This window comes from Vicia villosa, unplaced genomic scaffold (genome assembly GCF_029867415.1).
Source record: "Vicia villosa cultivar HV-30 ecotype Madison, WI unplaced genomic scaffold, Vvil1.0 ctg.001540F_1_1, whole genome shotgun sequence".
Lineage (NCBI taxonomy): Eukaryota > Viridiplantae > Streptophyta > Magnoliopsida > Fabales > Fabaceae > Vicia > Vicia villosa.
Genome location: NW_026705658.1, coordinates 38,503 through 110,591, shown reverse-complemented (window position 1 = coordinate 110,591; position 72,089 = coordinate 38,503). Strand labels below are relative to the sequence as shown.

The 72,089-nt window shown below is 35.5% G+C and overlaps 5 protein-coding genes across 6 annotated transcripts; all 5 read right to left on the bottom strand.

Moving 5' to 3' along the window:
• Positions 1-19,210: 19,210 nt before the first annotated feature.
• Positions 19,211-21,468, bottom strand: LOC131635744 (pectinesterase inhibitor 6-like). The gene has a single exon (XM_058906387.1). The coding sequence runs from the start codon at positions 20,992-20,994 to the stop codon at positions 20,395-20,397; it is 600 nt and encodes a 199-aa protein (XP_058762370.1). The 5' UTR covers positions 20,995-21,468; the 3' UTR covers positions 19,211-20,394.
• Positions 21,469-23,587: 2,119 nt separating this feature from the next.
• Positions 23,588-25,610, bottom strand: LOC131635745 (mitochondrial zinc maintenance protein 1, mitochondrial-like). The gene is made up of 2 exons (XM_058906388.1): positions 25,277-25,610; positions 23,588-23,888 (listed from the first exon to the last, which is right to left on the bottom strand). The coding sequence occupies exons 1-2, from the start codon at positions 25,518-25,520 to the stop codon at positions 23,812-23,814; spliced, it is 321 nt and encodes a 106-aa protein (XP_058762371.1). The 5' UTR covers positions 25,521-25,610; the 3' UTR covers positions 23,588-23,811.
• An 8,260-nt stretch (positions 25,611-33,870) lies between these two features.
• Positions 33,871-37,495, bottom strand: LOC131635746 (uncharacterized). Of its 2 annotated transcripts, none has more exons than XM_058906390.1 (2): positions 36,717-37,495; positions 33,871-34,255 (listed from the first exon to the last, which is right to left on the bottom strand). In XM_058906390.1, exons 1-2 carry the CDS (start codon positions 37,345-37,347, stop codon positions 34,143-34,145), a joined length of 744 nt encoding a protein of 247 aa, XP_058762373.1. In that variant the 5' UTR covers positions 37,348-37,495; the 3' UTR covers positions 33,871-34,142. The 2 variants fall into 2 exon arrangements, with proteins under 2 accessions (XP_058762373.1, XP_058762372.1); XM_058906389.1 differs by lacking the exon at positions 33,871-34,255 and adding an exon at positions 34,262-36,612.
• Positions 37,496-42,914: 5,419 nt separating this feature from the next.
• On the bottom strand, positions 42,915-52,050 carry LOC131635733 (DExH-box ATP-dependent RNA helicase DExH8-like). The gene is made up of 14 exons (XM_058906375.1): positions 51,659-52,050; positions 49,948-50,125; positions 48,474-48,647; positions 48,030-48,177; positions 47,396-47,710; positions 46,662-46,808; positions 46,409-46,589; positions 45,638-45,918; positions 45,421-45,534; positions 44,898-45,042; positions 44,482-44,750; positions 44,191-44,385; positions 43,529-44,056; positions 42,915-43,362 (listed from the first exon to the last, which is right to left on the bottom strand). The coding sequence occupies exons 1-14, from the start codon at positions 51,825-51,827 to the stop codon at positions 43,141-43,143; spliced, it is 3,066 nt and encodes a 1,021-aa protein (XP_058762358.1). The 5' UTR covers positions 51,828-52,050; the 3' UTR covers positions 42,915-43,140.
• A 7,271-nt stretch (positions 52,051-59,321) lies between these two features.
• On the bottom strand, positions 59,322-60,452 carry LOC131635732 (protein MAIN-LIKE 1-like). The gene is made up of 3 exons (XM_058906373.1): positions 60,300-60,452; positions 59,536-60,214; positions 59,322-59,419 (listed from the first exon to the last, which is right to left on the bottom strand). Exons 1-3 carry the CDS (start codon positions 60,450-60,452, stop codon positions 59,322-59,324), a joined length of 930 nt encoding a protein of 309 aa, XP_058762356.1.
• Positions 60,453-72,089: the final 11,637 nt, after the last annotated feature.

Here is a 72,089-nt window from a genome sequence, read left to right as displayed (position 1 = left end):
CTAGTGGAGGTAATGATGTCGTATCGAAGAATTAGAACTCTTTTGAATAATTTTTGAGATGACGAACATGTTATTGTGGTTGTACGTAGTTAACGAGTATGTATTTGGCAAGTTAAGATGACGAGTTGATACTATATGATGTTATAATAATTTTGTTTCGTTGTTAAGGTGATATTGTGGATTCCAGATATAATGAAGAATTATACTCTATGAAGGACGAAGTTGATTTAATTCTTAAAGAAGAGTGAGATTCAGTTTGAGCTATTATGTAAGCAATGGTATATCCAGGCTGATGAGTGTGATTATAACTACTTGTGTACACTCATTCCGATGGTTGGAATGTTTAATAGGCGAAGTAAATCAGGAATTTGTTTTTGAGTGCGAGTAAGTATTGATGAGTGGTGGACTAGTACCATGGATGGTAAAGAATGATTCTTGAACAAATGAGTAAAGAGGACCAGAGTTGGGTATAACTCAAAAATCTAATTGGTATAGATGACTGTAATGAATAATCAGAGTAGTGTAGTGAAAGCAGGATGTAAAGTTTTGGATAATTGATGGTGTGACTTAAGAGGAGTCAGATAATTGGAATTCAATGGTAAAGGAATATGAGTATTGAGTTTCTTGAAGGAAGCAGTTGGTAAAAAGTGTAAGTATTATTTTATCGCTCAGATGGAAGAGTGTGTCCAAGGTTGGTATGTTTGGTAGATGGAATGCATTACTGCAGTGTTGATCAATGTGATCATACCATGGTTGCGTAATTATATTATTCAGTTATTGGGCGTATTGAATGGGTTGTACCTCAATGTTCTATTGTTATTAACCTTTTAGAGGTATAACGAGTAGTACACCTTTGGGTAGTCAAATGCGACGTAAGAGCTGAGATTGAATGTGTGAGATGTGTTTCCTGTTGGTTATGTCATATGGATTTTGAGGATTGACTGATGGAAATGTTACTTGGAAACTAGAGAGCCAGATGAAAGACTCCTATCCGGAACTCTTTGATTGAAGGATGTTTTCGAGGACGAAAACTCTTTTAGTGGGGGAGAGTTGTAAAATCCCAAAATTTATTATTTAATTAATTTAATTAAGTTTTAAATTAATTAATTTGAATTAGCATTTTATTGGAATTATGTGGGAAGAAATAATAAAATGTAGTGTTGGGCCATTGGTGGAGTTAGTAATGTGGGGGTGTTAGTGTGAAGAAGCCCATTACTAAATTATGTTATGTTTTGATAAAACAAGAAAATAAGAGAAAATTGAAAAAGAGAGGAGAAAGACCTAAGAGGGAGAGAAGAAGAACTCATATACAAAAGCCATTTTCGTATTCATGGTGCAGCCTTCACAAAATGGGTCATAACTCTCGGCTCGTAACTCCAAATCAGGTAATTCTCGAAGATTCAGATTCTACACGAAATTTCCTTCGATTTGATATATTAATTCGTGTCAGGGAGGTTCTCTATGAGGGATATAAGCGAGTTTGAAGATGGGAGATTCTTGCTGAATTTGAGGGAAAAGGGCTTACGGGTTTGATGAAGAAGAAGGGGAAAAGTCCAGATTCTTGGCTAAGGTAAGGGGGGACTCTTCCGATTAACATCTATTATCGGGTTATGGATAATAGGACTGATATAGATATATTATTTCATGTAAATTGAGTCGTATGATAGAGTTGGGATTTTGGGGATGTTTGTTGATAATTATCTATTTTGATGAATTCCATGAATTTGGTGTTGTATGATTGTTTGATGATGCATAATATATGTTATATGTGTGTATGATATATGTTGTGTGGCTGTTTTGTGGTGTTTGATCAACTTGAATCGATTTGGTCGAGGTTGAGGAATTTGGGATTCAGGTTCGTATACTGTCAATTGCGATTGAGATCTCTGATTTTTGCCAGTTCGCGCCGCGAAGGTAGGTTGGCGCCGCGAAGGCGTAGTTCTTTTCTCGTTTCGCGCCGCGTGCATATGTTTGCGCCGCGAAGGCGTCGTTTCCTGGCAGCGCGTCGCGAACATTGTGTGGCGCCGCGTGCTGCTAGTAATTTTTTAAAAGTTTAAAGATGCATAACTTTCGAACCGTTGGCCTGTTTTAAGTGCCGTTTCGAGTAGGATGAAGCTTATGAAATATTCTTTGTGTTATAATAATAAAATGAGAAGCATCTTGAATTTATTTTATCAACATTTTCTTGTTTTGATGTATGATGTGTTGTGGATATATATGATAAGATGTAGCGATACAAGCTATGTTTAAAACATGATTCATGTGGTGATTTGTTTGTTGGTATGATGAATCTTATGAGATAGTTTTGTGATGATGTGAGTATGATGTGAATATCTTGTTTGTCGGATGGATGAAGTATTGTTGACATATATGATGAAATGTGACAGTATAAGATGTTGTTTTGAAAAACATTATGATGTGATGATTTATTGAGAATTATATGATGATGATTTCTTTGTTTAGAATGATGTGGATACATGTATATTATTTCTTATTGATGATGATGATTGATGTGAATACATGTATGTTCTTTGATGATGATGATGATGAGGATGATTGAACTATAATTGAATGATGCTAATATATATGAACATACTTGATGATGATGATGATGATGATATTGATGATGATGATGATGATGATGATGATGATGATGATGATGGTATAAGTATGTTATATATGTTGCATTCATTCATATTCATTGTTGATGCTGTATCCATGATGATGTGTTGGATCAGTAAAGGGCATGATTCCCATTGTGTGGAATCTGTGTTGGCAGGGCCGTATCTTGATGATGTTGGATCGGTCATGGGTTATTCCCATTTGATGATGTTGGTACCACATGCATAGTGTCAGTTGCATTCATATGCATGACTTTTATAACATGATTGGAGGTATTCCAGTGTTATAAATATTGATGATGTGTTGGTGGATTGTTTTGTGATGATGAAACTTGTCTGAATGTCTGTGTACGAAACAATTGGGTGAATGATGTAACTATGATGTGTTATTATTTATGATTCAATAACATTTGTTAATTTGAATGAGACTCACCCTTACTGTTGACATTTTCAGATTGGCGAGTAGCGGCTTTGGCTTTGGTGAGGATAGCTCATAGGCCAATTTGTTTAAGTATAGCGTTAGTATCATGCTCTGATATTGTAACACTGGGGGAACGCTAGTTTAGAGTTTATGATGATACTCTATTTTTGTTGTTATCGGATTAATTTTGTGAGATATTGCATAGATGATGTTATGCTTATCTGTTGATTAATGTTCCGTTGTGTAGAAACATGATTTTGTTAAATTGATGATTTTGTCCCTAAGTGAAGCATGACAATCGATTTATGATAATTGTTTTAAATTGAATTGTGGCACCCTTGTTTTCATGTTTTACTCTGAATTATTTTATTAATTTCCGCGGGGTTTAGAAGGGTGTTACACCGACTCGATAAAAGATCAAATATGGAAGAGAATTGTATGCGGTTGATTTATGACTTATGGAAATTTATCGTGTAGTCGCTATGATTTTATCAAGCTTCTGATAAGTTTCCATTGACCTTAAATCCGAGTACATCATTCACTCACCATCGATCTTCATTACTAACTTTGATAACATACTTGACAAGTTTCAAGATGGTTATCTTTAACATCTAACAACTAACTTTAATTTCCGCAATTTATTATACCGCTCTTTATATTTCTCGCTTTATCGCTTTATTTTATCATTTCATCATATTTACATTCCGCCATTTTCTCTTTGTCCATTTGGACGTTTATAATTCCGCTATTTTCTCTTTGTCCACTTGGACATATGTTTATGCTTCCGCTATTTTTCTTTTGTCCACTTGGACCATACTTTACTTTTATGCTAAAACACTAATAAACAACCAAAATCTAAAAAACACACAAGGCTCTCTTTGGACTATTGGTTACTATCCCTAGCATTTTGGAGATTCGGACTTATGGACCTAGTGCCTCTGGACTCTTATTCTGTTATTACTCTGCTGTTATTCTGTCTGTCTGGCATTGGATCGTTGTCTGTTTGTATGTGCAGGTATTTCCTTGAAAGCCCTTGATGGTTAATTCCAAGGCATTGAGATAAGGATTTTACCCGAAAACAGCCGTTACTCTGCCCGATTTTCGTCAGAATCTTAATGTGCTTAATGAAAAGTGGTGCTAAGACAATAAGTTCATCTGGATCCCCCAAGTGTTAATGTGTTGGTATTGATAATTCCAAAGGATGGGAAATCTACCTTGACTCTTAATGTCAAGTGTTGGCTTCTTATTTCGGTTAGACCGTTCTTTTCCTTAGCTTTTATTTTACGCAATAGGATAGCCTCTTCATCTCCTCCCCTTCTTTAATTTTCAAAATCTTCTCCCTTTTTCAAAATATTCTTATGTTTGCAACCTTTTCAAAACCTTTTCTCAAAAAATATCTTTCGCCCTTAGTGGCTTTTCATCAAAAGTTTAGACACCGTTAATTGTCGAAACGAGTGGTTATACCCCACGATTTTGAAATTGATTGATATAATGAGATCTTTTCCGCGTGAGAGAGCTAGTGGCATACTCGTCGATTTTATCCGAGTCGGAGCCCTTCTTTCATTTGCGATGCAAAGAACTCGTTTGTTCCCATGCTCAAGATCAATGGCTGAGTATTTCTCTCTAACGACAATAAAGTGTTTATTCGTTTTTAAACATTTTTTCCCTTTAAGCGGAACTACATTAGCTCTGACTTCTCCATTGCACCGAGGAGGTATGTAGGCCCAAAGCTTAACGCTTTGCCGAGCTTATTTTAAAAATAAAACAAACCCTTTTTTAGCGCACACACACACAAATTTTCAAAAAGGTTCCTGTGGAGTACCACAGATATGAGGGGTGCTTAAAACCTTCCCCTTGTATAAACAACACCCGTACCTAAGATCTCTTCTTTTTGTTTTTAAAAACAAACTTTGGGTTTTTTCGTTCTTTTCCCTTTTCCTTTGGAAACAATAAAGCGCGGTGGCGACTTTCACTGAAATATTGATTCGAGTCATCCTATGGCTTTGATATCAGATTTTCCCCGCTACAGAAGGGTCAAGCATTCATCTGGGATTCGAAATGTGAAGAAGGATTCCAAGAGTTGAAAAAGAGGATGACTAGTGCGCCGATCTTGATTTTGCCGAATCCGGCGGAATCTTTTGTTGTATATTGTGATGCTTCGTTGTTGGGATTAGGAGGTGTACTAATGCAGAATCAACAGGTAGTCGCTTATGCGTCGAGACAACTCAAAGTGCATGAGAGAAACTATCCGACTCATGACTTAGAGTTGGCAGCAGTGGTATTTGTGTTGAAATTGTGGAGACATTATCTGTATGGTTCGAGGTTTGAAGTGTTTAGTGATCACAAGAGCCTGAAGTATCTCTTTGATCAAAAAGAGCTGAATATGAGGCAAAGAAGGTGGTTAGAGTTCCTCAAGGATTATGATTTTGGACTGAATTACCATCCGGGTAAAGCAAACGTGGTTGCCGATGCTTTGAGTAGGAAGTCCTTGCATATGTCTATGCTGATGGTAAGAGAATTGGATTTAATTGAACAATTCAGAGATTTGAGTTTAGTATGCGAAGACACTCCTGTCAGTGTTAAGTTGGGAATGCTGAAGCTGACTAGTGGTATTCTGGAAGAGATTCGAGAGGGTTAGAAAGCTGATGTAGAGTTGGTGGATAAGTTGACTTTGATTAACCAAGGCAAGGGAGGTGAATTCAGAATCGACGAGAATGGTATTATAAGGTTTGGTAATCGTGTTTGTGTTCCTAATGTTTCCGAATTGAGGAAGAGTATTCTCGAAGAAGGACATCGTAGTGGATTGAGTATTCATCCTGGTGCTACCAAGATGTATCATGATTTAAAGAAGCTGTTTTGGTGGCCTGGAATGAGAAAGGAAATAGCTGAATTTGTCTATGCCTGTTTGACTTGTCAGAAGTCGAAGATTGAGCATCAGAAACCATATGAAGCTATGCAACCATTATTTATTCCAGAATGGAAGTGGGATAGTATATCTATGGATTTTGTTTCTGGTTTGCCGAAGACGGTGAAGAACCATGAAGCCATTTGGGTTATTGTAGATAGGTTGACAAAGTCTGCTCATTTTATGCTAATGAGGATGGATTACCCGATGGAGAAGCTTTCTCAATTGTACATTGAGAAGATAGTGAGTTTACATGGTATTCCTTCGAGTATCGTGTCAGATAGAGATCCAAGGTTTACATCCAAATTTTGGGAAGGTTTGCAGAAGGCTCTGGGTACTAAGCTGAGATTGAGTTCTGCTTATCATCCGCAGACGGATGGACAGACAGAAAGAACTATTCAATCGCTAGAAGATTTGTTGCGTGCTTGTGTGTTAGAAAAAGGTGGTACTTGGGATAGTTATCTACCCTTGATCGAATTTACCTACAATAATAGTTTTCACTCGAGTATTGGTATGGCTCCGTTTGAAGCTTTGTATGGTCGGAGGTGTAGGACGCCTTTATGTTGGTACGAATCATGCGAAAGTACGGTGATTGGACAAGAGATTGTTCAAGAAACGACGGAAAAGATTAAGATGATTCAGGAGAAGATGAAGGCCTCTCAAAGTCGTCAGAAGAGTTATCATGACAAGAGACGGAGAACACTTGAGTTTCAAGAAGGGGATCACGTGTTTATGAGAGTTACTCCTATGACTGGTATCGGACGATCCCTAAAGTCAAGAAAGTTGACTCCGCGTTTTATTGGTCCGTTTCAGATTTCAGAAAGAGTAGGAGATGTGGCGTATCGCATTGCGTTGCCACCGACGCTTGCAAATCTGCATGATGTATTCCATGTGTCGCAGTTGAGGAAATACATTGTTGATCCGTCGCATGTGATCCAAGTGGATGATGTACAGGTAAAGGATAATCTGACAGTTGAAGTTTTGCCTATGAGGATTGAAGATCGGAAGGTGAAACAATTGCGTGGCAAGGAGATAGCGTTGGTCAGAGTAGCTTGGGGAGGACCAGCCGGTGGAAATGTTACATGGGAATTGGAGAGCCAGATGAAGGATTCCTACCCGGAACTCTTTGCCTGAGGTATGTTTTCGAGGACGAAAACTTTTCTAGTGGGGGAGGGTTGTAACACCCCATAAATTTCTTTATTTAAGTTAATTAATTTTTTTTATTAAATAATAGAATTAATTGAATTATTTGAGAAATATGGATTGATGAGGCTAATGGGCCAGTGTCGCAAGTAGCAATTGGGGGGGTGTCAGTTGCAAAGCCTTTTTACTAAAACAAGGTTATATTTTTCATAAAATAGAAAAGAGGAAATATTGTGAAAAGAGAACCAAAAGGAGAAGAGAAGATTGAACGTGAAATTGGGAGAAGAGCAAGTGTGAAGAGCAAGGGCATCCAAGAATTCGACATCGAGGTAGGGGGGATTCTTCTCATTAACCTCTATTATGGGTTGTATGAATGATTCAATAGAGTTTGTATGTTAGGATTCCGAATTGGATTATATGTCGGGTTTGGGGTTTTTGGGGTTTATAGAACCTTGGTTCAATTTAGGTTGTGAATGATGATTGGTGTTGAATAATGATGTTAAGCATGATTAGAAGTATGTGTAAATGTGCAAATTATGTTGTATGTGTGGTTTATTTTCTGAAATTCGTGCTGGTATGAGTTTGAGGGCATTTGGGATGTATAGAATGTTGTTTTCTGCAGGTTGGGGTTTCTGAAATCGCCGGTTCGCGCTGCGTGCACAGGGTTGGCACCGCGAACAGGTGGACAGAATGTCAGGATATTGTGATACGCACAGGTCGCGCCGCGTACCTGTGTTGGCGCCGCGAAGGCGTAACTTTTTCCTCGCTTCGCGCCGCGTGTAGATGTTTGCGCCGCGAATAGCTTGGCAGAGAGCCAAGGATTTTTGGAACGCTCAGTTCGCGCCGCGAACCAAATTGGCGCCGCGTGCTGTTGCTGTTTGGGACTTTTTAAAAGTTTAACGATGTATAACTTTCTAACTGTTAGTCCGTTTGATGTGCCGTTTCGAGCACGGTGAAGCTAATTAAGCGATTTACGCAATAAAATAGTGTTTTGAGTTGTGACTCGAATTTAATTTAAAACACTTGATTTAATTGGTTGTGGTGGTTTATATTGTTATTGCACCGGTTGATGATTATGATTGTTCAGTTGTTTGGTATTGATGATTAGCATGCGGTATGTGATGCATGCATTTCATAATCATATTGTGGGCTGTATCCCTTATGGTGGTGGGACAGCGGTAGCTAATTCCCATTGTGTGGAATTGGTGAGAGAAGTAGCCGAATCTTTATGGTGGTGGATCGGTGAGATGGGTTATCCCATGTTTGGTACCACATGCATTTAGTTGCATTGCATTAGGTTGTTGTGTATAATTGTAACATGAATGGAAGTTGTCCAATGTTATAATTTGTGTGTATTTTGGTATGAATGACTGTAATTGACGAATGTTGCTATATTATCTGAATATAATTGATTTGGGTGAATAATGTATGAATGAAGTTGTATTGTTTATATTCCTATAACATTTGTTAATGCAAATGAAACTCACCCTTACTGTTGTTATTTTTCAGATTGAGGAGTGGCTTGTGTACTTGGTGAGGATTAGCTCGTCAAGTAGTTCGTTAGAGTCAGTTGGGTCTGTGTCATGCTCTGGTCGTGTAACACCGGGAACGTTATTTTAGAATTGGCTAATAAACTTCTGTTTTGTTTATGGTTTATGGTTGAATTATGAGTCTTCGACTCCAGATGTTTGATTATTCAGTTGTTAAGAATATTCCGCTGTGTTAACATGCTACCTGAATAATTTTCTGTTTATCGTTCCTTTATGGCATGACATGAATATTTGTTATTTTGTTGGAGTTGTAATACCCTTCTTCATGTTTTACTCTGATTTTAATGTTAATTTTTCCGCGGGGTTTAGAAGGGTGTTACAAGATCGGTTATCATTCTCTTTGAGATTAGGGTCCATGCCCAAGGATTTCTTATAAATACCTTAACCCTGAGGTTCAAGATGATGGAATTGATGATAAAAAATACCATATACAAAGTTACTCACCTCCCTGCGTGAGCTAGCTCTAACCTCACAACAATCATAAAAACCTCTGACAATCCTACCACACAAGGAGTTGTCAAGTATTATACTTTTAGCAAGTGCAAAACCTATAAGATACAAAAAACCATAAAAAGAGTAAAAGTGGCTTACATTGTATGGGATGAAAACCACATGGACTCATCTGATAAATTCGAAAAAGAGGATGAATAGAACATATGTCTCATGAAAAACCACATAAAAAATAAGGTAAATATTTATAAAAATAAATTTAGCTAAGATAAGGTCCTTTTTATTTGTACACCATTGAAATTTGAAAAATTGTTGGATTGGGTGGGATCTTACACGTTTTCAAACAGACAATCCTAGAAAATGATAGGTGTCATGAGTAAACTAGGGGAATTCTCTATTCTACCCCATGAATTACTCATCCACCATGGTGAAAATTTGAAAATATCCATTTCATATTATTCGAAGTTTGAAATTCAAACACCAGAATACTACAAACCCAGTCTCATAACCACATCTACTGCAAATAAAAATGTGTTCGAATTACAAAATCTAGAAGCACCATATGGATATTGAAATTCGGACACTACCATTAACTGGTCTGGGCAATATTTCCTTCTTCCTTCCCTTACATTTCAAATTAAAAAAACAACTTTCTCAAGAACACCAGAGCTCTCATAAATCTGAGTCTAAAAATTTTCACCTTTTCCCCTCAATATATACTTATGTTCATTCAAACCAAACAACTTCATTAACGTCTACTTTTCTCCATTGAATATAAATAGCTTCATCTATCACATTTAACAAGTTTCTCATTCATTCTCTTTTCTTTTCTTTTTTGCTTTTGATGCATGTAGTATAATTCCTTATATGATTCTAGTTAAACTCAATAAAGTTACATCCAATATAAACTACTTAAGTTACATTAAGTTACATCATTCTTTAGAATTATTCGGCATCTAGGTTGTAAGGTTCCAGTTGGGGTTTCTCGTTGATACGAAAAAAATCTGGAATTTAAAATTCATATTCACCCTTTTGAAAATACGATTTCAAAATCTGATCCCTTATACGAAGAACAAAACCAAGATCTTATGTTTGTTATTATTTTTGACATTCTATTTGCGTTTAATAATGATATGCATTGTCTTGTATGATTATAGAAAAATGGATGACAAACAACCAAGGTACAAACATGATTGGTTATCTCAACATACTTCAATATGTAGAGAGAGCCAAATTGTTGGACTTGAGACTTCAACGCAAGAGGGGGTGAATTGTCTGGTTTAGAATAAGGTGATTTTTAAAATCTTTTAGAAATAAAATCATAGATTAAAAACATTATTGAAAAATTAGTAGCGGAAAATAAAAAGCAGAAAAGAAATTGCATAAATTAAAAGGGTTAAGGAAAAAGAGGAACACCAAGAATTATAAAGGTTCGGTCAAAACAAAAGGACCTATTCCTCACCCAAGAATTGATCTTGGGACTTTCCAATAATCGTTGAGAGTTTTTAGTAGAAAAGATTCATAAACCTCATTATCAAAGAAAGTGATGGTTGACCTCCAACCAAATAATACAAGACTTCAGAATATGGCACTTGGAGTCTTCTTTTCCAGATAGTGAATCAAGGCAGTTAGCCCTTTCTCCACAAACAAGAATCTTGGAGCGGTTAGTCTTCAAGTTCCTAAATCTTTCAAGCTTTTACACTAACTGAGCTCACGAACCTTAAACCTTGATTTTACACAGGATAACCAATAACCCGTGATATTTTAATATCGGGCTAATCTCGAACCTACCATGATTTTAATACTGGGATGAGCTTAAACCAAATCTTGGTTTTAATACCGAGATGACCAAGAACCTATGAGATTTTATAACGGGCTAATCTTGAGTCTAAACGGATTTGAATCACACAATCACAAACTAAATATTTTAAAGGGCTTAGCTTCTAACCCAAATAAATACCTAAATGGATAATATTCAACCAAGGTATATACTAAATATTTTCCTGGTGAATTTACAATTCTACCATTTCAAAAATTACAAATTTTCCTCACTCACAAAAGGATTTTTCTCACAAAAACACTTGGGCTAAAATATTAGTGAGAGAAAATTATATAAAAGTTTAAAGAGAGAGAGAGAGAGGGGAGAGCGCGAGAATTGAAAGTGTCAAAATATGATTCTGAATGAAATAAAATGAGAAAAGGGACTTCTATTTATAGGCTAGAGGTTGGCTCAAAAAAGAATTTCAAATAAATGCTTGTTATGACCATCTAATCAATTGACACATGTTCACAACCAATTAGAAGTTTGAAATATAATCGATTATAAGTTTAAAAAAGGAAGGAAAAGATACCTAGTTGTTTCACATCATTAAAGCTTTGTCGTAATCGCATGGGACTCAATTTTGAGTTGAGTTAATCGATTAGACGAAAGTGCTAACTGATTAGATAAGTCAAAATTTTGCCTCTAGCAATTTTGACAATTCCTAATTCATCTGGTACAACTTCAAGACATTTTTGAAGATATTTTCTTTAATAAAAAATAGTTGAAAAAATATTTTAATGCGTGTCTGCTTTAGCCATGCACTTTTACAATAAAGCCCTTATGTTTTACAATTTATTCATTCACTACTAATTTAGGAGGTACCGCAGTACTTCAAGACCTTGCTAGATGTTTTCTCTTTTGTGGAAATTTTCTTGAGTAGCTTGAGATGAGGCTTTAGGTTACATTCCATTTGATTTCCATCATCAGATAGTCAAATTTATCAAACCCCAACTATTAGGTTTACATCTGTAACCGCTTAGCTATTCATGCTTGACTTATTATAAGATGTTAGTTGTTATCATTGAAAGTTGATGTGATTATTAAAAGCATATCACCTGCAAAATAAGGTTCCACATAAATTATTGCAAGTTGCTGGAGAATCATCTTGGACTGTTAAAAGATCTTTTTTCTATGGTCATGTATCTTTGGATCATGACAAAGCACCCGCTACTCCCTTTCATGCTTATGATTAGGGATGTTCATGGTCGTATTATTTACATAACTAATCCATATATAATTTATAATTATTTACTATAATCGGATATTATAACAAATCCATATAAATGGTTATATTTTTATATAGCCGGTTATATCCATAACCAAGTTTTATAACCCCAGTTTTTAATTTAGAACTGGTTTTAAATATTAAAATTAAATTTTTAAAATTAAATAATTTTTTTACCATTGGTTTTAAGTTGAAAATCGATATGAAAATTCAATTAATAATGCTTTGGATGTAGGCTTATTTTTACGAACGTCAACCCAGGGACTAGATGCACATGTACAAACACATAATCCTAGATCACCTATGGTTATTCTGGGTATTAATGTCATACCAAAATTTCTAGAACAAAAGTACAATTTCAAGAACAAAATTATACTAGGAATACGGGAGTTTACTCACCACACTTTCAAAACTGTGACGGTGCAATTTTACACTTTACGTGAATGAAAAACAACATACCACCTTGAACTGATTCTTTTGCTTATCTTTTGGGTCTAATAGTTGTTGTTATATTGGTGTCCAATATCTATATTTTCATACTGTTTAAGTTTACAATTAAGGTTGTCAAGTTTGAGAGTTTAGGTAACTAATGAAGCCATTGTAAACTAAGTTTAAGAAATATTTACATTTTGGATATCGAGGAAGAGTGTTTTATTTATCACCGTGAAATGCAACGTTTCGGATGTCATATAAAATATTAAAGTGTTGGCATGAAAGTGGTCTTTTATAGGTGATATTACTTACACCAAATGTAATTTTTATGAGTTTTGCAAATCCCTTTTGTATTATATGCTTAAGTTTCATTTGGGCAGTAATATCTCCTTTTTCCGAGTCCTCCCTCGACTTTTGTAATCAGGGTTGACTACCCCTAGTACTTAGTTAAATCTAATCCTTGCTTACAAACAAATAATTAAAAATATTATGGAAGATAGAAAAGGAGACTAAGAAAAAAGAATCAAGTCATTGAGACTTAATTTGGTTTATGAATGGAAGCTAAGCGATTTATCTATTACGACGTGTGATGGAGTAGTATCGGATGAACCAATAAAACTTGCATTTAATTTTTATTAATTCAGAGAGAGGGAGAGAGAGAGAGAGAGTTAAAAATATTTTAGGCAAAATAGCCCTTTTTTTCAGTCCCGTATCTTTAGGGCCGGATTAATTTTGGCCCCTCAATTTTAAAAACGACCATTTTGGTTCATTATGTCTTCAAACAGCGCCACGGTAGTCCTTTTTCTTTAGGTCTGTTAGTCAAAGTTAAAATAAAGGGCCATTTGACATACACCTGACGCTGATGTGGTGATGTATTCATCCAAAACCCAGATTTCTTGCAACATTCATACAATTGCCCATAAATTCATCTCAATCTTGCAACATCCATAACATTTTCCAAAAATCCATCCCATTTCCAAAACTCGTTTTTTCAACTCAACCATTAGCATCAACAAACCGGTTTTGCCTTAACTTTAGAAGCAAACCAACACATTTCCTTCACAACAACAAACAAACAACAATTTCTATTTTAAGGAGCATGAATTTGAATATCCAAAACAAATCAACACAGATCTATTTTCTAAATTACAACAAACTTTGAAGTGTTAACACGGTGGAATCAACACATCTTCCTATAGCAAACACACATCTTCCTCAAACTCGTAAACTTTCACAAGGGTCATAATAATCTTCTCTCCTGAACACATATCTTGCTGATTATTAAGCCCTAAGTTCTAAATCCTAGATCCTGAAAACATGTTCTGTAAATTTTCATTGAGGTTGTTGTATGAGAGATAAAGCTTTTACAATGGGCTAAATGAGGAAGACAATGTCAAAGCTTCTACAATGGGTTGAGTGAGGAAGATCGAATGTGATATCTACCAGAGGCAACTATAGAACTCATCCGTCGTTCACGGCCAAGAAGTTCACGGCTTAACATGGAAGCTTTAAATACATACATGAGAGCTGGTTGAGAACTCATGCAAGAAAGCAATTAATGTAAGATGGGTTTGCAAGTTGAAGAATGAATTTGAAGAAGTGGTTGATAGCACATTGTATAAGCAGATCAATGGATCTTTGAGGTATCTCTACAACCTAAGACCTAACATTTGACATATTGTTGAATTGGTGAGTAGATTCATGGAAGAACCAAAGCTATGTTATCTACTTGCAGTAAAAAGAATTTTAAGATACATAAAGACACATCAGAGCATCGTGTGCTAATGCCTCATCAGACAACCATAATTGGAGCAAGGATATGTAGTTATTCAAGCTCAAATTAGAGTGGTCATCAATCAAAGATGATAGGAAAAGCACACCTGGCTACCAAAATAATGAACTAAAAGACATTGAAATAGCCGGCGATTTCTTGCATGCATAACGGCATAACGTATGCTAATTGTTTAATACACTTTATTTTCGTGTTTTCTATTATGACTTATGTGTGTTACTTCATCTTTTATAAATAGGGTTAAATATGTTAGAGGTCCCTATAAATATGACAACCTTTAATTTTAGTCCCTACAAAAATTTCCTTCAAACAATGGTCCTCACAATATTTTCCGTCCCTATTTTTAGTCCCTGCCGTTAGATTCCACTAACGGAGGCTTACGTGGCACACCACGTGTCATGCCACGTAAGTTAATGTTAACAATAAATAAAAAGAGACAGATTGCGGGGGTTTTAAACCCCCCTTAAATAACTTTAAAAACAATAAATTTTCACAACCCTCATTCTTCACGTCAAACCTATGAATCTGGATTACACTCTCTCAATCCTCTTTGCATCTTCTATATATCTTTTCCTTCCCCATCTTTGCATGATTAATCAAGCTATGTCTCTAGAAAATGCAACCATCACAAATGAACACCCTCACCCCTTAGATTCCCCAATAACCAAATAACACGCTTGCATAAAAGTTAAGAGACTTTACTAACCTTCTTATTCTGAAGATTTACAGGAGAAAGGTACATACAAAACATATCTCTCTGAACATCATCATCCACATATGCAGATTCCAAAATAATCACGTTTAATTGTATCCTTTCTTTTTTTAGCCATTGTCTTCCCAGCAAGGTTGACGAAATCTGGAAAGGTAAATGGCACATTCACGGAGAACACATCATTGCAGCATGTTATCTTCTGGGACCAACTAATTTTAATTGATAAATTTGAACCACCATCTATCTATTATAAACACCAATTTACTGTTTCATTTCATTTGATAAAAATAAACCAGAACATATTCGTGTACCCCACCTAAACAAAACTATAACCCTGCATGTTTTTTATATAATACTTTTTTAATAAAAGATAACCTCCCTTTAAATAACTTAAAAAACAATAATTTTTTATAATATCTATCAAAATTAAAATAAATTAGTATTCATAATTATTTTTTATAATTATTATAAACATGGCCAATAAATCAATAAAAAATATCATTGAAAGATATAAATTATGAGTGGGACAATTATTTATCTTTTATCAATTAATCAAATTATTAAAGTCTTAGTCACCTTTCTTATTTTTTTTTGTTTATTTTATTTACTTAGTATTGCTCTAGCTATATATATTTTTATTCATTAATGAATTTAACTTAATATTTTTTTTGTATAATTTATATAAAATTAATATAAATTAGTACTCCTAATAATTTTTTTATTTAATAAAATAAATGATATTAAATAAAATAAATTATTATAAAAAAACTAAATTTAGAAGAAATGCATGTCATATATAAATTATTTTTTTTTATAAAAGTTATATTCATGATAAATATTTGTAGTAAAAGAATAAAATAAGTGGTTTTTTTAATAGCCAACATCAATATTAAAATAATAATAATACATTAACTATATTTTTTTTGCATATTAAATTTTTAATCCTTATATAAAAATAATTGTTTGCCACAATTCAATTAGTAAGTTTTAATTTTTATATTTTAATTAAAAATCAGAATTATTATATTATTATAAAAATATATAGGGACAAATGAGAATAAAAAATTAATTAAAATAATTTCTTTTTAATATTGTCGAAGTAAAAATAAAAAACAGCTATAAATATTGTCTATATTAAATGGAAATTCATTGTATTGTATCTATATCAAGCAAAAAAAGGTATTTAAAGGGGGTTTAAAACCCCCGCAATCCGCCTCTTTTTCTTTAATTCTGCCTTTGTCTGACGTGGCGAGACGTGTGGCATGCCACGTAAGTCTCCGTTAGAGCAATCTAACGGGAGGGGCCAAAATTTATGACGGAAAATTTTATAAGGACCAAAATTCGACGAAATTTTTTGTAAGGACTAAAAGTGAAAAGTGTCATATTTATAGGGATTAAAAACTTATTTAACCCTTATAAATAATGAACTAAAAGGCACCGAAATAGCCGGTGTAAAGAAATGGTGAATTGAGTAACGTTAAAGAAAGCAAAACATACATAAATTTGATTCTTATTATTCAAAGCATTACATATAATTATACAACAAAAGTAATTCTGCCCTTGCAACAAAATGGTAAAAAAACAAATAAGAAAACAATGCAATACACAAGCACACTTACACTCATACAATATCAAAACAAGCACACTCACACACATACAATATTAAAACAAGCACACAATTCACATGTCTTATTTAGAACATTCAACATAGGTTAATCAGAGATCTTGTAGATATTTCTCTATAGAAAATGTGTCGGGACCATCGATTGAGTCCAAAAAATTCCAAAAGAAAATACCCGGAAGTAATTTGTGTTTGACGAGGTATTTGATGCCCTCGTCAAGTATAGGGTCGACAGGAATGCCAATTTCTGCTAGGACTTTAGCAGGATTGTAATCAATTACCAGTTTTTTATAGAGATCTACAACTTCTTCCTTAGTAGAGAATTTCTGATTGTAGAACTGGTAATCAACCAAGTCAATATTGTGTTTGTTGTCCAAATACAATTTCAAATAGTCAAAATTATTTCTACCATGGTCATAAACCTGTGAAAGGAAGAATAATGATAGTGAACATAACATGTGAAAAGTATGGTCAACTATAGAACTGAAATATGTAATGGTCACGAGAAAGAGAAAGCGAGAATAGTGGCGAAGCTTCAAAAATTTGTATTGGAGGGCAAAAGAAAATTAAAAATATATGAATATTAAAAACTATTTAACTACAATATTTATTCAAGAAGTCATGAACTTTTACCAGAAAGTGTGATGATTGAATAATGGAGAGATTGAACAAATGAGATCTCTCAAAGGCTTTATTTATGGAGAAGAAATGTAAGTTTGTTATAGTTTAGAAAATATATATGTGTTGATTTTCTATGGGTTTTTTGGATTTGGGAAAATTTGTAAGTTTGATGAAAGATGACTAAGAACAACACTAAAAAACCCATAAATAATTTTTAGCGACAGGTTTTTTCAACGCTAACTCCATTGCAAAAGTTGGTCAAATCCACATGACATTTCACATCACTGCCACGTAATTTATTAATAGAATTTGACTAACAGAGTAGACGAAAAGGACCAATGTGTTTCAATTTGTATAGTTAAGGGACTCAAATGGTCCTTTTTTTAGTTAAGGGACAAAATTGAACCCTGGCTACAAGATACAAGACTAAAAAGAGTATTTTGCCAAAATTTAAGATATTTTTTGTGACTTTAATAAAATAGACTGATTTAGTTTTTATTTTGGATATGGATATCCAAAATGTGGATTTGGTTAAAACCGTATTAATAATATGTTCAAAATATGGACTTGGTTAAAACCACATTAATAATTAACCAGTTTTTAATAACCGAATTTGGATATGGATATGAATAATTTATATAACTGGTTAATTTGAGCATCCCTACTTATGATGTTGTTGTATATGTGCATGATCCACATCCTACAACTTGACTTGTTGCTACCGCACCTGGTGGTTTTCTTAGAGGTCCAGATGATATGACACTGCTTCTAATTTATGCACATCATACTGCTAGGCATGTATGAGAAGGAGAGGTAGTATAAATATTTAATTACTCTTTAATATTCTTGTTTTATACAAATTGTATTGTTTGATATTGATGTATTTTTTTCAGTATCGTGACACCCTAAAGTGTATAAACCATGCTAGGAAAATAGAAATGTTGCCCTAGCCGAATGAACCTTGGTTTCAAAATGTATTTAAGTTATCTAGTATGAAAGGCTTATGTAGTACAAGTTAAGTTTATATTAACCATGATCTTTTGTCTGTATTTGTTGAGAGATGGCATGCAAAGATGTCGTCATTTCATCTTCTTATTGATCAGATGAGTTTCACCCTTGATGATGTATTATGTCTCCTCCATCTTCCGTACAAAAGAAGATTTTTGGATCACTTTAAATCCGAAGATTTGACACTCGGCCAAATGGTGACATAATTAGAAGTTGATATGAGTGAGATGCCCAAAAGGAGATAGAAGACACCATAGAGTGTCATGCTAGATTTTCATTCCTAACAAAAAAAAATATATTGACCATTTGAATGCAATTGTAAATGTTGTGGATGATGATACACAAGTTGGCTACCATAAACAATGTGCATTTAAGACATACTTTCTTGTTTTGTTCGGCACAGACATTTTCGTAGACAAAAGTGTGACCTATGTCGATGTTGTCTATCTTAAATACTCATGAACTTGGAGAGGATTCACGAGTACAAAAAGGAGGAGATTATTTGGTGTACTTGTAATCCAAATTAGTCGGACAATAAATGGAAGACGATACAAATGACTAAATGCAACTATTTATTTCAGGTAATTGATTTACTCGTCGTTTATTAATTTCAAACTACTTGTTCTACACCCTTATTGATATTTCATCTGAATCATTTTTAGGCATGGATCCTCCAACATTTTATTGGTATTATCAGTTGAGAATATCTACATGACTACACTAGAGAGTTGTCATGTGTGTTCGATTAACCCACTCAAGGGAAATCCGACGATTGAGTCGTACAGACTTTCCCTTAACCGCATTCTAGTGAAAGATATTTGTTTCTCACTGTTTGTAAAGCATCGCCATACACGATATATGGAGGAGATATCATGGTTACTCTAGATAGTTGACTTATGGGTCTCGACTTATCTATTCACATCCCCTAGAGAGAATACTGATGTTATACGGGTATCTGCAAGGTATACCTACGGACCCCGCGATAGCTGCTCTTGTCATTGTCCTTCACAAAGATGTTGATGAGATATTTGTCAACTACCATGAGCATTTGGTGTCAGAGGATGTACGTAATGTGTCAGTTCCTCGTGCATGGAGTACGGTTTAGAGATGCATTTAATAGTTCGTATAAATTAACCGGTTCTTGTTTGTAAACTAATTTTGAACCTTAACCAAACTGAAGTTAAACCATTTAAAAAATTAACTAGTTTTTATTAAAATGGTTTTTATTAACTGTTGTATCTTACAACTTCTATGGCAAGTTAATATGCCATTCATCGTATAGATATCCAACATCCCATATTATCCATCATTTGGGAGAAAGCACCGACTCTATCAATAGAGTAAATGCCTCCCCTTTGGTCACTAGAAGAAAACAGAAAAACTTCCTTAAAGTGGCACAAAATACACCAAGCTCCATCAATTTGATAACTCCAATTTAGAAGGTAATTCCAAGAAAAAGGTGGTGTTAGTAGGAATAGGGCTCGAATAAAGAGCAGTAAAATCGTGCATGCATTTTTTTTTAAATGCCAAATAACTTTATTACTTAACCAGGCATAAGTAATGCCCAAATAAACATATCAGTGCCAGGAACAAATAAAAAACCATAGCAGAGCACACCAAGCCACCCAAACAGCATAGCAGTACCAGAAACAAATAAAAAACCATAACAGACAGTACCATAACATATACCCCAAAACTAAATCTACATACACCAGACCCAGACCCGTATCTTGCTCTAATGCCCGCCAAAATTAAATCGTGCATGAATTAATTTACGATGTATACAAATAGTTATTGGAATAGTTTAAATACCCATTCCTCTTTATGTGGTTTATGGATGAAAAACAGTATCTATCGATGGCCATATTAAGATAACATTTATTTTCCTTTAGATAGAAATCAAAGACTCGGAAATAGGAATAAAATAAGATGAGAAGACAGCTTATCATGAACAACGAGCATGACACTAATTGATCAAATTAGAAGCATGCATGCTGAGAGGATAACTTAATTAGTTAATCATGTAAACAGCTTATTCTAGCTCCTTGTTGAAACATTTCATTTATAATTTCTATGGATCAGAAATGCTTCCTAGACCTGTAGTGGCAAGCTTGTTGACAAGAGCTAGAGTATTACTGGTTACATAATAAACTTTGCAAACCTTATTTTGCAGCGATCTAATTTTCTTATCACTTTTGCCTTGAAACCCATCAAGGCAAGTATCTTCATTTGTGAGGGCTGAACTTAACCATGTATTAAGGTCCCCCATTTGGGTGCCAAATGTGCTTCTGCTAAGCCTTCTGAGCACATTCAGTGACCTATGAAGATCGTCAATGGCATCTGCAAAAGTTTCAATACAATCTAAAAGTGCAACTTTATTTCTTCCTCTTAAATGCTCGCGCCTCTTGAAGCTTGACAGATAAGCTTGAACATTCTTAGCCTCTCCGATTGTAACCGACACTCCTGCCCTCGCCCACTTACTAGGGCTTCGTCCAGCACTGTTAGAGAACGGTGCTAGGGAGCGCATACAAAGGTTTTGATACCTAGTTACTTTGCAAGCTTCTCTGACATTGTCTGTTCCTTTTGCAAATGCCAACTGGCTAGTATTTGCAAAGAATGAAGGAAATAAAAATGCAAGCAGTAAGGTAAGGTATGATATTTTTCTGACCATTTTGGGGAAAGACCAAAGAAGTTGAACTTGAAGCAAAAGATGAAACAAAGTAGTAGTTTGGCACTTATCAGTACAAAAATAGAATGGAAAAGATAGGAGTGACCTTTAGAGTTCTTATAGTTGAATTAGTGAAATGTATGACTAGTATTGAGAATGGTAGATTCTTTCAAACTTTCAAAGCTAACTGTTACTGCCATGTCTTACTTTACTGCACCTTTTTAGGTAGGTTGTTACATAGGCAAGAGACAAGTGAGTTCAACTAAAAAAGGTATATGGACAGTGATATGAAATAGAAGGGAAAAGTAAGTAACATGTGATTGGAAGGTGAGGTTCTCTTTATAATCATGGATAAAAACAAGATGCTTCATTTTTATAATATTGTGAGTGCTTCTGCACAGCTCATTTGCATGAGATAATTTAATATTGCAATAATAAATCTCACCAGCCTGCTAAGGAAAAATCATAAAAACCACAAACTGTGTTGATACACATTAAAAGGCATCACAGGTAAACAGCGTAATATAAGGGTTGATAACAAAAAAAAAAAATTCTATTTGTTAGTTTGATAACAAATGCACAACATAAATATTTTATTTTATAGAATGTTGAGTTATAAATAATTGTGTAACCAGTTAGACAAATGCTAATGAAAATATAGTCGTAATAAGAGCATATAAAAAGAAGATGACGCTTAAGCTACCGAATCAGGTATTCGATCTTACTAGCAGATAAAGTTCATGTTGGTTTAAAATACACGAGGTCTTTTTAATGCTTGTATCTTTTCTACAAAATTAAAAATGGGGATAGTTTGTTTATTAGTATTTGCCTGACTTAAGCCAAAAATTAGACTCTACCATAGGTTAGATATATATAAGGTGGTAATGATGTTCAATTAATGTCATTAAAATAGAGGGAATATTTGGTTCATCAATTGTTCGCCATATGATTTCCTTCCAACTGTCCTACTCTGCATATCAACTCTGTTCAGTGTGATTTTTTTCTGACAGAAATTTCAATCTGGCAAAGCCAATTTACCCTTTGCTTCACACTTCACACTATTTTGAACAAGTTATAAACTATGAAATGCTACAGCTTATGTGGCCACTTCACCCTATGTTTTATTCTTCACGGTATTAAAGAGCCTTACATCCAAAACTTATAGCAAAAACCATGGATTACAACCCTTCACTAACTGCAATAGCAACATTTTCTATCTTCTATGCAAATGATCAGCAACTTGGTAAACAAGCACCAAATAGTAAGACATACGGCATGTGTAGTTTGTACAGCTTGGGCATGTGATTGTTACTCTTAGGAAAGTTTTTTCTTTTTTTCTAAAAGCAAACTTCATTGCAATAATAACTTAGGGTCAATGCAACTAGGAAAAATAAGTGGAATCTAGCTAAAGAAGTGGACTTTCAAACAAGAGTATGATCAAGCAATCACATTTGTTTGTCTCTTAATAAAATTCACTCAATAGCTTGGTGATAACAATAATAACTTCTTACGCGGATGGCATCATACTCTATTTTCGTATATCTTATAATATAATGCCCAAAGCAACATCTATAATTATTTTGCAATGCTGCAAAAATATAGTTCTAGGTAAAATATATAACTCCAAACTCAACTGCCACTGCCACAGCCACATATGCACCATTGTTTATGGTTGTTCCAAAAATTCAATTGTGTAAGCCTGTTAATTATTATAATGATAGCTATTAGCTATACATTGTTATCAACTTGTTTGAACTAGTTGAGCTACGCGTTAAAAGAGTTGGAGGTCATGGGTTCAATCTACCGTTAAAAAAATAAACGAGAAAATAAAATACTAACTACTAACAATTAACCATTAAAAAAATTATATGTTTTATCTTTACAACCAGGGGAGGGGAAGTGTAAACAAACCCTTATAATTGAAAGGTTTAAACATCCTTGCAGTTTTCACCCACTTCAATTTTAGTACTTCTAGGGGGTGTTTGTTTCGGAGATACAAATGTTATTCCTTGGAATGTGACATTGGAGTTCACATAATTCTTTGTTTGTTTCAAGTTTTGATAAATTATTCCCGGGTACTTTTTATTCCCAGGAATAAATTTTGTTCATGAGTTTCTTCATTTTCATTCCCATGTAAAAGGATGGGAATCTTACATTCCCATGGGAATATAAAATAACCAACCATAACTTCCCATTCTCATATTATTTTAACACATTTACTTTTTAATTTTTAATTTTTAAAATTTAATTAAAACAAAATTTAAAAATATTCCTAGGAACTTGCCAAACACATTGATAGGAATAAAGTTCCAAACAATAATATTTCTAGGAATGATATTCCCAGGATTATAATTTTAATCATTCAAACAAACACACCCCTAGTGTTTTTTTAATTTTATTATGTTAAATATATGAATACCTATATCTGCTCCCATTTTCATTTCGGCTCCTCATAGTTAAGGTATGAATCCTCATATTTCACACATTAGGGTTTATTGTATTGTAAGTCAATATTACGACATGTTGGTCCTCACGACAAAGCTATAACGATAACAAACTATGTGTGTCTCTACTTGTGTGGGAATCAAAACCCAAATGAGTATAAAATATAGGAATTTCAGATGAAACGGGTTAACAAAGAGGTGGGTTATATTGCACAATCATACAACACGTTACAAGGTAGACTAAAACTACCACAAAAGAAAATCTAAGCAAAAATTTCAATCGATCCAAGCACTAGAAACATTACTTATTGCTTCTAACCAAAAATAAACAATTGGGAAGGGAGAACATTCCGTTCTAACCTCCTCACTTATGTCCTTATCCTGACTTCCGAACAATTTCTTCTGAAGGAATTTCAAAGGTCGCTCCTGCATGTTCTTTACCAGGCTTCACTACTGCAACAATAAGTTTGCAGACACTTGTTAAAAAAGTTAAAATTGACTTTTTTTTTAAAATAATAATAACATCATAGTGAATAGCTTCTCTAATAAACTAAAATCAAAGTTTGCACCTCAACATTTTCAGAAAATCACTCATTTGTCTTCTCTATAAACAGTCACAAATTTATAAGAACCTTTTGTTGGAATTTCCGCCTTAATTGCGGTCCGCCCCTAGTCGCCTTAATTGCAGCATTTGGCTTGCCTCCATTGCAGCCCTCAACACCTTCATTGTGTTGGGTTTGAGGGGTGGATTTAGTCCCACATTGCTAAGAGATATGACATGTGTTGTGTTTATAAGTGGAGACAATCCTCACCTTACAAGCTACATTCTAAAACTTTTTATGACTTACAAGTTACAACTAAGAGCTAGATAGATAAACTTCTCAAGAAGCACTTATGGAGAAAAAGATATTAAATTAAAGAACCTTGTAATAATTATGATTTAAGAGTTTTGTAAACAAAAAACTTCAATGAACAAGCTCTGATAAGTTATAAGTTAATCCAAATTTGCCATAAGAGCCAGTTTGGATAAACTTCTCCGCAAGTACTTATAGAAAGGGAAATATAATTTTTAAAACTATAGCTACTCCTATAAGTTGAAATTAAGCTTCTCTATCTCAATTAAGTTCATTCATTTAAGTTCTTCCTAAACATCTATAGGTTGCTAAGGACTTATTTTTAAGAACCGTGAACTTATTTAACTTAAGTAGGTTAACTTAAGTAGGTCTTGTAAGAAACTTAAGGTTTTGTTTGGATTGATTGAATCGGATGGAGAGGAGCGGTATGAGATGGAATGGAATTGTATTTCATTATTTGGATCATTTAAAATCGAATGGAGTATGGGGGAATGGAGTGGTATGAATTACATTTCATTCCATCACTTACCACCATATTTCTTCCCATCCGTTTTAAGCAGATTGAAGAATTTGTCTTATTCGATCCTAAAATTTACAAACGATAGAATGAAATCTTCATTCCGCTCCGCCACATTTCACTTCGCTCTTCGCTTTGTTCCATTCTACTTCTTTCATTTTATGATATCCAAAGATAGCTAAAAGTAACCGAAATAAATCCTAAATACTTTCTACAGTTGAAAGTTCTCATATTGAATAAACTTCATTGCTACTCCAGAACAATAAAAAGTAGAAAGATGAAACACAAACTATCAGTACATAGAATTATGACATCCTCTCTAATTTCAAATTTCATACAACTGCGAAGAGCTAATGCAGATTCAAGAATGTGTATTGATGAAAACATGGGGAACAAAAAAAAAATCCAAGAGAAACAAATTAGCAAACAGGTGGAGTGCAGAACAAGAGAGAGAGGAAAAGAAACCGCACCGTAACTGCCAGCGTCAGGATTGAGCTTTGCCTGGACGATCATGTTAGTGATGAAATCGGAGGCCTCGTTGGCCTCTGCTAGAAGCTTCTGGATCTCCGCTTCGGAGGTGACATTCCTGTTGTCCTCGAACTGCTTCCGCACCTCCGCCGCAGATCCTTTCAGCATTTGACTGTCGCCGGCGAATGATTTTCGAGTGGCTTTCAACACCGCCCTGTACGCGCTCAGAACTTCCACTCTCCGCATCTTTTACGCTGGTGAAATCTTTTTCTTCTTCGTTTCGTTCCCTTTTTACCGGTAGCCTAAAGCTGCTCGTATACGATGTTAATTCTTCAGTGACTTTTTTAAAATAATTGTTTTCCTTGCATTAAAAAAATAATTCCTAATTATATTTTTATGAAAATGTGTGTTCCTCAAATGACATTAAAAAAATAATTCCTAATTATATTTGTATGAAAATGTGTGTTCCTCAAATGACATTAAAAAAATAATTCCTAATTATATTTTTATGAAAATGTGTGTTCCTCAAATGACATTAAAAAAATAATTCCTAATTATATTTTTATGAAAATGTGTGTTCCTCAAATGACCCCTAAAGATCGGTCCAACTTTCAATTCTATAAAGCTTCATCTACTAATGTCTCCAACTTTCAATTCTATAAAGCTTCATCTACTAATGTCTAGGTGAATCTTCACTTCTCGATACCACATATAGAAATATGGTCTTCACTCTCGTCTCGACCGTTGATTATATTTAATGGTTGCTCGTACTTCATATTAGACAATGGAGAATACTTTTTTCTATATAAGTTAAATGACAATGAGTCACGCCAGACAAAGCGATAATATTTTAAATGTCTTCTCTATATAATTGTCTTCATTTGCTAACTGTATACTTTGACACATTTAAAAAGTTCCACTTTATTCAATAAATGACTTGAACGTTAGAGTGTTGATTTTTTAGAGGTATTATTTCCGATCGTTGAAAAATCATAACCACCATATTGAAACATTCAACACGACGAGCGTCTTCTACCTTTCATCTATTTTTTATTTTCGTAAGGAATATTAATGCCGCCTGTGAGAATTGTCTTCTGATAATCATGAATTCTCCATCGAATTTATCAATGTTGACGCTATTGTGCCACCACAGTTGTATCCAATTACATTTCCCATAATCCTTATTATTGCATAATGGTTTCTTCATGTTATCTTCTCAAATGACTGGTTCAAAGCAAATTTGTACTCACAACTATTACTAACAACTTCATATTAACTATTCACATCCTTCAAGATAATATTTCACTAGTTCTCGTTCCAATCAACAAAGAACCTCTTCAATGTCATGATATCTTAGCTTAGATCATGATTTCTTAAGCGATGGTGATTTATCAACTAATCATTCAAGATTCTCAACCAATTCCGACATTATAACATCATTTTCCTCCCTTTCTCCCTGATCTTCGGGACCACCATTGTCACATGAATTTCAACTGTTCCAAGCTTCAGTAGGAGCATCAAATGCAAATGAACACATTTTGAACATTTCCAATCTATTACAACAACAAAAAGTGAGGCTCTTTCACGTCCAAGAAAATTTTGAGTCAAATAGCAACACAGCTTGAGGTGCTGCAACACAACCACTTTCGAGTTGTTTCAGTTAATGTTCTTATCAATGTTGGGTCGCAACCATAAAGAGCTCAAGAGATACTTAGTTGGCATTGACCTCATCACTGTGGTAATAAATCTCCCCCATGACTCTGAGGCACAGACAACAACCATACACCACTAGAAGACAGTCTTCTAAGAAGACCATCCTCCCACCATTCTCAAAAAGGATATGCGCACGGTTCATCAAACATTCAGGTGCTCACCATCTACAAAATATGTTCACCAAACACATCACTGATTGTCGTATCCTCGAGTCTTTGGAGAAGCCCCTAAAGTTTGAGACTAACGATGGCACTAGAGGCTAATATGAACCGTCGAACACGTGGATACCCTACTCGATCATCAAGCTAGAGTGCAGTAAAGTGAAAAAATATTATTCTAACACTTAAGGAAGCCGATATGACATGGTTCAAGGCTCTAGAAAACATTTATGCCAACTCTTAGAGGAAACTATGTGACAAGTTAATTTTCCAGGTCATAACCCATCAACGTCAACTGAAGATATCAGTTGTACTAAACATCATTCAAAATAAGAAGAAATAGACCCTCCACGAGTACATTTACAGATTCACCAAAAAAATAATGGAAGTCAGAAGAGCCATCAACAAATTAAAATATTGAATTTTTTTAGAAGGGATTGAGGTTAGATTTTATGTTCAAAGAAAAGGTAGGAAAAGAAGAGTCGGAGATCATGAGTGACATTCTCGTTCAATCCCAATCATAGGACAATTATGAAGAGAATAGCCAAATATGTTAGTAGAAACAAAGAATATAGAAATGGAAATCAAGGAGACAACAAGTATCGTGATGACAGAGATAAGAAAATGCATAAGGAACCCTGATCAAAATCTTTACACCACACTCCGCTAAAACATCTAAGGAGAGAATCTTGCAAGAATGCACTAACACCGAGTTCAAGTAAGCCTAGGTAAAATATCCCCCACGCCGTGAAGGAATCGGTACGTGCTGATAAGAAAAAGTAATGCAAATTTCACAAATTCCATAGGCATGGAATTGATGAGTGCATCTATTTGAAAGACGTTATAGAATATTTAATCAATAAGGGAAAATATAGTAGGTACACCAAGGAATACACTTAACATGGAGACGATAAAAGGCACAAGGGTTCTCCATAGAAAGTTGTATGATGGAGTGAATCCCCACAGAGAAAGCGTTCTCCTTGTCATGTTTGTTAATTGCCCAAGAAAAAGTAGAAGCAATTGAAAGCACTAGCAAAAGGAGAGACAAAAGCGGAGAGGGAGACAATAGGAAAGGGAAACGTGCCTTCATAGCTTTCATCTTTGCATATTATCATTTTATTTCTTCCATCACCAGAGTGTTCCCACCATTGAATATTCCACCCAAGGAAATCATGAAGAGAAAAATGATTGAAATGTTATGTGTTGATCAAAATAAGGAATCGTCCTCGGGCGAAAGCCTTGAATAATCCATTATAGGCTTTAGGAATAGAGTAAATATATGAGGAATCCCCAATTAGATATTCCCATTGGTAATCACATAAACCATGGCCAACTTTAAAATTTCAAGAAATCTCATTGATTAGGGGAGTTCTTGTGAAAAAATGTATGTTGAGTTGTTCACTAAAATGGGGTTAAAGAGAAAGAAGTTTTCACACTACATGGAAACAAATTCACAAGGCTTCAATAGAGAATTAACCCACCCCTAGGGCTTCATCAAACTCTTGGTTACCTTTCAAGAAGAAAATGATGCCAAAACGATAGATATACAGTTCCTGGCAGTTCTATGTAATACTGTTTACAATTGCATAGTGACCCTCCATAGCAGCATTGGACGCAGTTTTCCACCATTGATTTATAGATGAAGTATCACAACATCCATGATGACGTGGTGACTATTTGAGCATATCTTATAGGATTTCAGCGCTGTCATAAAGCCCTACCGAGAAACCTGGATTCAACTATCTAGGAGAAAGTGAATGAGGTTAGTTCTCCTAGACAAAAATGTTGATATATGTGCTTGCAGGTATGAAGGTAAAAAAACTCGTAGAAGATCCATAAGAAGTTTTGATGAAGATAATGATAGTTAAAGTCAGTAGCTTTGAACCATGATGATGGTATTCTAACAAAAATATATCTGGCCTCATCAAACAAAAGAAGACTCGAGATCAAAATGTTTATATCATGCCTCATCAATGTGCAAATTGAATGGCTCATTAATTTGGCCCATGGATTATTTCCGTTTTGGGATTTTCCAACTCTTATATAAAGCAGGCTCGCCTCCACTTAATTTCACACATCACTTTCTAACGTTTTACATTTTCTTTGGAATTTATTTTTTCTCTCCTTATTAGAAAATATTTCTTTCACTCGATATTGCCTTAGTGCTCGTAAGTGAAGTTTTGCTTGTGAGGAAGAATTTTATAAGTGGTTGTGTTGTTTACTTAACTCTTAAGAGTATGATACTCTTAAGAGGATTGAGTTTGGTTTCCGAGATAGATCAGTCTTAAAATCTATATTGTAGTTTATTGAGTTGTGTCGGAAAAAGTTTTATTTTTTGTTATTGAGATCAGTCTGAAAATCTCAAAGAAGGTTCTAGCTTAACCTGTGGTTAAAGCTATTTTTGGTTGGAGATAAGCCTATAAAAATATCAAGATCATTTGTATAATGGTTCTTGGGCATAACCTTCAAAAGCTCAAAGTTATTGTCAAACTCTTAAGAAGACTTTTTGGGGACAGGACTAGGTCAACATTCAGTCAAACTTGTATAAATCTCTAGTGCAATCTCTCTAACCATATCCTTTTTAATTTTTGCAATTTAATTTCTTTATTTTACTTACGCTGCAATTTACTCAACCAAAATTACTAATATGATCTTAATCGAGAAAAACATAAATTAATCATGAATTTTAAATGCCACAGTTCACCCATTCCCCCTCTTGTGCTTGAAGTCACTTGTTCAACAAAAAACTTCTAGACATAATGTCTTAGACTTTGACAGACATATAGATAAAGCTATGCCCAAGGATGAACACGACCTGAAAAGACTTCTCCTCGTCAAAGCCAGAAAAGAGATTACAAGGTCGATCCCTGGTGGAAAATCCATATTTATAATTGAGCATGTGTCTTCATCTAATCAATTAGCCGACATTTTTAATAAACCTCTTCCTAAGGAAAAATTATTTTTCATAAGAACTAAATTAGAAATATTAAAACAGTCATGCATGGATTAAAATTTGATTAGATGCGTCTTTTCATTCTTTTTCTTCCCTTTCTCTATGTGTTATACACAATCTATGTGATTTCTTTGTGTTATTTCCTACCTTTTTTATTATGGCAAAAGGGGAGAAGTATACTCTGTAACACCCCAAATCTACCCCGCAATTATCAAGGTAAATCAGAGTACAAAATCTCAAAACAAGCAACACATTTGAGGCATTACATTTTCAACTTAAGCAAAGCAACATACAAGCTCATATCTATATTGATACATAACACTTAATAACGGAGGAATTCATAACTCAATAGTCATTCAATCTCATCAAATTTTAACAACTTCATAATATCGCAGCGGAATTCGAGAACAACATAAATTCAAATCTTATATCCTTGCCAACATGGCAACACTATCCAACACCTTGGTGTCATTTGATCCTATCCCTTCTCTAAAACCCTTGTTTTGTTAAACCTTTACTATCTTACAAATTGCTAATGAGCTCTAATTAGCACCTCTTAATTACTAATACCAACTTAGACCCAATAACTAGTAAATTTACCAACTTATGTTATTTACTAATAATACTCAATAAATAACACAATTATCACATAAGCACATAATTAACACATAATTATCAAATAATTCACAATTAAATAAATATGCAAATAAAAACGGTCGTTACATACTCTCAGGGGGAGTAGGGTATACTCTTTATACTTGTAATGGTAGTTTAACCACTTCAATCTTTTATATATGATTTTTATGATTTTTTCACCTCCTTGAGAAATGCGTTATCATCATAAAAAAGGGGAAGAATGTGAATCTATTTGCTTGCAGGTACAACGCTATATAGATGGTCACAATGGTTTTGACAATGACAACAACCAATGTCAAACAGTGTTCTGTGGAGTCCTTAATAATCTCTAGTCCAACAATCTTTAATGATGATGACTATTAAATGAGCTATCTCAAACCTCATCAACTGAAGAGTCAAGTTCTAGATGAAGTGTCAAATCAATGATGAATCAAGTAGAGAAAATTGAAGCTTCAATATTGTGAAATAGATGAAGTGTGAAAACTTTCGTGGTCCTCTATCTAAATGATCAGTGTATTATACAGGTTTAGGAGTAACCCTCAAGAAACTAAGGTAGATCACACAAACACCTAAAATTGTTTTGGAGCTTTTCTCTTTTTAATAAAACAACTTGAAAATATTTTATGAATGTACCTAAGTGATTATTGACTTGCTTAAACAATTGAGAGTGATTTCTACACTAGATAATCAATTAACATATTAGGTTTAATCGATTAACTCTTTTGTAACACCTCTAAATTGTTTGAGGAGGCTTTTAATCGATTAATGATAGAGAATTTGAAAACCTTTTATATTTGACCTGTCTAATCAATTAACCCTAGGTCTTAATCGATTATGAGTATTAAAAATCCGATGGATCTTTTTCCTTCTTGAGAAATATTTTCTCCTATAAATAAAGGACTTTTACACATTCTAAAATACACCAGAATTCGTTTTAAATATTTTTCACTATTTATTCTTTTTCTATTCTTTCAATAAAGTTGTATTAGTGCCTTGTGAGTGAAAAATACTCGTGAGAGGTTGATTGTGCCAATATTTTTGCTTTAGTTGTTCTTCATCAAGAGTGTGATTCTCTGTATTGATTTCCTTGTTTGATTCTTGAGATTTTTCTGTTAAAATCTTTGTGTGGTACTTGAGATTAGCCAGTCAAAATTTTTATTTGGTTTGTGAGCTCAACCTGTTAAAAGCTCAATTTGGATTGGATGATTAGCTAGTGTAAAATCTCTCATTTATTATAGAAAGGTTTGCGGGCATATCCTTAAAAGGACAATACATTTTATTATTAGAATTCTCAAGAAAAAGTTGTTGGGAACAGGAATAGGCCAAGTGGTAGATCAAACCTGTATAAACCCTGGTGCAATCTCCCTAACTCTATCTCTTTACTTTTTGCTCATATTTTCTACAACTTTATCTCTGCTTAATTGTTGAACTAACATAAAATTGTTTAAGAAAAGAATTTTAAAACCAATCTCGATTTTTAAATAACACAATTCTCCTTCTCCTCTTGTGTTTGTAGTCACTTGTTTAACACATTCAATAGTTATTCACACTATTCAACCTTTGAAGCATGCACTCTTCAGACCATATTTGGCTAGACAAATGACAAATATTTTATCGAGATTTTAGAGTTTAATATCTCTTTTGAGCTCAGAAAAGCCATCAAAGCTCAAGTCTTTGCAGACTTCTTTGTTTAATTGACACCAACAATCTCATGACCATGCACAAAGTAGAATGTCTTTACAAATGAATCATCAAGTAACATAGGAAATGAAGTTGACCTCATTCTTGAAGGACTCATATTAGAAGTATTTGTGTGCTTTGACTTATCTGCCAACAACAACCAAATTGGGTATGAAACCTTCATCGTTGGGCTAGGGTTGGCGTCAGAGATGAGTACAAAAGTAGTTAGATTATGCACAAACTCTCAATAGTAGTTAGATTATGCACAAACTCTCAATAGTCTCTCAAGTCATTGGATGTTCACTTGCCAAAAATAATAGGTGTCAAAAAAAGTCTTAGAATAAAAATCTCCATTAATTAAACAACGTGTTTGGCCTATTGTTTTTAAGTCTCATATTAAATGAATATTTTCTTAACTCTAATGACTTGAGTAAGAAGGCTTAAGGGCCTTAGTTTTTTTTTTAAAGTGTATGGGAAAAAAGATTTTAGTTTGTTATAAAAAAAAATCTAAAATTTTAATTTGAAAATACTTTAAAAAGAATTCATATTAATTATTTTTTTTCTTTCTAAAATCAATTTCAAAAATCATATTAAACTGCCACACGTGTTTCTCTCTAATGTAGCATAACAGACGATAAAACTTTTTACAAATCCAAAATAAATGCTAACCTTAAATAACTACGGATGTTAACTTCGTCAAATTTTAATAATGATTGGACTGAGTTGATTCAACCTTTGAATAAGTGCTATAGAGTTTGTTTATAGAAAAAAAATGATTAAATAGAGTAGAACATGATAAAATATATTCCATCCAATTCTATTTATTACTTTTACTTTGTTCCTTTCGATTTTGATATTATAACATTTCGGTTCAATTTCATTTTAAAATATTCAAATAATAGAATAAAATACAGTAATGCTATCTTGTGCTTTAAAGACACAGGTTAAAAAACCCATTAATGAAAAATTTGTCTTGAAACAAAACAATGAAACATTAATTATAAATTTTTTATAAATACATTACATAATTTTCAATAAATAATTTCTATACTTAGCTTTTAACATTACCCATAAAATATTCTTTCCGCTCCCTTCTCCTTCATTTTATTCAACTCTCCCTTCAATCTATTCTCGTTTGGAAATATACAAACAATAGCTCTACGGTTCAATTTTTTTGCATCAGCAGTTTTGTTTCGACTAGGTACTTAAAACATTGATTCTGGTTTTGTTTCTGCTAGGTGTTTAAAACATTGATTCTACTGGGAAAAAATGTCACGTTCAAAAGTTAATATTTGGGGTGCACGTGGAGTTTTAAATGACAATTTTTTGTCCAAAAGAAATAACTAAAAACCAACGACGCACACGTACCATAATTGCTCACAACATCTTATTTGGTTTCAAATATTCTCTTTGAATTTTGTATGACTGAGATTAAAAATGTCACACAGGTAACACATCCCAAACAATTAAAGAAAGCTCAATATTTTTAGTTCTCCCTCGCACGTCATTATCATAGGTACATCATTTCAACAGTTGGATCAGATGGTTAAGAATTTGAATGATCCCAAACCAACATCACTTGGCATCTAAAATACTAAGGATGTTGATTTGGCAAATGGGTCAGAACGAGGATGTGATACTCTAAAAGCCACATAGTTCAGAACATATGCACAAAAGAAACCAATCCTAGTCTCCTTTTGAAGGAAAGGGTAAAGTTGTATGCACTCATCACCTTAATGCATCAATCATTCTACAATCATTCTTTCTGCGGCGGCATCTATGATGAGATTTTTGATCTAGCAAGGTGTTTTCCCCAACCATCTCCATTTTTGAATCTGCACCTGGTATAATGAAGGTTCAAGTTAGTTTCTGAAAAATGCCAATTACAGTACTAGATTTTATATGCAACAAATGTATCAATGACTTGGAAGATATTATTGTACAAAATCTCAAAACTTTAATCTGACAAGACAACAAAACTATAGAACCTTTCAGCTCATCCACTTTTGTGCACCTATTATCGTTTGTTGGGAGTTGGGACAGAGATTTACAACAGCAGAAATGTTTATCAGGGAAACTCAGAGCTACTAATACTACTACCGACAGCAAATCATTTTACGTGAAAATTGTATTTAGATTCTCATGACATGCCATAGATCAGTACATGAAGAAGAATCAAAATCTATCCCACCAGATGGAGCCAGTTTACATAGATCACTTATGGGCCCATGATTCCCCACCATTTATAAGTTCAAATATAGACATTTACCTCTAAATCAAAATGGTTTGATCTAAAGGTTTTCAAAGTCTTCTACATACACCTCAAAGCAACCTAAGGTGAGATTCTACTTTTTTTCCCCTACAACGGAAGCTACCCTATTATTTTTCCTCCTAATTGTTGTGTTCCTAATCCTATTGTATATTGTGTGACCATTTACCATCTTAACATTATCATCTTCGCAGAGCTGAGTTTACATGCTATAAAGCAGTGTCATTCAAATCTTTTAAGAGTGCTGGTTTGCAAAATAGAGAGTAAAATGTCATCAGGCACGAATATAAATTGCAAAAATACAAGGAACATTTTGACATTTTTCAGATATTTTCAAAAATATTCACTCTGGTTTTAAAATGCATTTTCAAAAACATCCATAATGTCTGATGTTTATTTTATCAAAAGAAATGGAAACGAAGCCAAAAAGGCCTTTCTCAACGATGGTCACTCACTGCATTAAGGTCTATTCCTAATTCCAGACAAAAGTACAAATTTACAACACTACCAATGTGATTCTGTTGTTTCATTAAATCACTTGTGCCATTGCTCACTAAGATGTCAAGTCCCATACCAATACTTTGCTCAGTTTGTATGCCAGGTTCTACCTATTTATAAGCAATGTGTTATTTTAAAAATACACCCTGCGAAGAAGATTTCAGAAATTTGCAAAGAGGTTTTTCTTGGCACACTCGCCAACCATCTCACTGAGCATCTAGGAAGTGAGAATCAACATAATTCAAAATGAACGAAAATTGGGGCCTTTTATCAAAAGAAGGGTATATTGATCGACCAAAATATGTCCAAGATTTCACTCTCAGACACTACACAGTTGAAGACAGAATGAAGATTTGTTTTCCCAACAAGTTGTAACTTTAAAGTTCAAAGAGAAAGGTAATTCAACAAGTAGGTTCATAGATTAAATGATCCTTTTATCCACCAGCCAGAAGCTTCACCAAACTCTAAGGCACATGGCATGATGGAATTCAGGCACACCCTTACAACAACAGATATTATTAAGCGTAAGTGCAATTTGGGGGGTAAGTAATAGGGAAATTTTACATGAGAGTAAAGTATGCTAAAAAAAGAGATGTTTGGTATAACAGCAATGAAAAGAGAATTTTAAGGGAACTAAATGTTCCCCTCCTTTGGGGATAAAATACCACCTCATCCCCTCCAAAAAGTGAGACTAAGGTAATATTTTCCATGTTACTATACCATGCTCTCTAACATCAGCATCTAGTTTCATCTCTTTGAGCTTAAATAATAGTGATCAGTCCCAAAAATATTGGTGGTGTTGTTTCAAAACTCAGCTGAGCTTAAAAGGAAGTTGCATTACAGCAATAACAAAATTGAATATACTAATGTTATGTTTTTTAGTTTATAAAAAAATACCTTTTAAGAGTTTTCAAAGGCTCAAAGCATGTCCAAATAAGCGAAATAAACTGCTTGACCCAATGACTGAAAACTTCAGCTTTATAATTGGGCAGAAGCCAGAATCCATTTAAAATGAAACAATTTACAAATCATGAAATCTTACACCAAAACCATTTGTATATGAACTGAAGTCTTGAAGTTAACACCTTGAACATACTACTACTTTATTCCAAATCCACTAAGGAATACCACAGAAGCAAAAGCCCCAAGTTTTTGATTACAGACATGACACACACATGGTTGGATTGACTTATTTGAACTTAAGTACTAGTATAAGCATTTGTGAGACAGTTTGAGAGAACTTATAGTAGAAACAACTTCGGAATAAACTATTTTCAGCTTATTTTCATTTCATAATAGCTTATGAAAACACTTTGATCTTGTTATATAAATGATTTATACAGAAGCACAAATATGATAAGAGTTGTTTATCCAAGCATGAAGCAAATGTTAAATCAGGGATACCAGTAAACCCTAGTAGACAAAGATATGCTGAAAGGAAATAAAGATCAAGCAAAAAAGATTAAATTTTTCGATCAATCAACAGCAAATAAATCAAAAGAAACAAAATTTGATGAAAAAAGTAGAAAATTTACCTCCTCCCCAAAACAAGACTCTATGATCATCTTCTTCCTCATCAAACTCATCCCCATACCCAAATTCAGCATCCCCGCGATAACCCGGTTCACTCCCATACCCAGATTCATTCCCATTCGCATCAGAACACCCATTGACCCCAAACCCAACACCCACATTCTCCTTCTCCTTCTCTCCACTCCCACAATCCCTCGAATTCTTAGCTTCACTCACATCAGAAGCCCAATTCGCATCCCCATTCCCAAAAAGCTCCCCACTCGAATCAGTCCCCATAGCCACCGGAAAATCAGAGCAAGTCCCATAAGCAGCAGAAGCCCCAACGGAACAGCATCGTCTCGTAGCACTCCGATCGCTACTCCGGCCGGAAACAGATCTGGAGCCACGACGGCGTCTCTTGCGGGCGACGAGACGGTAGCTGCCGGTTCTGTTGATTGGTCTGTTGTCTTCATCGGCGAGGGTTAGCTTGGAGAGGTCGAGGGAAACGGAGGCGGTGGTTCGATCGGAGAGACAAGGGCGTTTGTTGTTGTTGAGGGAGGTGTCGGTTATTTGGGGGAGGTGGAAGGGTTTCCAGTTACGGAGGTGTAAGACGCATGAGTCAATGGAGGGTTTGTGAGACATGGATTGAGTCATGGGATTCTAGAATGATCGATTTGGGTTGACTGGTTCTCAGTTGAATTGTATCAGATCAGAGAGAGAGAGAGAGAGAGAGAGAGAGAGAGAGAATTTGGGTTTCACGAGATTTTTGTAAGAAAGTTAGGTTAGGTCCCGCCAGAAGGCCCGCCACTACTAGTCCAACTTAATGAACCAAGTTGCTTGATATACAAGCAAACAAAACAAATAGGTTTTGATGTTTGGTAACACGTCAATATTTTCTCTTTTAATTTTTTTTTAATCTCTTAAAATTAATACAAATATTTCAAATTATCATTCAGTGGTCATAAAAATACATAAATAACGAGACTTAAATAGGTATGGAGAACTGCAACGTTAATGTGAGTCTATTTGACTAAGATAGTTAGACAAGCGTGCAAGTAGTTGGGACTACTCTAAATGATCATGAAACCCTGAAACAAGATGCTAATGGAATTCTTAGGAGATACACATATATCATTAGATTCTTGTAAGTCTGGATGACCTTCGCAATAAACGTCATATCCAAATCAATACATACTAGGTTGTTACAAGTGGAAAGAACATTTACTTACAACCTTTATGGATCTATGTGATGTGTAGGGATATCTGGCCATTATGCTACTGGTCTTGATAATGACAACATCTTATGTCAAACGACATTTGATTTTGATGATGACAACATCTTAAGTCAAACGATATTCGGTGAAGTCTTTTATGGCAAGGTTACCAATATTGGCACATAGCTTCCATATGAAGAGGAAGCCATTCTAGTTAAGGCACAAAGGTTTAACTTAGACATATTAGTGTAGACTTCATATGAAATTCCATGTAAAGACCCAAAACCATAGGTAATCTCCCATCACCTAACCATCAACCATATTGTTTAACCTATGGTGTAGAAGAAAATCATGTTGGCATGCAAAAATCAGGTTAACATTTTGGAGGAAACTTAGAAGTTGGCAAAAGCAGGTTTCATTTAAGAAATCATATAGCTGAGAAGGGTGACCAGCGTTAAAATTAGGGATGGAAAACGGGCATGCACGCCCTATTTAGGCCTGCCTAGCAAAAATCTGTAAAAAAACGGAGCAGGGAGGGCATAGTTAAGGGTGTGAGCCTAAAACCTTAACCTGCACCGCACTAAAGTGAGGGCGGGACAATGCGGGCCCGCGGACACTGCACCTTTAGGCCTGAAAATGCTATAAGTTATGTTAATGCAAGTGCCCATAAAAGCCCTAAAAAAGTGTGGTGCAGGGCGAGCATAGTAGAGGGTGAAAGCCTAAACCCTTGGCCCGCCTTGCATTATAGTACGGGCAAAATGGGTATACCCAAAGAGACGAACCCGTTTTGCCACCCCTAGTTAAAATGGTAAAATGAACAACGAAAAAGGATGGATGTGCTGAAACCACACAAAATTGAAAAGGTGTTCCCTAAAGACTCATACCAAATGTCAAACATAGATATGTTAAAAGATAGGACATCAGACTGAAATACTCCAAGTTTTATGGATGCATATTCACGATTTAATTTGACCACGATGAATCCAAAAGATACATTCAAAATTACTTTCATGTTAGATGGGTTGAACTTCTACTACTAGATAGTCCCCTATGGGCTAAAGAACACATATGTCACTTACCAAACAACAATGGTAAAGGTCTTTGAGAAGTAGGTCGAGAATAACATCTAAATCTACATGGATGACATGGTGATCATAACTTGAGGTACAAACTATTATTTTTCAGAACTACAAATTATATTTGAATATGTCAAAAGGAATATCATGAGGGTGAACCTAAAAAGTGCACTTTTGGGGTTAAAGGAGACAATTTCTTAGGACTCGTGATTACCCAAAAAAGGATAAAAGTCGTTCTGAGAAATTCAAGGAGATATATGAGATACAAAATGTTACATCCATTGAAGAGGTACAACGACTAGCATCCATATCTTAGTTCCTTTCTAAGTTAGTATTTTGTTTCTTGTCATTCTACAAAGTTCTCTAAAATCCTGAACCATTTTCTCAGGTTCCCTAGTGAAAACATACCTTCAACAACTTGAAGATGTTAATCAGACAATCTTCGGTATTAACTAGTTCAGTGTTTGTGCTACAATGACTATTTACTTATCAACCACAAAATATGCTATTAGTTCGACTCTTGTAGAAGAAATAAAAAGAACATAATACCCATTGTACTTCGTGATCTAGGTGTTACAAAGAGCAAAGGTGCAAAATTAAAAATTGAAGAAGTGACATTTGTCCTAGTATTCTGAGCTCGGAGACTCATTCATTACTTCAAATTTCACCCAATAGTTGTAAAGATTAACTTCCATGTGAATAAAATATTCTAGAAGCAAGATCTTTCACCAATAATGGTAACATGTTTTAAATAAGAGATTACAAACACAAGAGGGGTGAATTATGTTATTTAGAAATGGAGTTTTTTTTTTAAATGTTTTATAAAACCAATTTATGTTATTTCAACAGAGATGTCACAATGGATAAAAAGGAGGAGGAGGAGGAGAAGAAGAAGAAGATAATATAAACATAAATTATAGAAATTAAAGAGATAAAATTAGAGAGAATGCACTAGAAATGTATTCAGGTTCGGCCTACCACTTGGCCTATTCATGTCCCCAAGAATTTCTTCTTGAGAGTTCCATTAATAAAATATCTTAATTTGTTAAGCATATGCCAATAAACATTCTTACAAAAACTGAGAGATTCTATACAAATTAATCCACTAAACCAAATCGAGCTTTTAATTGGGTGAGCTCCCAAAACCAAACAAAGACCTTAACTAGTTAATCTCAAGAACCAAATAGATATTTTAACATGACAATCTCAAGAACCAAACACACATATTTATCAAGAGAATCACACCTTTGAACAAGAATAATTACATCACCCACCAATACAAACAAATTCTCACATGTAGTTTTCACCATAACGACACTACGGCGACTTCGTGATGAAAAGAATTCAGATGAAATAGAAAGAATATAAGTGAGAGATAATATCTATAGATCCAATTTCTGGTATAAAAATGAAATGAGGAGAAACCCTTTATTCTTAATAGAAAAGATTGCTCTAAGAGGAAAAATATCCATGGGCTTTTTAATGATCTAAACCATTAAGCTCAATGGTTAATTGATTAGATTGACCAAATATGGAAGGTTTTCAAATCCTCTTCCACTAATTGATCATAAGCCTATTTAGTTGATTTTGAGGCGTTACAAAAGAGTTAATCGATTAACCATAACGTGTTAATCGATCATCAAGTGTAAACATCAATCCTAAGGATATAAACAAGCTAGTAATCACCTAGGTACGTTCAAAACATTTTTAGGTGTTTGTGTGTGTGAGAGAGATAGATAGATTCTATATTATCATTAGGGTTACTATTATACCTTTATAATACATTAATCACTCAAACACATGATGAGAGGAGCTTTCACACTTCCTCTCTTTCATAACCCTTGAAGCTTCAAGTTCCTCTACTTGATTATTTTTTCTTATGCCAGGAGACAAGTGAGTTACCAAGTAAGTGGCATGTACCACTAGTATTATATATATATATATATATATATATATATATATATATATATATATATATATATATATATATATATATATATATATATATATATATTTCATTTCACTTCTCGTTCTCATATACTAACTGGAGTGTTGGAGTGTTGAAGTGTTAACCTTGTGGATGCCCCTACTCCATTGCATTGTAAGATATAAACCGCCATCACCATTGTTCATCTTCTCCTTTCTGGTTCTAGTGACATCTAATAAACTTCGAAGCAAGACCTCATAAGTTGGTAAAGATCTGGAGTTATACATTCAGGATCATATAAGACGCCTCAGAACAAGTATTAAAAAGAGATCAAACTTGTATTCCCTTTTTCATTGTCATAGTGACGTCAAATAAACTTCGAGGGAATACCTCGCAAGTTCGTAAAGATTCGGAGATGTACACTCAGGATCTTGCCAAACACCTTAAAATAGTGAGGTCTAATCAACTTCAAGGGACGACCTCGTAAGTTCGCAAAGATCCAGAGTCATGTACTCAGGATCATACAAATACATCTTAAACAGGTAACAAAGAAAATTTTATTCAATAAAAGAAGTATTTTCTACATACTTTTCCATTACAGGGTATTACCAGACACTACAAAAGTGAATAAAGGGCCCCAACATGCCTACTTTTGTAAAGAAACAATCTTCCTAAATATGACGGCTTGATCCGACCATATTTGCTCCCTGGGAAGCACCAAAGGACGGTGAAAATACTCTACTTAGTCCAAAGTATTTTTAAACGATTGTGAAATACCCTTAAGGTTGGAACTCGTACAATCAACTAGTTGTTGGGTCAATGAAGCATTCTGAGAATGCAAGAGCTCTAATTCTTTGTGAGCAAATCCTGAACTGCTTCGAACAGTAGACAGAGCTTGGTCTTTCATCTCCATGGCCCTCACTAGCTGAGCCACCTGATCAGAAAGAGAACTAACAAACTTTAAAGGAAGTAAAACATTATTCACCCCATAAAGAGAGGTATATGCTTCCTTTGCTTCATGCAGATACCTATCATGCTGAAGCTTCGGGCCACAGACTCAATCCTCCATTCGTTGTTTTTCAAAGAGATGTCAGTCGAACAGAAAACCTCCTAGTGACCAGATGCACCAAGGGCCAGAGCATCTGAAGTGCGCCAAGTATACCTGGCTAGATTGCCCACTTCTTCCTCCAGTACGGCCCTAAAAAAGCTAACCAAGTAAGCGCAGTCCTTATCCAAATGAGGGGGTTGACGACTTTCAGCAGAACGAGAGTCATGTTTTGGCAGTCCAACCTAGGGCGAGCCAGGTTATTCATAATTAATTCACAAAGTTATATACATTGCTATTTAAAAGAATTCTTATATGTTGTACGATGGGGTCATAATTATTTGAATCTAACACCTCATGCATACTACCCAAGTCCCATATATCTCACCGGTCGGTCCACTAGACCAATTATAATGGCTTCCTTTATGTGAATATTTAGTAATAAGTTAAAAAAGATTTGCTAAAATATAGTAATACCATAATAGAGATGAACAAGGCAATACCTCACTTTTTCTTTGTCAAAGTTATTATGCATCTATTAAAATAGATAATGCGTGCCATTTAATAATGCTTACGAATGATCATTATAATTATTATTAAAAATTATTATTAAAGTAGATCATGTAAGACAAAAAATTAGATTAAAAAAAAAAGTTGTGTCACGATTTTTTTAAAATGATAGATAATGAGAAGTTTAAACTAACAAAAGAGAAAATTAGGAGAAAATACAAAATAATAAAATATAAACTATAAACTAGTAGGATAAGTTTATTTACTGTACAACTTCATATGACCAGACACCAAACAGAGTCAAGTGTAATAAGTATTTTCATCTTAGAAGAGGAGAGTAGTCTAAATTCAACCTTAAAAAGGAAGAATGCAACTTAACATTCCCCTAATGAGAAATTAGTAAAAGTTTATTTCTAAAAAATAATTCACTCATAAGTTGGCAAATAAGGTGGAAGAATGCATGGACGAAAGATGAGATGAAAGAGCAACAAATGTGTGATGTGATTTGCCACAACAGATATAAGTACCTGATGATGCACCATTGCATCTAATTTGAAGGATTTGCCACATATTTTTCTGTCATTTGAACTTTGTACATCAAAACAGAAACTAATAAAAACTTAATGTAGAATTTCATAAAGTAACTGTCAAGATAGAACTATAGACATCTACCTATCAATTTATTTGAATTTTATGGAGAAGTTTTTCCAAAGTAGCACCATAGTCACTGAAAAGATTATGAGTTGGAGGCTGCAGGCTAAAAACATATGAGATTGACCTTGATGTCACCATTGGCCGCCGATTGTTAACACAGTCATGTAATATCCCGAAGCTTATTTCATCAAAAGCAAATGACTCTTTAAGCATAAAGAAACAGTCTCTTCCCAACTTCTCTACCTGAAACCACAACATTGCATTTAGTTAGTTGAATCTATTCATCTAATTTCAGTCAGGCAGTTGTGTCGAAAATTTATTAAGTGACTATCATGGTCACAGAAGTGATGAATATCATTATGTTATAACACCGTTGAAATGGTAAGAGATCATGAGCACAAGCAATCACCTGAAGTTGGGAAAATCTAATATTATTCATGGTTATGATAACTTTCATCTCCTTCAAATCATCAGCCAAAATTCGAATGGCTAGATATTCGAAGAAGTTCTGCAAGACCTTCTTTTTCCCATCCAAATCCTCACCATAGCTATCGAAGCAAGGAAACCATAGTACACATTGAACTTCATTCCAAGGAATAAGAGTCTTTCCTGCTTTGGCTATGACTGTTTGATACGGATGATTTAGACCCCATAAAACTCTGACTCCTGTAAGAGACGGTTCTGTAAAGGTTATTTCTGACACACTTGTAGTTGAAATTATTTTGGATGGATCATAGTGGCAAGCAAGGCATGAGGAGAAACGCAAAGAAGTGTCATCCAGTATCAGAATTGATTTGTCACTAGATTTGGGAAACAAGTTCAGAAGGGAAGCAGAACTCATGGTATTCTCTTCCGGAAGACAGATGTTTTGACGGGCCAACACTGCTGGTCGGTCCATATCATGTGAAAATACACAAGATTCTCCATTTCGGCAACCCTATTACAATGAACATTGATTAGTAACCATAATCTTAATAATGGTAGCATCATAATGTAGTCAAACTCAAACGAAGAATTTGGAATAATATACATAAGTCTTAATCATGGTATCATCATTAATGATGAAGTCACCTGCAAGGAAAAGAAGAACTTGCACTGTGGTCTCTTAGCCTGAAATGTGTGTAAAAATGAACATGAACTGCCTCTGCTGCAGAATCCACGAATGAAGTAAACACAAGGAGAAACCTCCCCGTTGACGTGGAAGTTACCGTCGTTAGCATCTTCTGGTAGATGGCGAGAAGAATCATCTGGGTACTGAGCTCTTGTCTATGTCATGCAAGAAAAGAAAAGAAAACCCACCTATTATTAGAAAGAAAGAAAATTCACAGAATATTTTACGTGCAAGATTCAAAAGCACACTACCTCTTTTACAATTACAGCAAACATTTTTGCCACTTCATAACTGTTCAAGTGATTCAAAGTGACATATGGTACAGCAACACATTTTGTTGTTTCACTTGATGGTTCAAAGCCCTCCTCATCTACAGAAACTACATCTGAATGTCCATCTGGCTGATTTTGGAGCAGGCATATATGTCTGAATTCATAAGGATCATAATCGGGTATTGGGCCACGAAAGGAGCTCAAAAATTTTGGCCGGAACCGATGGATTGTATTTAGTATATCATTATCTGTAAAGATCCAAAATAAGGATTGTTAGAAGATCAAAATTTTAAGAAACAGTGCACTGAATTGCATTTATAAAAATATGATACACTTCCAATTGAAAAAAGAAATCCAAAAGGGTACATATTCTGACAAGTCGTGTGGACACGTACAGATTTCTGACACCTGATGCAGAGATGATAGGTAGAGATTATGGAAAGAACACCAATCTTCCTCAAGCTTAGGCATGTGCTGTGTGTTGGCATGTACATTATCAGACTTTAAAACATCCTTTAAATGTTCAAGCCGGTACTTATCCTGCATATGAAAGAATATTTTCTCCATAAATTCACAAGACCTCTATAGCTGAATGCTACAGTACAGACTGAAGAGGCAAATCTATTCCTAGGCACGATGCAGCTTCTAGTACCTAGTCTCTTTTGGGTTTTTCTTGCATGAAAGTATCACAGAAACCCATGTTGAAGCAGCCCTCTAATTAAGTGGATTATTCCCCCACAACCATAAGAATACTGGTTGGTGAGCAATATATAAAATAATTTCAATGAATAAGCACAATTTCACAAATTTATAATCGTCTTCCACCTATCACTAAGACACTCTAATGCAGATACTGAATAATGTCAATGTATTTTATAGTACAAAGTTACAAACAGCAAAGCCTTAGAGCTTCTTTACCTTGAAAATGTGCTGCCAAAACTGAAATGCACAAAAGTTAGCCATGAATTCCATCTCCTTTCGACCAGCTAAGATAGCCCGGTCACTATAATAGTAATCAATGTACTTTGCAAACTGATGAAAAAAAAGATTTAATTAGATGAGTTGAACCTAACAACATTACCGAAGAATCAGAGCATTTGGAAATAGTACATCTGATTCAAATCATAGACATTACCAATTCATCCTCTCCAAACGGGTGAATAATGGGTAAAGGTTGTGTATCCATCAATATGCCCAGCAAAATGCCCTCACGTATCATACCAATGTCTCCAAACTTGAGGACTAGAACAGATGCATCGAAAGATAAAGAAAAGCTAGCAAGTAATCGACCGTAAAATGTAGGTTCATATCGGCCCCTAGGAGGTGTCTTAACTAGTGCGCGCATCTGAACAAGTAAATCCAATGCGTCTTCAACAATTTGAGGATCAGGTGGATCCAGAGCTTTTTGCAGCAGAACTGCCATCAAACCCACTAGTCAGGCAAACATCATCATAACTGGTATGCATTCGTATTAAATGCCGTACATGTTATAAGTTAGACCATTTCATTTGTGCAGATAACACAGGTTTTTACTATTTTTTGTTAGCCCTTAGATCATTTAATTTGTATTAAATGTTGAAGAGATTATAAATATTCTTGTGTAGAGTTGTAGAGTCTGTAGACTGATTGATCACACAATTCCACCAATTTCTGTACCTTATTCAATCATGGAGATGGCATTTGGTAGTTGGGTTCTTAAATTACAAAAACAAAAAATTTTAAACATAGACATAAATTTCAAGTCAAATTTACAGCCTCTTCCAAAGTTAATTGATGTCCACAATTATTAAGAGACATCGCAGTTACATTTAGTAGGTACACAATATTAATGGGTTAGAAAACAATTTCCTGGAAAATCAAGATAAACTAATATATTCGGCAAAGAAATCAAGATGAACTAACTTACCTTTGGGATCATTGATGGCCTTGGATCCAGCACAACATAAAGAAAGAATTTGCAGTTTTAATGATAATTTAAGAATAACTGGACTCTCATGATCCTCAAGATCATTGTAAAACGATCTAGGAACCAATCTATAAACTTGGCCATCACAAGTTCGACCAGTTCTTCCACTACGTTGATTTGCCTACAAGATTATCAAATGAAACTAAGGAAAGCGTAAAAACAAAACAAAATATGGAAATAAGATCATTTGTACCTGAGACTTGGAAACCCAAACAAGTGCTGCACATTCCTTTTTCCGGGACTTATCCCAATAAACTTGTAATGATCGGCACGAATCAATAACATAAGCCACTTTAGGTATTGTCACAGAAGATTCAGCAATATTGGTAGCCAATATTACCTGTCAGACAGCAACCACAGTCATAATATATTGTGACTGTCAGTAGAAGAAATTATATCGGAAAAAAAATTAATGGAAAAATCTTCGGAAAAAAATTCCACCCAGATAGAGGTAACTAAAAATAAAATCATTAAAGATCAAATCAAACAACAACAAAAACAACCAGGTCTTATCCCACTAAGTGCGGTCGGCTACATGAATCAAACTAGGCCATAGTGTTCTATCAAAAATCATGATTCTATCCAACTCATTAATTCCGAGATCTTTCTTAATAGTTTCTCTTACAATTTTTCATGGTAAGGAACAAATATGAAAGAAAATATATCTTTTACACAAATTAAATTACATAACACTATTGTATATTTGAATTCATTACAGTAAATATTATAATTCAACATATGAACACTAAATTTGTAAAACTATAATTCACCATTAATAGAAAAATATTTCCATTTAAAATTCATCAATTAATTTTGTATAATCTTTGCAATACATGAAGTTAGCGACACTGCACTACAAACATGTCCTGTAGTTTAAAAAACTTTCTATTATTTACTAAACTACTGGTTGAAATAACTTATACAAACCTTTCGATGTGATTTCGTAATCTTCATAGTCATGAGAGCTTGTTCAGTATCAATGCTACCGTGTAAGATATGAACTCTAAATGTTGATTCAAGTGGCTTCAGAAGACGCCATTGCTGCTCCAGTGAATAGTAGGTTGGAAGGAATACCAAAATGCTTTTCTCAATATCTGGCTCAGTCTTATGTATATGCAACACCAGCTCATGAATAAGCTTGTGCATTTCAGACTTAATGTAAGCATTAGATTGTGAAAGGTTAAGACAAGAAGAATAGTTTGAATGCATTATTTCAGAACTTATCCCAAGAGATTCAGCTACCTGTAAAAAGAAGATTAGAACTATAATCACCGATATCACATGATCATCAACAGTGTCATAACTCAAACAGAAAATCAATCTTCCAAGTTACTGGGTAATCTTCGCAGAGAACAGCTGACTTTTACCCACATTATTACATAAGTGAGCATAAGCATCAAAAGTTTTTCAAACGTCCATATGTTTCGGAACCCAAAATAATTATGAAGCTGAGGCATAATTTAAGACCATTCAATATGTATGCCATAGACAAGATATACACAACAGGGATTTGGCCATTATTCAATTAAAAAGAAGGAAATTATCAGTGTACAATGCATGCCTGGTCAACATATGATACACTTCGCTGAAAAACCATGTTCTGATTTGAGCTAGGAATTGCAAGCACTTCAACTCGTTCACCTCTACCAAGATCCCTAAAGTAGTCCCTATATCTTGAAATATCAGCAGTAGCAGACATCAAAACCACCCTGCAAACGCATAATATTTTATCAACATAACATCTGCTTGCTTCTTAAATTGAATTGAGGTTATGATTTCAACATAGTCCCGCTCAGCAGTCCAGGAAAACTGACATAAATGGACCTCTTGACTAGATCTTCTTATTACTTGGATAATTAGAAAGACACAATGACTACAGGAACATATGGTATCACTGTAATTAAACAAACAAGTGTATGACACTTCTTACAAATATGCACATAGAACTCTCTTTAATCTACTCTCCCAAATATCCTCTCAGCACTAACAAAACCAAGATGCTAACCTTAAGTCATTGTTCTTTAACAAAAACTGCTTAACACAAACTAGTACAAGATCAGACTCCACTGATCTTTCATGTACTTCGTCAAGAATAATAACCTTGTAGTTCAGTGCAGTCAAACCCTTCTCTTGCATTTCATCCAACAACACTCCAGCAGTTTTAAAAACAATCTCTGAACTGCAGTACATCAATATAAATACCAGGTAAGAAAAGAAAAGAGATGATGATGATAAGAACTGAACAAGCAAAAAAAGATAGGTGCCATGTATGTATCTTCCATAAAAATGGATTCCCTATGATAAAGAACAATGTAGTCAAACTGCAATATACCATGAAAGGTATATTTCTTTTATGGTAAATTCTTAGGTACCCAATTGTTTGGGAGGGTACTCATACCTTTTGATGACATGGATTCCAGATGACAAGTTATTAAAATCAGAATTTATTATTACTTTTAAAAAAAATAACATTGAACAATTTCTTTTAATTTTAGAATTATTATTAAATATCATGCGTCAGTTTTCTTGCGGTTACTAAATCGGAAGAATTAGACTGGGAGCCATGACAACGAACGTGAGAATGTATTGAGTTTTTTTTAAGAATTTGTTTTTATGGAGAAACTGATGAAAAAAACTCTACAAAATTACATTGCAGATACCATTAAGAATAGAGAGGGCGTTTAGAAATTGATTTGAAAAATTAAAGAGACAAATGGTGATTTAAAAATTTATTTAAAAAGATATTAAGTTTGAAGAAGAATTAAGTTGTTCATTATACAGAAATTATGAGGAGAACAAAATTTAATCTTTTTGAAGGGGCACATTTATTCGATTTGTTCTGAGATGTCACTTTTGAGTTTGAAAGTTTATAAATTAAAATGGTTAATTTTAAAATAAAAATCAATTTAAATAAGTTTTAAAATGACATGTCAAATATTAACTTATGTGGCCCAATTAAAAATATACATCTCATATGGGTACCGGTACCCAATAATTTTTTAGGGGTACCGGAGTGTTCACCTTCTTTTATTTGAAACAAATTTACATTCAACAAAAATGAGTGCCAGATTTCTTCCTTCAAATGGAATTTTTAAGTAAAATAAAAATGAGCACCACATTATGCATGTAATAATAATAACTAGAGTACTATTGTCATAAGGTGAAGCATGCATGTAAATAATGATATATGGATAATAACATCTTTGCACCCTGGTCAAACATATAATAGTATCATTTTTAAATAAAATAAAAATGATCCAATTCAATTAAATTTACTCTTAATAAAATATGTCAAGACAAGGCCTCTCGAACAGATTCGGGTCAAAATTTACTCTTTATAAAATATATCAAGACTTTGCATCTACAAAAGCAAAGAAGAAACAGGACCAAGGATAATATGGAGAAAGTCAGTGAATTAGTATCATATATTTGTAAAGAAAATAAAAATGAACCAGTTTAAGTGAATGTGTTTAAAATACCTAGCTGAGAAGTGCCGTGAATGTCCGATATGGTACCCAACTTGTTCTCCCAATTGACAATTACGAGCTTTCGCAACCATTTTGGCAACAGAAACGACAGCAAATCTTCTAGGCAGTGTGCACAAAATGGGTGTCATGTTTTCTTCTAGAAGAAACTGAGGAATTTGTGAACTTTTCCCTTCAAGCAAAATGGTTACAAATTATCAGCAACATCAAAAGATGATGAATAACTATATTTAAATGAACGGAAGTGCACGAGAGGAACAAGTAACAACCCTTTCAGTTGTGCACACCCATTTTACTAAGTGAAGGAATGAATGCACACAAGCATATTTTAAAACCATCCTGGCTTTTTATATTTCTTTACTATATACATGCAAAAAGAAATCTATTAATTTTATTTAATGTCTGTCTATAGATTTCAAAAGATTTAGGAAAGATCTATCTTTGCATGACATCAAATCAAATATTTTAAACGACAATCAAATGATATCAGATAGCAGCGCCATGGCCGCTATGGTGGATATACATGGCGGCTTTTGAGTTCACCGCAATGGTAAATACTCGCTGATATAGCGGGTTTTTCCAACATAATTCCCTGTAACGACGCTGTAAAGCGGCCGGCATGACGGGATTTTGGCTCTCCGTCATGGACTGCCATCTGCCATAGACAACACTGCCGCAATCACCTCACAGACTTTGATATTCCACAGAATCATGATTGAATACGGTTGATGTAACCTCAAACGTAATTTCAGAGACGTCAAAAAACTCAATGTCGCAACTCAAACCGCTGACATTGATCTTTTCATTAAACCCGATCATATCCAACAATGTTTACTAACAGTAACCGCGTTTATGGAATGTTAACTGCAAAAAATTCCTTTTACCCATAGCATTTATAAGCTACTAAATAAGTGTATGTTAAGGACTTAAGGCCACCAGTATAAAATTTTACATAAAGAATATTTATATAGATAAAATCAAAATACACATGGTGAAAATCCAATGAATAGCATTTTTTAATGCAATATTTAAAAATAGCTATATAGCCCTACCTGAATTTGTAATAAAACAAATTCAAGAACAACTGGACATAAATTGTAATTTAACTTCTCATACAAACATGAAATATATATAGCTATGAAGTACAGACACCCAAACACAACTCCTACACTGACACAACGACACCCGTAATAATTTAAAGAAATGAATAAGTTAAACTTAATTACAAGTGTCAGAAGTGCTGGTGTTCAACATGGACACGCCTTTTTTCATATGCTACATAGATATATACACACATGTTAACAAAAGCAATAACAATTACAAAGCATAACTTTCCAAACCCCAAAAAAATAACTGCAAACTAGTTTTGGACTTTAGGGAGTTGCAGACAACTCAAGCAAAATTTCCATTCCATAAATGTTATGTGTGACATTCTCTCTTTTTAATAAAAGTAATGACTGTATATTTCTTTTAACAAAACCACAAACAAAATAATTTTGGAAAATACAAATTTCATAGCTCTGTTTATTTGCAGTGAAAAATCAACGATCACATGTGAGAACATAAAAAAGAACTAGAGACTGTATAACGAAACTACAAAATTTTCAGTCAGTATTTTTCGGTAATGTACAGTATAATCGTTCAATACAGTCATAAAAACTATGTTATGTTTACATAAAGAAAAAGGCAGTTGAGGAAGTTTTACCGCAACCGGTCTCGCCGATGATGAGAGTGACGCGATTCTGTTGAATTTTGTCGACGATTTTCTTCCTCATAGACATGACAGGGAGATGAGAGAAAGTTGACTCTAGTAAAGCAGGAGAAATAGAGGGAGCAGGTGAAGGGGGAGGAGATGACGGTGGCGACGCCGCCATTGTGAGAAACTGTAACCGTAACCGTCACCGTCGCAGTCTCAGAGTGCTTTTTCTCCTGGTGAAGAAAGCAATTGACTAGGGAAAGAGTAAATGGGAGAAACGAATTTTCCAACGTCATTTAAGTAAAAGGGAAGAAGGGATACGATAAGGGCGGGTTCATGTGAGCTCGTTGGAGATTGACTACGTGTCAAATCCTGTTGACTTTTCTTTTTCTAGTTTGATTGATATGTGTTTGTAGCCAATCATGGGAATGATATGAGAGGGGATACAGTATGTGCGAAGTATACGGAAGTTATCCTCCATATTCACACGATTTCTTTCGCACGTTATTTATTTGAGAGAGGGAAGGGTATGTTGGTGGAGGCAATGAAATCCACTACTGTAGTGTCCGTTGGTGGAGGACATCATAGCGAAAAGTTTTGGGGGCGTACAGTACTTTTTGTGTGTGATCACAATATTAATTTATTATTTATAAATCAATCAAAATTAATGTGGCTTTTTAAGGGAGGCTCAGCAAATCCTCACCGCTGAACCATTTATACAAGATTTGAGAGCCATTAGATCAATCAAGCATATAGATAATTATTAGCTAATAAATTCGACACCACCTTGTTGGAAGAAATGAAATATGTTGAGAAGATTGGAAGTCTTCGATAAAACTTGGCATGATTAGTGGATATATGTCGAAGTCGCCTTTTGAGAGGGAAATAAGTTGAAAGAGATAATTTTGATATGAAAGTTAAGTTGATTGAAGGTGTAACTGTCTTTTTGTCCTAATCAGTTGTGTTAAAGGACGCGTGGAGCGTCAGGGCGAAAGGAAGGCATGTCGAGCGCAACGTGGCAGGCTCTGACCGAAAAGACTGTTGAGAATGGTTAGTTTAGTTCGAATTAGTATATATGTGTGTTCATTTAGTCTACAAAATCTCAGTAAATTACTCAAAGTACTCGCGTGTGAGAAACGAGTCTTCTGAGAATGTACGTGTAAAAACACCATCTCTTTATATCTTTTTTACAGTTTTATACAATTTTACCATTTCCAAAATTTTACATTCTTGTTGTTTATTATTAGTGCAATTTATCCTTTTTATTGCCCTTTACGTTATTCATCGTTCAAGTTACAACATCTAAAGGTCTATATAGATCAAACAACCTTTTTTTAAAATAACATGTTATGTGTCGAAATGTTCTTCAGTTCAAACAAGAAAAATTAAAATTTAAAGCACATGTCCTAAGATCATTCTAGTCGATCCTCTGAGTAATCAAAAACCTTTTACTTTTGGCTTGTTTACCAATTTTCACGGTAAACAAATTGACATGTCCAATGGGACAGTGCTTTAATTTTACAAAAAAATTATGTACAGTTTGTTACAAAATTCTCCAGTATCCTTTAGCAGGGCCGGTCCCAAAATGATAAGGGTTACCAAAAATAAGTATAAAATGGAGCATTTCTATAAAAATAAATTGAAAATTTAGAAGGTCACCAGTAAGAATCGAACTAAAGACAGTTAGCTCCCAAGGCATTTACTGCGCCACTGGGCTATAAACACTAATTTGTTTACTGATCTCGCAAAAAATATATTGTATAATTTTAGTATTATAATTTCTTAAGTATACCCCCAAAATTGAGGCCCTCATTTTTTTAAGGCTCTGGGTTGTGGGCCTGCTTGCCCTGGCCCAGGGCCGGCCCTGTCCTTTAGTATTTATATCGTTGCATGAGACTTAGAAGTGGTAAATTAGACACACACACGCCGAACAAATACATAAGAGAAGATACGTTAGGAAAATGGAAAATCAACCACAACCAACGAATCAAAATTCCCCTAACAATAATCAGATACCACCCCAGTCCCTTCGACAGGGGGAACTGCAGTTTCAGCGCCCGTATCAGATGTTATACCGTCTTCGACGAGTTTGATGCTAGCGTAGTCGAACGCACAACTTGGTCCAATTTTGACTTACATAGGACCATAGTGCCCACCAGGGACTCCACCACCATTGGAAAATGTTTCCCAAAGCCCCTCATGGGCCCCCTGGTTTTTCAGTACCGTCGAATGGTTGTGAACAGCCTTATGGCATGCCAACTACATTGATGACAGGTCTACATAATTCCCCTTCGACATATTCAGAACCTAGGATGAATGTTACTTCCCCATTACAAGGTTCTAGATCTACTGTCAATCTGGGTCGAATTAACCAGCCCTTTAGGGCAGGATTTTCGTCCCAAATGCCAAACTTTACGAACAATTCTACGACATTCATTAGGCAGCAAATGGACGAGAGTAACAATGACATGGTCCAATTGCTCGCGTAGAAAATAGGTACGATCTTCAACCCTTTGATTTAAAACACAACTAAGGCGAACCAATAAATGGCAGCGTAAATGGAGTGCCTCGCACTGTTTTTGGTGTGCCACAACCTCCTCCATAGTCCCAAAAAGATTGGGTAAGAGATAATCAAGGAGTAATCCTCGAAGAAGACCTAACAATAAACCAAAATCAAAGGATTACACCACCCCCAAACTTGGTAAACCAGGGGGGTTGTCGAACATCCAAGGGTCGACTCTCTTAGGCAAGAGCAACAAATCCTAGAGAGAGAGAGAGAACCCATGGTAATGATGGTAGATAGAAACTAAAATGCAGATGAAGTTGTACAACAACTTTGACATGATAATATGGCAGCAAATAATAACTTAGCAGCCTTGGTCGAAAGAATCATGGCTCGAAACAGTGTAAATGTTGGCCTTCATAGGCCAAGTTATACTTCTCCTCTGAACGTATTAACATCAAAATAATCAAAAGAGTGAAACATCCAAAATTAGTAAAGTCATTATTCACTAAAATAATAAATGTTCAAGAGACTAAAATTGCAACAACTAACATAATATTCATCAAAATCATTAAAATTGTAATAATAAATATTTGATTATTGGGTCAGTGGGTTTTTTGGGTTTGGATATGGTTTTACCCGAAATCCAATTTTTAATGGGTTTTTCAATTTTTAAATCCGAAAATTTATTTTCCCACCCATATGATGTGACTCACACCTCTGAAAACTCAAAATTGCCATATAAAATATTCAGAGATGCATCTTCGAACGCACCATGAATCGTTTTTGCTAAAATTTGGTTCTGAGATGCATCTTCAGATATTTATGAGGTGAATTCGGTGATGCATCTTTGAAAACTCTTATTTCGGATATGCATCTCTAAAAACTTACATGCATGCATTATAGGCAGAAACATTGTCTAAGTTTGTATCTTTATGAATCTGAAGAGATTTTAATCCGACTAACAGAGCCATAATCCATAATTTGATTCAAACATTAACATCTCAAAATAAGGTAATGCATTAATTAAAAAAACATCTCAAAAAATTACAAACATAGTTCTCAAAGTATGAAAAATACCAGTAAAACATCAAGAAATACAAAAAAACCAAACATAACCTAATACGTATGCCTAATCCTAACCCCCTATCTCCTCCTCTACCACCGGTAACCCAAGGAATTCCGTGTCTCAGTAAGAATATTATGTGCTAAGGAAACCGCATCAGCGCCACCTCTCTCAAATAGCCCAGACTTTATGCCATGTCTCGTAATCAGCATAATATTTTGACAGATCGTCAACACATCAATGGCATGGTCATCTATGGCTTGCTCATTCTCTAGGATCTCCTCATAAGAAGGCCTAGATTGATGTCTAGGAGCGTTTGGATTCATGATAGGCTGTGACACAAAATAGAACCAAGTCATGTAACCGTCAACATAAACCACTAACTGACATACTCTGATACTCCTCTAGTATCAGATGATTCTCGCAATCCGCCAGTATGTCATTAATGTTTACGGATGATGTTGATAGGAGCAATCTCGAAGGGGAGTCTCAAAATAATCTGCACAAATTCAAACTGACGCGTGCATCGCTCTGGCAGATACATGCACATCAAATTACTCCCACATGCCAGCCATCTAGAGTAATGTGAAATGGGGTCAAAGGCAATAGTGTCTCGGTGAGTTGTGTATGGTGTCCAGTCGATGTCATCATGCTAAGTCCAGTCAATATTCTCTTTACGCGGGCAATATAGGCAAGCACGTGGATAATCTTCAGTATACCCTAGCACACGATCAAACTCCTGTATGCGGTGAAAGTGAGATAGAATCTATCCCAAAAAGTGAATAAGAAAAAAACATCACAAATAAGTATAAAAGTACTTTTAAAGAGAACCAAGTCATCACAAATATCCCTATGAAAATTACCGTCAACAGGGTGTAAGAGTCTGTCATTTGCTTTTTCGTCCAAAGAGAACCCTCACTTAGCTTGGAGTACAAGTATACTAAACAAGCGGTCCCCTAGTTCCACTCATGTATGGATGAAAAGTCGATGAATTACTTAAGGTATGTCACGTCGATGTAGGTTGCACTTTTGTCAATAAAAATGGACGTGCCAACTAAAAATAGGAAGAAACACCTCAAAGTACACTCCCAGTGGAAGGTAACATGTAGTTCATCGCCGTCGGCATCACCGACCAACTCCGAGTTTTGTTCATATAGCTCCTACAAGTATGAAAATTTGGCACGAGCACCTCTGGTGTTTTCACATTGCATTAGGGCATCCATTATGTCAGATCCCAAATAAATGACCATCATCTCCTAGGCCTCATCGCGTTTGATCATGGAATGATCAAGTAACTCCCCCCTGATGGAAAGGTGTAGAAGGCGACAGGGCCGTCTTTGAGGGTGTGCAAGACGGGCTACCGCACAGGGCCTCAAAATTTTCACACTTAATATGTGGCTAAATAGGGCCTCATAAAATACTTATAATGGTTAAACTATGGTCATATAGGGCCTCTATTTGTTTTTCCATAATTAAACTAAGACTAATCTACACAGGGCCTCCGAAAAAATTGAGACGGCCTTGGAAGGCGAGAGATGTCATCTAGTGTAATCGTCATCTCGCCAATGAAAAAGTGGAAAAATGACATTTTTTATGCCATCTCTCAGCAAAACCCCATGCATGCCATGGCTGATGGTCCTGTTGCCGAAGCAATACAAGCTAGCAAGACCGGAGTATCGTATGACATCTTGGAACCAATCATCCTTGGGCTAATGAAGCTTGTGAATCTTTTTGCTATGGTTAATAGACTTCAAATAATCGCGCTCCTGTTAAAAAGAAAATATAACAATATCAGTTGCATTGAATTTGGTTAAAACAAAAAAATAACAATCGTTAACAAATATACCTCACCGACCCAAACATGCCTATAAACATGGTTTGTATAGTATATCAGTAATAAAGTGTAAATGGACCCTCCTGGATAAGGTTCTTCAAATGGAGGGACACCATCATGTGCAGCTGGAGCTTCCTCATGGTGTACACGAGCAGCAAGAACTTCCTTCTAGTGTACGTGCCCCTGGGAAGAGGATCCATGTGAAAGACGACTCATAAAACTCCATGCTTCCCAGTCATGAGGCTTAGGAAAGGTTCCCTGCCTAGCTCTGGCCTGCTCATTTAGAAGTTGATCCCCCTCGCGGCGAACGGACACGTTGGGTTTCACGTCCAAGTCTCAATCTACTGTCGTTGTTTGCAGCCATTTTTCTGGAAAAACAACAAGAAAAATACATTATTTTGAAGTTTTGTAGAAGAAAAGACCTAATTCGGAGATGGATCTTCGAAAAAGCTCGTGTTTCGCTTTAATGGCAAAAACAGTCTAATCTTGCCCTAACAACCCAAAATGCATCCAAATCAAAGTGCATGTTTGTAACATTACCTATTTCGAATTCTAATACTACCTAATGCATCAAAATTAAACTATTTTACCCAATACATTAATCAAATGTGTTGATGAGGATGAACAATGTTGAATGTAGTATGTGGAGTGAGTTGGAATTAGAAATATTAAAGTATAGGTACTATTGTTGCTTGACAAACTGACTTGCACAATGTTGCTCATGAACTCCAATAGGGGATACAAAATTTTCAAAAAACGAAGAAGGAGGAGGGCGACAGTCTGACGCGCGTTATATATACATTGAAAACGTTCGGAGATGCATCTCCGATTTTTTTTTTTAATTTGAAAACAAGGGTTAATTTATAGATGCATCTGCGAGCAAACCCTTAAACACATTCGAAGATGCATCTCCGAATTAAATTTTGGCAAAGTGAGGGGAGATCAACAATTAACACTTTATTTTGTATATAAATATTACGTCCAAAGATGCATCTCCGAAAACAGGAGATATTTATAACTTTTCGCCAGAGAGGTTAGGAGAACATATAAAAATAGAAAAAGAAATTGTATTAAACTCATATCCATCCAATTACGGGAACCAACTCACTTTTTTCTAAAATCTTTTTTGGGTGAATTAGATTAGACTCATTTATGTGAATTTCTCAATCCACCCCATGGATCTCTTAGCCACCATGCAAAATTCCAATTTTGTCCCCAGCTTCCGTAGATGCACTTCCGGAAGCACCCTGATTTTGAAAAAAGTGTTTCCTTCCGTAGATGCATCTACGGAATAAAGTTTCGTAGGTACATCTACAGAACAGTCTGCTAAAATTTCAAATTATGTTCACTTCACTCCAAAACTCAATTTTGGTTACAATAATATTTTAAAATACAAAAGTAAAACTAAGGAAACGTATTTTAAATACAATAGTAAGTAAATAAAAAAATAAATCGTATCAATAATGTCGGTCATAATGTCGAATACATCATCAAAATAACATAAGTAACATACATCATCAAAGGAAATACAAACATAAAAATAGACCACAAACATCACTATTGTGTGTGTCGGACATCATCCTGATGCTCTCCAACACGGCCTCCGCCTACGCCTCTGCGTCCACTACGGCCTCTCCTGGATCTGCCTCTAGCGTCAAGTGCCCCACTAGTCCTGGCACGGTTTCTACGGTATAGAAATGCCTCATGTGCCAGCCTAATCATAGTATCCACCACACGCCTCTGTGCTGACCCCTCAGGGAATAGACCATCTGCAATGGCTCTCAGTCCTGTGTCAGCTATCTCACAACACCGAGGAAGGAGATCGTGAGTGTGGTCCATCTCAGCCTGATGAGCCTGAAGAATCTCCCTGTGGGCTGGTCTGGGCGGATCTCCAGGTGCAGCGGGCATCATGTACGGGTGTGACACCCTGTAGTACCAGGTGATGTACCCCTCAACACAGCTCCAGTCGCTCTCTGCTCTCGTCGTCCGAGCCTCCTCATGAACCATGTGATGCTCCCAGTCTGCAAAGACCTCATCTAACTGCCGACGGGTCATGGTGATGAGCGGAGACCATAGGGTCGCGAGGTATCATTTGTGCATAGCCAAACTGATGCATGACGCGCTATGAAAGATACAGTACAATGATGGTCGAGCTGGTGGCCAACCATCCAGAATACAGTGATATCTCATCAAAGGGAACCGTCTCCTGGTGCTCAACATAGCAGCCGTAATGTACGTTCTCGACAGCCATCCGATCGAGTCTGCGCCTTTAAGCATCTGACACATGGTTCCCTCTGAGGGGGCTGAATGTACTAGCTCGCAGCATGAGCTTAGTGTAGGTAGGCACCTCTCCCCAGCCAATTATGTCTGGGAAGTGTTATAGTATTCAAGCTTGAAAAAAACACTATTATTTTAATTTATTAGCACAAATATATAATAAGTAAAAGAGGATAAGATTGTTACCACTAAAAGGGTACAACTACCTGCCACAGTCCTTGCCTTCCACAGGCATCCCTCTCCTAATTTGTAGTAACTGTACGCCAGTACAACCGCTCCCCAATTGTACTCATGGATTCGTGTTTTATCCGGTAAGTACCTCAGATAGACGACGTCTGTGTACGTCGAGCTCGTGTCCACAAAGAGGTGAGTGCCTATTAAATATAAGAGGTAACATCTCAGCGCCCGCTCTCTATGTATATCGGCCTCCACCTCGACGCCAGCAGCCTGATGTGCCGCAAGAAGCTCTATGTCATATAACCTTTCCAAGGTGCGAAACCTCACATGCGCCTCGCGGGACCTCTCCACCTTATCAAGTGCGTCATCCAGATCGTACCCTAGCTCAACAATCAATATCTCCATCGCTTTCTCCTTCGTCAGCCTACCGTGACTAAGGAGGATACCCCTGATAGGTAGATGCAGGAGGCATGTCACATCATCTAGAGTGATGGTAATCTCGCCGCGAGGAAGATGAAATGAGGAAACCTCTGGATGCCATCTCTCGGCAAATGCCATCAGCATCCCATTATGTATCGTCGTGTAGCCCACCTGACAGAGATCTCTCAGGCCAGAAGCTGAGAGTACATCCTGGAACCACGACTCGTCAGGCTGCACAAGACCCGCAATCTTCCGGCCGTGGTTGTAGAACCTCTGTGGATCCCTATCCTGAAATTTTTTAAAGAATAAACACAAAACATAATAATAAAATTCAAAAACCGAAGAAAAAAAGTAATTAATAAATAAAATTTACCTCTCCATTCCATATACGCCTAGCTGCATGATCTGCATATCCTGTCAAAAGGGATGCGTCTATAGGACCCCCAGGATACCAGATAGGCTCTGGCACCGGCTCATCCCCGTGTCCCGTCGGAAGTGGCACAGTAGATCCTGTATCACCCGTCATTGGCACAGGAGTAGAAGTAGAAGAAGTACCACGACGTTTGCGGGGGATGACATCTGTGAGGGACCCTCAACATCATCCCCAGGCCTCCGTGAAGTAGTAGTAGACGAAGAAGGTCCCTCAACTGGGATATATGGAGAAGGCCCGACTGGAACGGGTGTCTCAACTGGAACAGGCGTAAAGACCCCCTCAACTAGGACAGATGTAGTAGGTCTGGCTGGAGCTGGTGTATCAGGTGGAACTGTAAATCCCCGATTTACCCCGCATAATATTAATAAAATCAAAGTATAAAATATTCATTTAAAACAATTCTTTGAAACCAGGATGTCACATTTGAAGGATAGAAAAACACTTAGAAAGGGGGGGTTTGAATAAGTGTAGCTTTAAAAACTTGACAGATAAAAATAAATTGCACAGTTATTTTTATCCTGGTTCGTTGTTAACTAAACTACTCCAGTCCACCCCCGCAGAGATGATTTACCTCAACTGAGGATTTAATCCACTAATCGCACGGATTACAATGGTTTTCCACTTAGTCAGCAACTAAGTCTTCCAGAGTCTTCTGATCACACACTGATCACTCCAGGAACAACTGCTTAGATACCCTCTAAGACTTTTCTAGAGTATACTGATCCACACGATCACTCTAGTTACAACCTGCTTAGATAACCTCTAAGACTTCCTAGAGTATTCTGATCCACACGATCACTCTAGTTCCTTACAACTTAATGTAATCAATTCTAAGAGTATTACAATTGCTTCTTAAAAGCGATAATCACAAACTGTGATATTTCTCTTAACGTTTAAGCTTAATCTCACTAATATATTACAACAGCAATGTAGTGAGCTTTGATGAAGATGAAGATTCTGAGCTTTGAATTTGAACAGCGTTTCAGCAAGTTAATTTGAGTTGTTTTTGGTGCAGAATCGTTAACCTTGCTTCTCATCAGAACTTCATATTTATAGACGTTGGAGAAGATGACCGTTGAGTGCATTTAATGCTTTGCGTGTTCCGTACAGCATCGCATTTAATGTTATACGCTTTTGTCAACTACCTCGAGCCTTGTTCACGCTGTGTCTACTGACGTAGCCTATAATAGCTTTTAACGTTCCTTTTGTCAGTCAGCGTAGCTTGCCACTTGTACTTCCTTCTGATCTGATGTTTGTGAATACAACGTTTGAATATCATCAGAGTCAAACAGCTTGGTGCAAAGCATCTTCTGATCTTCTGACATTGAAGTGCTTCTGAGCGTGATACCATCAGAACTTCAGTGCTTCTGTTCTCTTGTTCTTCTGATGCTTCCATAGACCCATGTTCTGATTCTGCTTCGACCATCTTCTGATGTCTTGCCAGACCATGTTCTGATGTTGCATGCTGAACCCTTGAGACAAAGCTTCTGAGCGCTGAATTATGCGTACTCTTTATATATTTCCTGAAAAGGAAATTGCATTGGATTAGAGTACCATATTATCTTAAGCAAAATTCATATTATTGTTATCATCAAAACTAAGATAATTGATCAGAACAAATCTTGTTCTAACAATCTCCCCCTTTTTGATGATGACAAAAACATATATAAATGATATGAATTTGCGATCAGAAAGAACAGACGGCAAAAGACAAATTACACAGCTATAGCATAAGCATATGAATATGTCTCCCCCTGAGATTAACAATCTCCCCCTGAGATAAATAATCTCCCCCTGAAATAAATACTCGAAGAACTTTAATAAAAGACTTCCCTGATTATTTCGGTAGAGACGATCATATAAGCTTCTGTCTTCAGAGAATTCATAGCTTCTGACTTCTGCTTCCATTGGACAGCTTCAGAACTAGAATTTCTTTAGATCCTTAGAACACTCACAGCTTCTGATTCCTGCTTCCATCTAGGACAGCTTCAGAACTTGAATTTCTTTGATCTTCTGAACATTCACAGCTTCTGATTTCTGCTTCCATTTAGGACAGCTTCAGAACTTGAATTTCTTTGATCTTCTGAACATTCACAGCTTCTGATTTCTGCTTCCATTTAGGACAGCTTCAGAACTTGAGTTTTCTGGATCTTTAGAACATTCGCAGCTTCTGATTTCTGCTTCCCTCGGATAGCTTCAGAGCTTTGAATTTCTACCAACATCACTTCATGCTAGATTTGTATCAGAACATTGTTGAATGTACCAGAGCATCATCAGAGCATCTCTACATCCTGAAATGTTACAGAACAAAAAACTAAACGACAAAAGTCAGCATGAACGAGTCAGAACATAAAATGTATATTAGAACACATGATATGTATCAGAGCCATATAGGCTAAAATAATGTATCAGAGCAAATAGAATTTTGTCAGATCAAATAGACAAATATGGATTAAATTCTATTATCAGTGCTTCTGATTCATTCTTCTTTCTTGCTTCTGATTTCTGAAGCTTGACAACACTAAGCTTGCTTCAGTTTCCATGGTTTTTCTTCTTGTGTTTGCTTTGAAGATTCTCTTCACTTCTTTATACCTGCAAAACACTTAAACCATATAGAACTTGCAGTTCTTGTTAGTAAATGTGTGGGAGCTTTACCCGGCAACTGATAGATTAATCAAATCATTTATCATTTATCTTCTCCCCCTTTTTGTCATAACATCAAAAAGAATATTTCAAAAGATTCAGAGACAAACAAAACGAAACACACGGAGGAAGAAGATGATTTTAATTAAGATCAAACAGCAGGTACAAAAGTACATGAAGATAAGAAAGATCAGATGCACAAAACAAAACAGATGCAACGAAAAGAAAGAAACAACACAGACTCAATCTAAGATGGCCCTAGTCTTGACAAGATCTTGGTCAGCATCTCTTGAACCTTATTGTTGTGTCCTTCTTGCCTCACCATGAAAGCGCTATACTCAGCATTGAGTGAGCTTTGCTCATCCTGTCTCTTCTGAATTTCTTCTAGAGTCCTTGCAAGACGAGAAGATTCATCAGAAGAAGCTTCACAGCTTCTATCCACAGGGATGACATGTTGATCTGCAGCTTCCATAGATAGATCATTTGCAGGGATTTCCTCAACAGGAACAGTTTTAACAACATGATCTTCAGCATCTGCTTCTTGCATAGAAGCATCTCCATATTCTGCAGCAGGAATTTCCGAGTCTCCATTCTCAAGTGCCTGAAGAATGGCAGCTAGATTCCTGGGAGCAGAAGGACTTTCAACTACTGGTGGGTCAACAACTTCTGGAATGACCAAGCTTGGGTCTTTCTTAGAAGGGTTTTCCCTCAGATAGTCAAAGAGAGTCTTGAAGTCTCCTAGCAGAACAGGATATTGAGGTATCCAGACCACAATCTCCCTGCAAGGATTGGCTTCCAATGCAGCAGCGAGTCTTGCTACTTCCAATTCATCCACAAAGGGCTTCTCCTCAGCAGCAACGCAATTTCTGAGAGGATGGTAGTATATACCATTATCTTCCTCCAGAAGGTAACCAGGGTAACCAGGGGCAGCAGCCACTAGTCTTTTCTGTACTCCCATTGCTTCTACTTGAAAATCCTTGCGAAATCTTCTCCAGAGATTTCTTGTAGAAACATCATCCAGACCATTTAGGAAAGCATCCTTCAGAAGGTCTAGACTGCTAATCACCTCATGTCTGAAAAGTTCCAGGTAGGTATAGGGTTCAGGTTCAGGCGGATTGAAGGTGAATTTGTAGTCAGGGTAGAGAAGACAGTAAGGTTTGGATTTTCTGGTAGGTAAGGGATGGGATATAGAAGGTGGAGGTACGGTGGATGAGGAAGAAGGGATATCTGAGAGAATGATTGATGAGGATGGAATATCAGAAATGATAGATTGAGACGAGGATGGAGTGTTTGTAAAGGGAATTGGTGAGAAGGATTTATCAGAAGGAGTTGGGGGAAGAATACTTAAAGGTGTGGGGTTTAGAATGGGAGAGGAGAAGGATGATGGAGAAGGATTTGGTAAGGTGAAGTTTACTTTTGGTTCAGAAGGAGGTGATTTGGGAGAAGATTTAGGGACAGAAGGAGGTGGAGTAAAAACCTTTCTGGAGATTAGTACAGAAGAAGAAGATCTTGTTCTGCGAAAGGAATCTCTGATCCTTTTATCTCTTCGTTCTTCAGAGTCCACCTTGTCAGGATCATAGGTGACCCTCAACTTCTTGGCTTTCTCAGCCTCATCTTCTTGGGCTTTTCTTTTTAGTCTAGCCTTTAGTTCCTTCTGATCCTTCTTCAGAAGATCAGCCTTGGACGGAAGTAATCTGCCACGGATCCAAGCAGGATCAATATCTGATTGCTTCCTAACACAATCTTCCAGGTAAGACTTGACAACCTGATGCAGTTCTTCTTGAAACAGGGAGGCAAAACCTTCAGCAACAACTCTTCTTGAGAGAATGTCAGGAAAACTTGGGCACACAGAAGGTACATTTTTAATGAGTTCTAATCTGAACAGATCCACACCATTAAAAATGGGACCTTGAACTACTCCAAGCAAATGGGATGCATTGAGTTTTCTGATGGAGTCCAGCACTTTGCTTTCAGTAAGAATGTCTGAAATCATTCTTCCAAACGGAATAGTCGTTCTTGAAAGCTGAGGGTACTTCGCCCTTTCCTCTTCTCTTGACTCAAGGATTGAAGTCTTCAGATTCTCAAACAGAATGTGAGAGATGTTGATCTCAGTCTTTTTGCCAATGCAGAAAAGAGTGTGCTTGTGATCTGGACTGATGTAAGAATAGGAGAGCATCCTTTTTCTGTGGTGAAGAGAACCCAGAATAATCTCAGCCCATACTCTATAAAATGGCCTCAAGGTGCCTGTGTTATTAGAGTCAATCCCAGAAGACTTAGAGATTTGTTTTTCAACTATTGACCAATCAACAGATGTATGTCGAAAACCAGACCAACCTTCTTCATCATTCAGATTGTATAGCTTCCTGATCAGTTTTTCAGAGATAACCACTTCATGCCCTAGCACGAATGAAATGATGGCCGTTGGGGTAACCGTTGCATGTACCCAGAAATCCTTCACAAGATCAGGATAAATTGGACCAACCAATCTATTGAGATACTTGGACCATCCTTGCTCAAGGATTCTTGCATCACACTTAAAGCCATTCGCTTTAAGATTGTTGAAGTCCACAGCAGTTTCACATAAAACCTCCAAGTCCTTCGTGGGTATCAAGCAAGTTTTCAAAGGAGCATATTCATAATTTCGTAGAAGGATTTGTGAAGAAGTAGGTCTTTCTTTTGAGGAAGATGAACAGGAGGAAGAGTTCATGATGATACTGCTTTGAGATCAAATCAGAAAACTAGGGTTTGAAGAGAAATGCAACGAAGTGAATGCACAAAAGAGAGAGAAAGAGAGAAAAAGAGGGAATGAAGATGAAGCGGGTTATTTTAAAAGATTTAAAAAGACATCATTATGCATTTAATGAGAAATGACATTAGGAGAGAGATCACAGTAAATGAAATGATTTAATACAGTTACCTAGGTCGGCGTCTTTTCAACTGCACGCTTTGTACTAACCGTACAGACACGTGTTCACCATCAGATAATAGATGACAGCTGTAAATTTCAGAATATACTTTACGCCTTCAGATTCTGATCACTGCTTCTGATCTGATCAAATTTCTCTTCTGGAAACACTCCTTCTGAAGTGTGCTGATATAAATCTGAATGATCTTCTGATCCATTACTTCTGATATACACAGCTTCTGGAGATTCACTTCTTTGTTCTGCAGCTTCTGATACGACAAAATTGTATCTGCAGAAATTCTTAAGCTGCTTTGTTTCATCAGAAACAAGTTTATCATCAAACCAGATATTTATTGATTCGTCCACAATTAATGTTTCAATATTGTATATTCTGTAGCATTTAGAGCAATTATAATACTTAAGAACGAAACACCATTGCTTGAGAAACAAACAAGACAAATGATTTCAAGACTGATAAACTATCTTTTCTGATCTCCTTCAGACAAAGTTTCTTCAACAGATTTAAGTACCAGAACTTGGAAGACAGTCTTTCTTCCCTTCAAGTGTTGAGACCAACTTGAGTCCAGGAGACATGTCATGTTGACTTTTATCTTCTTTGTCACCAAGAGAATCTGCAAAAGAAATAGTCTTTTTCTTTGGTACCCACATTTTCTTGGGTCCTTTCTTGTTAGATTTTCTCAAGTTCTGATTGAACTTGGGTTTAACATTGTAAGCAATAGGAGGAACAGCATGATAATTTTTAATGTGAGTTTCATGATATTTCCTAGGTTGTGTCACATGCTTTTTGGTGTGTGTTATGTGAAAACTTTGAGCATGTGAAGTGTGCCTAATATCATGGGAGTGGCCATACTTGAACTGATCATACAATGGCTTGTATGTGAATTTCATTTCATCAACAGGTTCAAGTTTGTATGGGGTTTCACCCTCAAAACCAATGCCAACTCTTTTGTTTACAGACACAGCATATATCATAGAAGCTAGCTGACTTCTGCCAATACTTCTAGATAAGAACTTCCTGAAACTTAAATCATATTCTTTCAGAATATGGTTTAGACTAGGAGTGGATTTTTCTGAATCAGAAGGAGATCCAACATTATTGGATAATTTTAAAAGTTTTTCTTTTAATTCAGAATTCTCCAACTCAAGCTTCTTTGTTTCAAATTCAAATAGCTTTTTCAGCTTTTTGTATTTGAGACTAATCTGAGACTTGAGTTCCAGAAGTTCAGTTAGACCGGAAACTAACTCATCTCTAGTAAGTTCAGAAAATACCTCTTCAGAATCTGATTCTGATGTAGATTCTGATCCGTCATCTTCTGTCGCCATCAGCGCACAGTTGGCCTGCTCATCTTCAGAGTCTGAATCATCTTCTGACTCATCCCAGGTTGCCATAAGACCTTTCTTCTTATGAAACTTCTTCTTGGGATTTTCCTTCTGAAGTTTTGGACATTCATTCTTGAAGTGTCCAGGCTCATTGCATTCATAGCACATGACTTTCTTCTTGTCAAATCTTCTGTCATCAGAAGATTCTCCACGTTCAAATTTCTTTGAACTTCTGAAGCCTCTGAACTTCCTTTGCTTGGTCTTCCAGAGTTGATTTAGCCTTCTGGAGATCAAAGACAGTTCATCTTCTTCTTCAGATTCTGATTCTTCAGGATCTTCTTCTCTAGCCTGAAAAGCGTTAGTGCATTTCTTGATATTTGATTTTAATGCAATAGACTTACCTTTCTTTTGAGGCTCATTTGCGTCCAGCTCTATTTCATGACTTCTCAAGGCACTGATAAGCTCTTCCAGAGAAACTTCATTCAGATTCTTTGCAATCTTGAATGCAGTCACCATAGGACCCCATCTTCTGGGTAAGCTTCTGATGATCTTCTTTACATGATCAGCCTTGGTGTATCCCTTGTCAAGAACTCTCAATCCAGCAGTAAGAGTTTGAAATCTTGAAAACATCTTTTCAATGTCTTCATCATCCTCCATCTTGAAGGCTTCATACTTCTCGATTAAAGCTAGAGCTTTAGTCTCCTTGACTTGAGCATTTCCTTCATGAGTCATTTTCAAGGACTCATATATGTCATAGGCCGTTTCCCTGTTAGATATCTTCTCATACTCAGCATGAGAGATAGCATTCAGCAAAACAGTTCTGCATTTATGATGATTCCTGAAAAGCTTTTTCTGATCATCATTCATTTCTTGCCTTGTCAGCTTTACGCCTCTGGCATTTACTGGATGTTTGTAACCATCCATCAGAAGATCCCATAGATCACCATCTAGACCAAGAAAGTAACTTTCCAGTTTATCTTTCCAGTATTCAAAGTTTTCACCATCAAATACCGGCGGTCTAGTATAACCATTGTTACCGTTGTATTGCTCAGCAGAGCCAGATGTAGATGCAGGTGTAGACTTTTCACTTTCATCAACCATCTTTTACTGAAGCGTTTTTCTCTTCCTGAATCTTTTCTAAACACGGTTAAGTGCTTGCACCTTAGAACCGGCGCTCTGATGCCAATTGAAGGATAGAAAAACACTTAGAAAGGGGGGGTTTGAATAAGTGTAGCTTTAAAAACTTGACAGATAAAAATAAATTGCACAGTTATTTTTATCCTGGTTCGTTGTTAACTAAACTACTCCAGTCTACCCCCGCAGAGATGATTTACCTCAACTGAGGATTTAATCCACTAATCGCACGGATTACAATGGTTTTCCACTTAGTCAGCAACTAAGTCTTCCAGAGTCTTCTGATCACACACTGATCACTCCAGGAACAGCGATAATCACAAACTGTGATATTTCTCTTAACGTTTAAGCTTAATCTCACTAATATATTACAACAGCAATGTAGTGAGCTTTGATGAAGATGAAGATTCTGAGCTTTGAATTTGAACAGCGTTTCAGCAAGTTAATTTGAGTTGTTTTTGGTGCAGAATCGTTAACCTTGCTTCTCATCAGAACTTCATATTTATAGACGTTGGAGAAGATGACCGTTGAGTGCATTTAATGCTTTGCGTGTTCCGTACAGCATCGCATTTAATGTTATACGCTTTTGTCAACTACCTCGAGCCTTGTTCACGCTGTGTCTACTGACGTAGCCTATAGTAGCTTTTAACGTTCCTTTTGTCAGTCAGCGTAGCTTGCCACTTGTACTTCCTTCTGATCTGATGTTTGTGAATACAACGTTTGAATATCATCAGAGTCAAACAGCTTGGTGCAAAGCATCTTCTGATCTTCTGACCTTGAAGTGCTTCTGAGCGTGATACCATCAGAACTTCAGTGCTTCTGTTCTCTTGTTCTTCTGATGCTTCCATAGACCCATGTTCTGATTCTGCTTCGACCATCTTCTGATGTCTTGCCAGACCATGTTCTGATGTTGCATGCTGAACCCTTGAGACAAAGCTTCTGAGCGCTGAATTATGCGTACTCTTTATATATTTCCTGAAAAGGAAATTGCATTGGATTAGAGTACCATATTATCTTAAGCAAAATTCATATTATTGTTATCATCAAAACTAAGATAATTGATCAGAACAAATCTTGTTCTAACAACATTTTCTTCATAATACAAAAATAATTGCTCTTAATCATAATAGATACATAACACGTATAAACGGATGAACTTTTCAAACAATATTATTTCCAAAGTGAAATAAATTTCAATTACGCAGCGGAATTCGACATATTCAATCCTAGGAACATCATGACATTTTAATCCAACAAATTCAGCTTCAAGTTGTAGACAAACTTTAATAAGCACTTAAATCAACAAGAAACAAATAACAAATAATAACGTTCATCCCCTCGAGTGTTACGTATCAGAGCGACAATCCCGACTCGATATACTGGAAGGTAACTAGCCTTCATTCCTGATTACCGACATAGGGGTAACATTCAAACAGAAGGGGTAAGATATCTTACAATATAAAGGAATGCATGATAAATCTACTTTTAATATAATAAAGTAGATGACATAGCAAATCCTATAATTATCCCTATAATCACCAATTTGAGGGTGATAAACGGGGACATAGATGTAATTGCATCTCCTTTAATACTTTAATTAATAAATAAATTTTTTAATCATTTGGTAACCTTTCAATTATCCATTTTTTTCCATCATTATTACTAACGTGATGCCCTTTTTTTGGAATTGTGCAATCTTCCTTGGAATACAGCAAAACCTCCCCCACGCTTCTTCTCTTTGTTTTCTGAGAAACCCTTCAATTTTCTCTCATTAATCTATATATTATGGCTTTTGATTTCAACCAACAAACCCTAAACTACAAACCATTACGTTTAGCTCATCTTCCTCTTCCATTACACCCATCGATTTTAGTTTTTTTTCCAGCTACTTCTGCAATTCCACCTCCATGATTCATGGTATTTTGTTTTAAACGATTGTTGTTTTAAGTTTTCTATTTTTCATTTTCTGCACATTATGAGTCGAAAATTTGACTGCATAAAAGACATTAGCGACAAGAAGGAAACATGGAGATTGGCTGTTCGAATTATTGCTTCATGGAGCGTTGTTAACAGTAAGGGTGCTGAACATCAGGAGATGGTTATCATGGATGTTGCGGTATATATTTTTCATTTTTCTTTAATATTTGATTTTTCATTATTAAAAATAATTTCTTGGGTATTAACCATGTTTTACTTTTGTTGTTAGGGTGATCGAATTCAAGTTTTGATTCGGGCTGATCATACAGATAAGTGGAAATCAAGAATTCAAGAAAATATGACTTGCATAATCAACAACGGTACTCTATTTGATAACGATTTTCAGTGGAAGTTGTGTGACCATTAGAAAAAATTCGTCTTTCTTGGTGGTACGACCATGAAACATATGGATGTTCAAAATATTCCTCCTCTGAAGTATTATTTCAAAGACTTTTCTGAAATTATTGGAGGCAAATGTCAACTTAACAGACTTGAAGGTAGAAAAAAGTATTAACCACAATTTTTTATATGAATCTATTTACTTATAAAAATTTTGATATGTAATCTCTTTTGCAGATATTATAGGTGTTGTACATGAGATCAACAATATGCAATCAAACACACTAGGAAAGAAGACATTTGTTGCCCTCAGTCTGAAAGATTTGAGGTATATTTTCTTCAATAATTCGACTTTCAGTTTTATGTTATCAATATTAATGTGTCGATGTTTAATTTTCTTAACTAATTTTTTTGTTTAACATCTTAGTGGTAACATTATTAACTGCACATTATAGGAGAGCTATGGATCTAAGTTTTTGGATTATTATAATGACCCAAATAATAGCGGTGCTATTCTTATCATACTAACCCATGCAATGATCAAGGATTCCCAGGGTTTGTTTTTTTTTCCTGTTATTTCCTTTATCACATTTTTTCAACAATGTTGTAAACTGTGTTTTTTGTCCTGCAATCAGTATCCAATGCATGGGGTGGTTCTAAGCTGCTAATCAATGAAGACATCCCAGAGATTTCTGAGTTTTTATCAAAGTATTAACATTAGGCAGTTTTTAATTTCAATTAGTTTTATATGTTGTTTCCAGTTTATGACATTGATTTATTTTAAAATTTCCAGGTTGCCTGCAAATGAGCAAACTCAAAAGCCTTCACAATCTGCTAAATCTATGTCTCTTTGGTCTGGTGGATCTCAGTTTACAACACTTAAAAAATTTGTTCATAAGGCAAAGTGCATTCCTTTGAGTGAACTTTGCAAAATCAAATAAGTATATCTCAATAATTGATAAATGTCAAATCAAGTTATTACCAATTATATACATGAATTTCTAATGTTTTAAATTTTTTTCTAGGACATGTTATGTGTGACTGTTGGAACTACTATGAAATTTTATGTATCCAAGCATGGTTGGTTCTACTATGGTTGTACAAAGTGCTCTGTGAAGGCTACTGATTTGAACAATCCATACAAGTGTATTTGTGGCGAAAATGTTGACAAACCCATACCAAGGTTGTTTCTTTTAATATTTTTTATTTATGGCATTTTAACTCTTTTTATTTATGATTACTCATTTTTATTATATGTATTTATCTAATAGGTACAAAGTTGATATATACGTTTTTTACGGTGAATCAAAGTTCCGATTTGTATTTTGGGATGCTGACTGTGAGCAGATTATAGGACAGTCTGCTGATAGCATGCATAAATCAATGTTGGA

Bases quoted from the DNA above. Each gene is read 5' to 3' on its own strand.
- LOC131635744 (XM_058906387.1), bottom strand. From the start codon at position 20,994: ATGGTCAGAAAAATATCATACCTTACCTTACTGCTTGCATTTTTATTT.
- LOC131635745 (XM_058906388.1), bottom strand. From the start codon at position 25,520: ATGCGGAGAGTGGAAGTTCTGAGCGCGTACAGGGCGGTGTTGAAAGCC. The intron at 23,889-25,276 runs GTGCGGTTTCTT...TTATTGTTGCAG, and splicing joins TCCTGACGCTGGCAGTTACG to TAGTGAAGCCTGGTAAAGAA.
- LOC131635746 (XM_058906389.1), bottom strand. From the start codon at position 37,347: ATGACTCAATCCATGTCTCACAAACCCTCCATTGACTCATGCGTCTTA. The intron at 36,613-36,716 runs GTAAATTTTCTA...ATTTCCTTTCAG, and splicing joins AGTCTTGTTTTGGGGAGGAG to CATATCTTTGTCTACTAGGG.
- LOC131635733 (XM_058906375.1), bottom strand. From the start codon at position 51,827: ATGGCGGCGTCGCCACCGTCATCTCCTCCCCCTTCACCTGCTCCCTCT. The intron at 50,126-51,658 runs GTAAAACTTCCT...TTTTGCTTGAAG, and splicing joins CATCGGCGAGACCGGTTGCG to GGAAAAGTTCACAAATTCCT. The intron at 47,711-48,029 runs GCATGCATTGTA...TTCTTTTTACAG, and splicing joins GTGTATCATATGTTGACCAG to GTAGCTGAATCTCTTGGGAT.
- LOC131635732 (XM_058906373.1), bottom strand. From the start codon at position 60,452: ATGACGGGTGATACAGGATCTACTGTGCCACTTCCGACGGGACACGGG. The intron at 60,215-60,299 runs GTAAATTTTATT...AAAAAATTTCAG, and splicing joins GGCGTATATGGAATGGAGAG to GATAGGGATCCACAGAGGTT. The intron at 59,420-59,535 runs GTAGTTGTACCC...AACACTTCCCAG, and splicing joins GAAGGCAAGGACTGTGGCAG to ACATAATTGGCTGGGGAGAG.